The 72,089-nt window shown below is 39.6% G+C and overlaps 3 protein-coding genes and 1 long non-coding RNA gene across 6 annotated transcripts in view; 2 read left to right on the forward strand and 2 right to left on the reverse strand.

Annotated features, from left to right (window-relative positions):
* The first annotated feature begins 9,320 nt into the window (after positions 1 to 9,320).
* LOC140267313 (alpha-1,6-mannosyl-glycoprotein 2-beta-N-acetylglucosaminyltransferase) lies at positions 9,321 to 12,453 on the forward strand. The gene is made up of 2 exons (XM_072362548.1): positions 9,321 to 9,421; positions 9,519 to 12,453. Exon 2 carries the CDS (start codon positions 9,764 to 9,766, stop codon positions 11,021 to 11,023), a length of 1,260 nt encoding a protein of 419 aa, XP_072218649.1. The 5' UTR covers positions 9,321 to 9,421; positions 9,519 to 9,763; the 3' UTR covers positions 11,024 to 12,453.
* A 298-nt stretch (positions 12,454 to 12,751) lies between these two features.
* brox (BRO1 domain and CAAX motif containing) lies at positions 12,752 to 34,701 on the forward strand. Its single transcript, XM_072362621.1, has 13 exons — positions 12,752 to 12,858; positions 13,344 to 13,473; positions 13,725 to 13,831; positions 14,179 to 14,275; positions 25,871 to 25,966; positions 26,080 to 26,152; positions 26,462 to 26,567; positions 28,199 to 28,288; positions 28,444 to 28,529; positions 28,611 to 28,692; positions 29,162 to 29,312; positions 29,804 to 29,963; positions 30,345 to 34,701. Exons 2-13 carry the CDS (start codon positions 13,373 to 13,375, stop codon positions 30,426 to 30,428), a joined length of 1,233 nt encoding a protein of 410 aa, XP_072218722.1. The 5' UTR covers positions 12,752 to 12,858; positions 13,344 to 13,372; the 3' UTR covers positions 30,429 to 34,701.
* A 17,471-nt stretch (positions 34,702 to 52,172) lies between these two features.
* Positions 52,173 to 64,070, reverse strand: adgrf3b (adhesion G protein-coupled receptor F3b). 2 transcript variants are annotated; one of them, XM_072362565.1, is made up of 11 exons: positions 63,946 to 64,070; positions 62,785 to 63,015; positions 61,669 to 61,932; positions 61,423 to 61,557; positions 61,093 to 61,295; positions 58,467 to 58,652; positions 55,422 to 56,726; positions 54,629 to 54,670; positions 54,424 to 54,453; positions 54,249 to 54,338; positions 52,173 to 52,332 (listed from the first exon to the last, which is right to left on the reverse strand). In XM_072362565.1, exons 1-10 carry the CDS (start codon positions 63,998 to 64,000, stop codon positions 54,258 to 54,260), a joined length of 2,532 nt encoding a protein of 843 aa, XP_072218666.1. In that variant the 5' UTR covers positions 64,001 to 64,070; the 3' UTR covers positions 52,173 to 52,332; positions 54,249 to 54,257. The 2 variants fall into 2 exon arrangements, with proteins under 2 accessions (XP_072218666.1, XP_072218667.1); XM_072362566.1 differs by having other exon boundaries at positions 52,173 to 52,324; positions 54,241 to 54,338.
* Positions 64,071 to 70,941: 6,871 nt separating this feature from the next.
* Positions 70,942 to 72,089, reverse strand: part of LOC140267401 (uncharacterized) — a 1,711-nt gene continuing 563 nt past the window's right edge. For both annotated transcript variants that reach the window (XR_011907211.1, XR_011907212.1), the window contains exons 2-3: positions 72,013 to 72,089; positions 70,942 to 71,001 (exon numbers count right to left, since the gene is read on the reverse strand). The exon at positions 72,013 to 72,089 is cut by the window's right edge and continues 20 nt beyond it. This is a non-coding gene — a long non-coding RNA (uncharacterized lncRNA). The remainder of the gene's footprint in view (positions 71,002 to 72,012) is intronic.

Raw genomic sequence — 72,089 nt, forward strand, 5'->3', positions numbered from 1 at the left:
CAGGGTTACCTTTGGCCCCTTTGTTACCATGTTTAATAAGTTTAATTTAGACATCGTCTCCTTTGTCTGCGGTGCTCTGCTCACCTTCTTTCCTTCATGAAACGAAGGAGTATCGTCTGCCGCTAGAGTCTTCGTCTCCTGACTCTTGCTGTGTGCTCTTCCAGCCTCAATCTTAGACACCTGATGTGATTGTCCATGATTAATACTAACGTCATGCAGCAGACCACGAACATGGTCACCCCTTGCTCTGGTGTGGTTTTCTTCTCTCCTTACTTTCGCAGGTTTTATTTTGTTGTTGTGTGTGGCGCTAAAGTAACACGTCTGGCGCAGACGGTTGCGTCACATCACAGTCCCTGTCAATGTCCCTGACTCATGTGCGAATGCAAAATGAAACGGTTCCCCTGGGGAAGGGCAGTTCTTATAACGAAATTCGAGGTGGACAGTTCTTAGAACGTCTCCAAATGCTGCTAATGTTGAAAGTTTCTGAACCTTGGGTGTCTTTATGACTTAGTGAGGAAGAAAGATTTGTGGAGGGTTTGCTGGTTGAGGCTAAGAGAGTGTTTTGATGCTACACAAAGGGACTACTTGAGCTACCCCAGCTGAAATGGAACAGTACATTCTGAAGGCAAGGAAACAGAAAAAGGAGCAGAGGCACATCCTGGTTCATGATTCAAAGTTGTATTTGTTTCTTCACATTTAAAAGAACTCCAGGAATGATTGCCTATGGAAAATAATGGTTTGCAGCCTCCCACTTTGGAGAAGGAAACTAGAAGAGTGCCAACACTGAAACTAAACAGTGTACTGCTATGGACAGGGTCAGCAGATTAATGCATTTTATCGACATAAGCAAATGCACTTGCCACCAAAGAAATTGATCCATCCATCCATTTTCTATACCCACTTAATCCAATTGTAGGGTCGCGGATGTGGGGGGCCTGGAGGCATGGAGCCTATTCCAGCTGTCATTGGGCGAGAGGCAGGGTACACTGTGGACAAGTCGCCAGTCCATCACAGTGCCACATAGACGAATGAGACAAACAACCACCCCTTCTCACACTCACTCCGAGGGGCAATTTAGAATAACCAACATCCATGTTTTTGGGCGGTGAGAGGAAGCCAGAGTACCCAGAGAGAACCCACGCATACATGCAAACTCCACACACAGTGGGTTTACATGATGAGATTAACTCGATTATAGCTACAGTAGGGTTATGCTCCTTATCTGAGCAAGGGTAATTATCCTTTGTTAGATGGCGGTGAATGAATCGGATCACTGGCACAAAGCATGCAATACTGCATGCTTATGTACATGCTTATGTACATGCCTGTGTACTGCAGTACATAGGCAGAACTTTTTACAAACAATTTAATGGCCAATTTGAGCTGTAATCATAGCTCAACTCACCTGTGTTTGTAATTGAGGCTGATTAAAGAGAACTGGTTAACCACTTTGTACCATACTGTGGGAACAATCAACTCTTCTCTAATGTAAATAAGACAAAGGAGATTATTGTGGACTTTAACAGGACCAAGAATATAAACAGTATACTATCTTTATCCTTGGAGAAGAACTGGATATGGTGGAGATACCTGGGTGTTCACCTGGGTGTTCACCTGGATAACAGACTGGAATGGAAATGCAACACTGAGGTTGTTTATATGGAGAAAGAGCAGGCTGTACTTCTTGAGAAAGCCTTGGTCCTGCAATATGTGCAATATGTATTGAGGTGTATGTTCTATAAGTCTGTGGTGGAGAGTGAAATACATTGCAGCCATCTGTTTAGACAGATCAAATATAACAAAGAAGGCTGTCTCTGAGGTGGGGACTGCTAGGGGCCCTGAAGCTGATTGTAAAAAAGAAATCTGCAAAAACTGCTCAGCTTGGGTGAAAACACTGCTCACTTACTATACAAGTGACAAGTCATTAGTCAGTTAGAGGCTTCTTCAAGTAAGTAAAGACTGGAACAGAAGCTCATTCCTGCCCACAGCAATAGCTTTACACAATAGAAGAATAGAATAGAATAGAAAAATACTTTATTCCTCCCCCAGTGGGGGAAATTCAAAATGAGTCAAGTGGCTCAAATAGTTTACTTTAATAATAATAATAATAATAATGATAATAGTAATAATAATAATATATTAAAACATAAATAAATAAATACATTTGACAAAAATATCAAAGTCGGCAATCACTGTTAAAAACCCTTATGGCTGTGGGGACAAAGGACCTTCTGAACCTCTCAGTCCCGCAGCGCAGTGAGTTGAGCCTCTTACTGCAGCTGCTCCTCTGTCCTGCCAGGATACTGTGGAGAGGATGTGTATTGTTCACCAAAACAGAGTATAATTTCCTCCTCATCAGTTGCTCCACCACCGCACTAAGAGAGTCTAGCCTTCTGCCTACTACAGAACCAGCCTTTTTTACCAGTTTGTCCAGGCGCCTACAGTTCTTGTCTGTAGTGCATCTCCCCCAGCAGACAACAACATAGAACAGTGAACTCCTAATGACAGTGCAATAAAACATGCACATCATTTAACTGCAGACATTGAAGGACCTGAACCGTCTTAGGAAGAAGAGATGTCTTTGGCTCCTCATGTACATGTTGGCAGACCACTCCAGTTTATTATCCAGTACCACCCCCAGGTATTTGCAGGTCTGAACAGTCTCTATCTCCCCTCCATCAATGCAGACTGACTGGCATGTAATTTTAGATCTCCTGAAGTCCACCATCAGCTCTTTGGCCTTGGTAGTGTTCAGAGCAAACAGGTTTTTTTGGTCCAGCCATTGAAGGACCAAAAAGGTCCCTGTACTCCTTCTCCTGTCCACCATGCACAGGTGCCACAACTGCCGTACCATCAGAATACTTCTGTATGGGGCAGGACTCTGAGTTGTACCTGAAGAAATGTGTACAGGGTGAAAAGAAAAGAAGCCAAAACAGTACCCTGCGGAGCCCCAGTACTGCATTCCAGTGTTCCAGAAACACATCTCCCCATCCTGACATACTGGTAGTCAGATAGTCTATAATCCACAATGTCATGGAGGGGGCCACACCTATACCTAGAAGCTTGTCTTTCAGTATGGGACGCTGTATGGTGTTGAAGGCTCTGGGGAAGTCGGAGAACATGACTCTCACATATGAACCACGCACATCTAGATAAACATATCCCCGATGCAGCATGTACAGAATCGCGTCTTCCACTTCTATGAGTTTCTGGTAGGCAAAATGGAGGGGGTCAAGATCCTCAACAACCTGCAATCTCATGCAATGAACAAAGAGTCTCTCCAAGGTCTTCATGATATGATATGTCAAAGCCACCGGTCTGTAGTCATTCAGCTCCACCGGTTGCCCTAATTTGGGCAATTAGGCATTTCAATGACTCTCTATAGGACTATTATTTATAACTGTTCTTTCTTGGTTGCATTATTCCTTTAATCTAACTATTCAATGATTCATTTTTATGGTTATTTCCCCCTTGTGCCTCACAAATTTATAGTATTCTGTATAGTATTTCCATTAAATACTATGTCTGGGTATATATATTGTTTTTCTTTTACACTTATTTTCAGGAAATTATTCACTGATAGACACATTTTAAAAATACATCTCGTACAAAAAGGCCCACGCTTTTGCTAAACTCTAAATATGTACAGTGTATATGCAGATATTATACACAGCCTAAATTGTCAGCCTACTGTCCATTCCAATAATAGTCACCACCATCCACAGAAATCAAACAGTAATTATAGCTTCTGAAATATGACATCGGTCAATTAGCCATCAGTTGGCTATACCCACTTGTCCTGTCAAGGGCTGTGGTGGGTTGGAGTCTGTCTGTGCTGACATAAACACAGAGAATACCCAGAAGGGATCATTTGTCCTTCACAGTTGAACACAGAGAGATAGACAACTATACATACTCACAGCTCTGGTCAGTTTAAATTTCGCATGTCTTTAAACTGTGAAAGGAAAAGGGAGCAACTGCATGAAAAACAAAAACACACACACATACACAGACAAAGGCACAGAGAAAATATACAAATTTCTCACAGTATGGTCCCATCCAAGCTACAGGTCTAAACTGAACACCTTGCTACAAGGAAGTGCGGTGTTGTCAAAGCACCACTGTGCTGCCTGTCATTACTTGCATTCATAAAAAGATATGATAAAACTAGAAAAAGTCATGCTGGTTAGGTCGTTTGAGTTGGTATTGGGTACCCCCAAGAGTTCACTGAAATGTAAACATGTAGATGTAGGCTTAATGTGTAAATGTAGGTTGTTGAGATATTCCTTTGGGGAAACATTTGCCATCAACTACAAGAGAGAGTCATACGGAAAGGGTGGAGACACAGAGGATGTCATGCAAAAAACCTTCCTGGTCCTATTTAAAATGGGTTTGTTACAGTTTCCACTGTATTCTATTCCTTTTGCTGGAACCTTTCTAAGAATTCAGTTATGAGTCAGTCCCTTTCTAATTTTTTGATATACCTACTTATGCATAGTTTTTTTTCTACACTGTAAACCAACATTGAGGACAATAAAGCTATTAGATAACACACATTGAATCATGTGGTAAAAAACAATTTATATCAGATCATTTTTTTATCATATAAGTAGCCTTTGCTTAATGAGGTAGACACCTGGAACACATTTCCAGCAGTTTTGAAGAAGTTTTGGTATATACTGGCATATAATGAATATTTTCATTTACTGTGACTATTCCTGGTTGGTTTTGAAGACAGTGGACAAGCAACAGCAAAATACAGGGGGCTGGTGGAATTTGTTTCTATTGACTAAAGTTTTACCTGTCACCCATTATCGGTGTTCAAACTTGCACTGCAATTAAAAACCACTTCCATTTGTTGAATAGTATCCTTGAAGGGACATTGACAGTTTCATTGTTGTCTAACTGCTGGAAACTTCTTGCCACCTTCCTCATATAAGCAACAACAAGACTAAAGATTAAAAACCTCAATTTTGACATTCAACATTATGTCTTTTAAAAGCTTATATTTTGTCACAATCTTAAAACGTAGTGATAAATCCCGGCTGGGGCCTTTCTGTGTGGAGTTAACATTTTCTCCCAGTGTTCTCTCCAGATACGCCGACTTTTTCCCACTGCCCGAAAACATGCATGTCAGGTTGATCGGCAACTCTAAATTGTCCCTAGGAGTGAATGTGGATGATTGTTTGTCTCTGTGTGGCCCTGTGATATACTGGCGACCTGTCCAGGGTACCTGATGACAGCTGGGATAGGCTCCAGCTCCCCCTGTGACCCTGGATGGATAGATTTAATATAATAATCTTATCCCCTTCTTTTGATGTTCTTTATTTAGCCACTTTCTCTATATAATGCTGGGGGGAAAAAACTAAAATGTGCTGCAATTAAATTAAATATGCAAGCAAAAATGGAAATACAGTGTATATGTATAAAACAGACTGTGAAGAAGTTTAACAAGCTTGAAAGTCAATATTTATCACCACTTTTATTCTTCAACATGGCCTGAACCGTCTTAGACAAGCTTTCTTGTCATTTTTTTAAGTAGTCATCAGAAATAGTTCTATGGGGTTCTTGAACTGTCTATACAGGTATAGTTTAACTGCATTAGCAGCATGTTTGAGATCCTTTTTATACTGGGCAAAGAAGCTGTTGGCAATCAGGTTGAAGATCCCTAACACCACTCGCTGAAATGCAGCCCTGAGCCCGGACCCAGACACAGCCTCCAGAAATGGCTTTAGACACTCACTGCTGAATTTCTCTCCTGATGTCTCTTGAGGGTGACCAGCTGGGGTTTGAGAGAACAAGAAAATAAGAAACAAACAGCATAACACCATTCAAGGGATGCCTGCTGAGAAAGGGAAACACAAGTTAATGACAACAGTAATGCCTAATGTACATAATGTCATATGATGACATAAAAGGGGGGAAAAGAGAGCAAAGTGATGAAAGGTGTGACATAGGAGGCCCCCCAGCAGTCTAGGCCTATAGCAGCTTAACTATGGGATGTTTCAGGATCACCTGAGCCATCCCTAACTATACGCTTTATCAAAAAGGGTTTTAAGGCTGATCTTAAAGTTAGAGAAGGTGTCTGCTTCCTGGACATAACAATGCTTATAATAACTAATAATACTATTTATGCCTGTCACACTCCGTGTGGTTACATGAGTGCCATCGGATCGGAATAATGGCTTAAATTACAATAAGATTGAGTTTTTCAGTTCATGTAGACACCTTAATCTGACAAAAAAAAACGGATCGGATTGGGTTACTTGCGATCAAATTAAGACCCTGAGAAAACTCGATCCAAATATACACTGAACGTGCAGGTAGACAACAGTGGATCGGATTGAGCGTTATGTGCACGCTCGACATTTTTTCCTGCGATCATCACCTGGAAGTCGAAGGAGACGATATTACTGATGTTGTCGCCGCTGTCGGAAAGAAATAAACAAGGCAATGGAGAATGCGCTGTTGTGCATCGCATTTGTGCCATTACCATGCTCATCACAAACTAAATGTAGAGAGATGTCTTGCTCTTTGTTCACCATCTTTCTCGAATGCCTTAGTTTTGTTGTCGTTGTTGGTGGCAGTGAAGAGGTCAACCAGAAGTGGCTCTATAAGCGATAGTTGAAATGGGTACAGAGCAACCTATCGTACTGGGGTATGGCATGCTTTGTGCCAGTGATTCGATTCATTCACCGCCATATATCCAAGGATAATTACCCTTGCTCAGATAAGGAGCATAACCCAACTATAGCTATAATCGAATTAATCTCATCACGTAGACCCACTGACTGTGTTATCTTTGACAATTTTTTTTTTAAATCAAGGCAGCAAAATAAATGGGAACAGATGATGTGTCTTTGTAACAGACAGTCAATAACAAAGTACCAAAAGATACTATTTAATTCAAACCTCAGGGCCGCAGAAACTGTTGTTTTTAAAAAGAGGCTCAAGACTCACCTTTTAAAAAAAATATATAATAATAATCAGGCTTTTATTTGAGTTTATTGATTTCCTTTAAATCAAACTTTTTATCATATTTTTGTTCTATACTATTTTAATTATGTCAGGGCCTCAGGACACAGATGCAGGGTCGATTCGAAGTCAGAATGTTTATTAATATAAACAGGTAGAGGATCTCCAGAGCAAACAGAGAGGCTGTGAAACTCCTAAAGCGCTCTCCTCAATAACTATGTTCGAGGAGAGTGCAGCTATGAAAATGACCAACAAAACTCTCTCCACTCTAGGAGGAAAACAGAAAGAGCTATGACAGATCACAAATAAACTTTCACGCTCTCCTAACGGGGCGGACTTAAACAAAAGAAGTTCACTCTTAGAAACAGAGGCACTATGAAACTCAAACCATTAACTATAAGCACACCTTTAACGGTGGCGCAAAGATTTCTAAAATAAAACACAAAATCACTCCACTAGTGGAGGCACTATGAAACATTAATCAAAACCGAACGCAACGCTCCTCTAATGGAGGTGTCTATGAAAAGATTACAAATCAAAAATCACTCCAAAAACGGAGGAACAAAACCGAGTATGAAACCTACCGTGATAAACTAGAGCTAAAGAATAAATGATCAAACAAAGGATACGCTCTGCAGGAGGATCGCTACACAGTAGGCTCAAGGAATCTGTGGCTGTGAATTTCTGTGGACAAGACACTAGAGTGAGGTTCATGACAGGAGGCAACATACTGGCACAAGACAAGGGATATTTGAGCACAAGAGGAGCCATAGGGAACAGGTGGAAACACTTTGCGAATCAGGGAAGACAGTCAGACACTTGACACAGGAGGAAGGGCAAGGTACCTGAAACGAGAGGGAAGTTAATATTTAAAAATAAAACAGGAAAAGACGAGACTTGACATGAATCAAAGCATGAATCGTGACAAATTATATGTTTTAACTTCATGTTTTAGTTAGACGTTTTAACTGCATGTTTTAGTTAGTTACATGAGCTGAAAAGCAGTTTATCTATTTTGTTCATTTTACACTTTTTTTCAATGTTATTGCTTTAGTCTTTCAATTTTTAGCTCCAGTGTTTCCTCGTGGGGGCCTATCATGCTGGCAGCTGCTTTTAGTCCACTGACGGGGGTGCTGTCCTGTGGACTGCTCTGGCCCAGGTGGCTGGAGTTCTCTGCACCTTGGTATGGGGCCTATTGTCTGCCCGGGTCGGGGCTGTCTCTGTGGCGGCGCTCCATGTAGTCGTGGGCTGGGAGCCCTCTCAATGTGGTCAAGCCCTAAGGGTGACTTTTTCCTTGCCTTAGATCTCAGTTCCCGGTCATGTCTCTGTCTAATAGGTGCAGTGGGTCTGAGCTTGTGTGTTTGTGTGCGTATGTGTGGGTCTGTGTGGGTGTCTGTATGTCTCTGTTTCTCTCTGGGTATTTATGGGAGTGGGAGTGTTGGTATGTTTTATCATTGTTGTTTTTAGCCTCTGTGATTCACTGTGTGTTGATTTTTAAAAGGTGCCACATAAATTTGATTTGATTTGATTTGAAATGAGTAAATTGATTAAGTTTCTCTGAATAAAAAAAAAACATATTTCAAAATAAGGACAAGAACTGGACTAAAAAGGAGCCAATTGTCAGGGGAAACATGTCAGGGGACCCATTTAAAAGATTACAAAAAAGTCATATAATTTCCCTTTGGTATGAATAAAGAAAATATTTATTTAATTCAACTTTAAAATGTGACTCCTTGGAAGCAAAAAAAGTATTGGCTCAAGAGTTTTGTGCACAACACTGTACAAAACAAACCAATTGACTATTTGTTGCCAGTGCACCTTTGCATATTACACATTACGTATCAAATAGTACAAGCATGCTTGACACTGTAGTGTCCTGTTTAAGCACGATACTTTCCCATTATTTGATTAAAGTCCCAGCATATATAGTTCCATCTTCAGTTGTGAAGTGTCCTCTTATTAGGGGGTATCAGGTTTCTTTATCTCCCATCTTTGCACATCACTTGCTTTTGTTATCTGATGAACCAGTCTAACCTGCACTGGTCATGTGAGATCAGTCGTGTCCGACTTACTCTGTTCCAGTTTGCTGTGTAATAACTGTGTAGCAACAGGTCTAAAAGTCAGTAACACCACATTAAACAATAAGAACACTGTGGTAACTTTTCAGTGACTTCAAATACGATCATGTAGAGCGACAACCAAAACCTTTGGTTAAAGACAGTGGTTGTACTCGGTAATCGCTTTCAACATGAAGTCGTACTACTGTCTTGCGGTTGCATTTCCTTCTCGTGTTACACGACCATAGGTTGGACAATGATTCGTTGAGCAGGAGCTCGGTCTCTCCTCTCGTAGGCTGGATTGTACACGTCAGCAGTCAATAAGTTGTTTCATACTTATATCATCCTCTTCCTGGTATTAACGTGTTGACACATAACACTTCGCTCGGGTAAGTCAGGTCGCTGATTTCATACATTTTAACTGAGCGCACAACTTATATCATTTATCACTTTCTCAGTTCGCTTATTCAAATGACTTCTCCTCAGGTGCTGAAAACAAGAGGCAGGAGCGACTTTTGGATCATGACACAGTTTTCCTGAGTAAAGGCGGTCGTGTTAGACGAAAACCAGCCGCCAAGACCTTATAGTTTCACGGTTTAAAGACAGTCGTCACGCGGCGTCAAAGAATTGCGCGAGGAAACGTTACTGCATGCAAGTTTATTATGCAGACGCGATAAGGGGAATGAAAGACATTTCTGTTTTGCTCCAAAGTCTGATTTTATTGCAAGAAAATGAAGTTTAGGCTGCTCAAAAAGAATCTGCTGGCGCTCTTGGTAGTTACCTTTATTGTTGTGACTCTCCTGTTTTCAACACGTTTATTAATATTTCCTGAAAATGACACGAGAAGATCGAGTAATTTCGTTCGTTCTAATCAGGGTATTCCTAACTGTGACCTATTGAAGTTTAACTTTGGCTCCCTGTCAGAGCTGACTCAGTCCGTTTACAATGCCAATTATAAGCAGTGTGTTAAAAATGCAGAAAAGTTTCCAGGGGAGCCTCAGCTGGTGCTTGTTGGGCAGGTCCACAACAGGCCTGAGTACCTCAGGCTGCTCATCAGGTCACTGGAAAGAGCTGCTGAGGTCCACAGCTTCCTCCTTATCTTTAGCCACGACTATTTTTCTGAGGAAATAAACGCAATTGTGCAAGGGATAACTTTCTGCAAGGTGCTGCAGATTTATTTCCCTTTCAGTACTCAGCTGTATCCCCATGTGTTTCCTGGGCAGGATCCACAAGACTGTCCTCGAGACATAGCCAAGGACAATGCTGTCAAAACAGGATGCCTTAATGCACTATACCCTGACTCGCATGGGCATTACAGGGAAGCCTTCATCACCCAAACCAAACACCACTGGTGGTGGAAATTGCACTTTGTGTGGGAACGAGTGCAGGTCATACAGGGCTACAGTGGCTTTGCAGTCTTTCTGGAGGAGGACAACTACATCTTACCAGACTTTTTCCATTTTTATAAATCAATGATAGAGTTCAGGAAGAAGAGCTGCCCAGACTGTGACATGCTCGCTTTGGGTAACCATAAAGGCCTGACTGATTTTACTAGCATGTCCAATAAGGTGTTGACCACTGGGTGGATGTCCACTAAACACAACATGGGCATGGCCATTTCCAGGGAGGTGTATTACAAGCTGATGGGCTGCAGCAACGAGTTCTGCACCTACGACGATTACAACTGGGACTGGACATTGCAGTACCTTTCAGGAACCTGCATATCAAAGCCCCTCAAAGTGCTGGCAGCACTGGGCTCTAGGGTTCTGCACACAGGGGACTGTGGTCTTCACCAGAAAGACAACTGCAGACCAGAGTGGGCCTCACAGAGGGTTGAGGAGAGCCTTCAAATGGCCAAAGAGGGACTCTTTCCGCAGTCTCTTGTCCTCAACAGTGCAGGGGCAGTTGAGCACAAAGCGCATATGAAGAACGGAGGATGGGGAGATGTTCGAGATCATATTCTATGCAATAACTATGCCAAACGCCTTTGACGTGTTTCCTCTGGCTAAAAATGTTTTTTTGATGTTCTACAAATGTGCCATCTTCAACAACTTATCAGGGTTTATAAAGGCTGTAATAGGCTGTGTCTCTTTCTCTTTCTTGCCACAAGGTCTTCCAAGCAACAGGACCAAATTAAATCCAGACATGTTGTGTGCTGAACACAACTGGACTTTAACACTTACTTCATTCACCAAAGCTGTACTGGTGCCAAAATCTTTATTAATGAGTGCAAGCTGTTTAATTTCTTGTCACCGCGTTTGTTTGTCTCTGGGTGTCTCCAAAGCCAAAAAATTATGTTGGATTTATTCTATAGTGACGTTAAATAAGAGTAAACCAAATCAAGAGGGTACATACACTTGAGAATTTGCAGGATTATTTGCAGATATATTTTATTAACTGAGAAATGCACAATTTATGTTGTTCTGTTGTTTATTTGTTCATTTAAGAAGTTCATCTTGCTTGTGTGGTGATCTATATAATGGCTTTTATAGCTCGAATGAAACATCAAGAATATTTTTAACGTGCTTTCGATAGTACAATTTTAAGTGAGGTAACAAAAAGGCACATGCACAGACTGGAAATTTTAATCAAAATGGATTTGACAGTCTTCATAATTGAGACACTGAGGATTGAACTGTTGATTTTTTTTGTAAATATTATAGTATTTGTGTTTCGGAATGTAAACTAAATTGTCTGTTTTACAATTTTAAAAGAAAGGAAATGTATCCTTCTATCCCACTGAAGTTATCTATTTGCAGAGTAAAAAAGCAGTGGAATTACTTCAGTTATAACTTTTTACTGCCTGACAAGCTGACCACAAGGGTCTTGTTGCCTAAGTCTGTTTTAAACATTTTAAAGATGCAATGATATTAACTAAGTACTTAATATTCCAATGCTGGAGTCTTAACATTGGTCTTACGGGATATTTTCTCATAGTGTCTTTATTAATTTGCTGATGTTAAAGAAAAAAAGAATGTGAATGTTCATTTAACCAAAAATTTCCCTCTAAAGTTAAGTAAAATTATTGTGAATGTGGCATCATTCTTGCTGCTTGTGTAACTGACCCCAGAAAATAGATTTCAGCTGACGTTAACATACTTAAATGTTCACATAGGTCCTTCAGAATATGAAAGGGATCATGCAATAAATTCTAACTTTTATTTTTGTTGAAAAGTGCACAAAAGGGTTCTTGAATAACATGGCAATACACAAAGTAGTGCATGCTGTAGAAAGGACTTTATTTGGTGTACATGTCTGTGTGAAATGTGTGATGATTCTGTCCTTACTGAGAATGAGACCAACATTTTTTGTCAAGCTGGGACTTGCCTTTTGTTGTTGTTGTTGTTCTGATTATCACTTGAAGTAGGCATTAATTGTTCACTCTGACAAATGGGAAGTAAAAGAATTCAGCAAATATGGATATGGGTCTATTTTTCCATCAATTATTAATCAATGTTATATTTATCTTGAAGTGATTCTTCTTCTAGCACGTAAAAACGTCCAAGTCTAAAGTGCACTCACTAGTTAACTTAGGCTATTTGACAGTTAATGACTTTACTGATAACATAGGAAAATGGAAAAAAAAAAAACCTGTTGCTGCGCAATTTGCTATGAAAAACAGGTCTATTACTGCATTTTAGAGGACCAGTGCTACCTGCTGCCCAACAACAGATCGGAGAGCTAAGATCCGAGACGCACGTCAGGTGACTGAAGCGTCCTTTATTATTGGTCAGCTGTGCTCCATGTTTATTTCCGGAAGTAAGTTGTTGTCAGTCTCTTACTTTCCAGACTATCGAACCACAAATTAACATCACTGCCCCAACAGGTAACCAATTGAAGATCGCCTACATTGAAACAACTTGAACGCATTTGTGTAGTCGAGGAAATAGTCACATAATTTAAATTAATCGTGTTTACGCTTGCAGACGTAGCCAGCGTTAGCCTGTAGCCGTTAGCTATTGCCCTGTGTAGCTTACGTAATGGACTTGTTCAACAGATAAGAAACAAAAATCCAAATTTGATACTATTTGTAACTGCCTCAAGTGACGTCTGGAAGTTAGGATGAGTTTTGATTGTTTAAGTAAGTTTACATGGGTACGTAAACGTGCCAACGTGGCTTGTTGTACCCACCGCAAAGATTAAATGATGTTAGCCAGTAGCTCACATTTGCTAGTTATTGCCCCTTGCTTAATAAATCACTAATTAAAATGAACGACTCATCAGAGAGAGTATGATATTCATTGACTGTACAACAAAAGGCATTAGTCCCAAAACTCGTTTATTAACATGTTCTCATACTGTGTCTTGTAGCCTCGTTACTGTGTGTCCAGATCCGCAGAATGGCACATTGGTTTCATAGAAACCCACTAAAGGCTACAGCACCTGTGTCCTTTAATTTCTATGGAGTGGCAGGGAGTCCCGCTGCCAACAAGATATGCAAGTACGTATTTTCTCCTCTTAAAACAGAGCAGCATTATAAGTACAGACAGAATGAATGCTTTGGCTTTGTCAAGGCTCCTTAGCCTCTCGCGTACTAACATGACCACTGGCATGGTATCGTTATTTCTGTTTGATCTCAGTTATCTTTTCACCCGATACATCGGCAATGATTTGTTTATACGTAGTTCGTGTGAGGACGGTAGGTATCCACCTGACACAAAGCTTTAGTTGATGGCTGTTTGACACATTTAGTGACCTGAGGACAACCAGGGAAAGACTGTTGGAGATGTTCACTGATGTCACCTGCAATTCAGAGATGATAAAGAATGCCACAGATGCCTACTTCTCTCTGCTGCAAGGCAAGTTTACATAACAAATATTTCGGTTCTTTTATTCTCCTCTATCTCTTTTGAGATCACTATGGTAATTTTATTACATTATTTTTATTATTTCCTATTGTTTTTTTTTATTTCATCCTATCATTATTGTTCTATTTTAAATTTTAAGTAATTGTCAAATATTTAATAAATACCTAAGTGTATTTTGTATGACCATTTGATATGAATTGTGTTTCCGCATTTTCTTTTGCCTTCTAACATTGCATTTTATTTTATTTTTTTAACTTTGCTTTGCACATAACCAGCTGCCTCTGTTTTTCTTTCTTTTTTTTTTTTTTAATAAAACACTGGTTTTATAAAACAAACAGGCTTTATCGTCTTCCTGGATGGAACTGCACAGGAGAACAAAATGAGGTTCATCCAGAACTTTAAGTGGACTGACACCCTACAAGGAAACACACCAAGGTAAAATATTACAGTAAATACTCTTCTAGGCAGGTGTGATAGTGGGTGAAAGGACCTAATGTTCACCAAAGAAAGCTCAGCGGGTTCAGTCATTGCAAAACATTATATCTGTTGGCAGTAAGTATAAGGAGATTCGATGTCTCTGAAATTTACATGTAAAGCTCAGGGGAGAGCTGATCTCTTTTTTTTTTTTAGACATAAAACAATACAACCCCATTTCTGAAATAGTTTGGATTCTGTTTAAGATGTAATATAAAAAAAAAAAAGAATGCAATGATTTGCAAATCTCGTAAACCAATATTTTATGCAATGAGCATCACCATAGTAGCAGCAAGTGGCAGCAGCTCTGATGATATTGTGAGTAATTTGTTAAGGCTTTCCACTGAGTTTATTTTCTACAAAAAATATATTTTTTGAGAGATTTTTCTTCATTAGTTTTGAAGCTGTGCTTTATTACCTTGTATGTGTGACATTTTTATAACATCCGATACCAATGCAAGGGAAGAGTTCTTTACCTACCGGAGCTTCCCAAAACTAAACTGATGCCTGGAAAAAGACCCCAAAGCCTTGAGAAGTTGAAGAGGAAACAACATGGATGTTGGGCAGGAGGAAGAAGCAGAAAGAGGTGGAGAAATTTTAACCATTTCTTTTTTGATCCTTATTGAGGATGTGAGATCACCAGCAAATAAAATGGGCAAGAATGGTATGCTGCCAAAGACAGAGCAGGGATATTGGGAATGTTGTATATATTATGTGTGTCACTGAAACATTCCAGCAGTTAACACACCAACTGTATAGAGGGTACAAGACACAGTATGAGGTCAGGTTAATAATTCCAGCAGTTGCATCCACAACAGAAAATGCAACATTGTATTTACTCTATGCATACAGGTCCTTTTCCTGTCCTCCATTTGGAAAATCAGACCACAATCTGATCCTCCCCATCTCCACCCATCCTCCAGCAGCAATGTGTGATCAAAAATGCTTTGAGATAATTAAAGAAAAAATCTGAAGGGGTTCCGTCAACCCATAGATTGGAATGCTTTCTGAATCACATAGAGATGATATTAATCTAATTAAGTATGTCACAGGCTGTATAAACTTCCGCCGTGTGCAGACTATCATCCCCACAAAGACAGATTCTTCCCTTGGAACAAGCTCTGGATCACTAGTCACTTAAAAAAAATGCTGAACATGAAAAAGAAAGTATCTGAGGAGGGAGGCAGGTAGTTACTGAGGAGATTAAATAAGATAACTAAAAGAAGAGATGAGAGAGGGCAAATAAGTATACAGAAAAAGACTGGAAAACAAACTTCAGCAGAACAACAAGAACAATTTGTGGCCGGGCATGAAAAATATCATAGGCTTTAAGGAGAGGGGGTTCAGACCGATGTAAGTGTGGATAGAGCCAGTTAACTGAATATTTTTATCAATAGGTTTAGCTCAGAGCAGCACTCAACATTCTCCTCCCTCTGCCTCCATCTACAAAGACCCCACACCCTTCCTGGACCCACAGACTTCCTGCCGTACCTCTACAGTGTCATCCTTCACCTCAGTCATGGAGCTTAACACAGCCTTACCAACATCTCCCCTCACATCAGGACACGCTGAGACCTCCTCTGCCTACTCTCTATCCTGTCTGTCAGTCAGGTGAGGAGGGAGCTGGAGAGACACATCCCTGAACCAGAAAAATAATGTGTATTCAGATGGTGTCAGCCTTGTGGTCCTGAAGGCCTGTGTGGGGCAGCTGTGGGATTCTACAGCACCACCTCTTCAACCTTAGCCTAAGTCAGAAGAAAGTTCTAGAAATCTCATCTGCCATCAGTGAATACAGACCAGTTACCCTAACATCCCACGTCATAGACTTCTTGACATAGTCAAGACCTGAGAACAGTCTCATCTGGACAAAGCAGCCCTCACTAACAGGATCATGTTCTTGATTACGCCAGTCGTTTTTTATACCATTCAGCTTCCAGAAAATATAAGCTGATGCCTCTCCAGTCCCCTGTATTATTGATTATCTGACAAACAGATCAGTTTTATGTTTGAGAAGATGGTCAGGAGCACTGCAGGGGACTTCCTGCACAAATCTGTCATTTCCAGAAATACTTGGATGACTCTGTAGCCTTAATACAGGGAACTTGATCAGTCAATTTGAGGCATGGTGTGGGGACAGTCACCTCATTTTGAGTGTGGATGAGACAAAGGAGACGATTGTGGATTATTGGAGGAACAGGAGTAAGCCAAACTCTTTCTCGTCCTGGATTAGGATGTGGAGGAGGGCTACAAATATGTGGGTGTTTACTTAGACAAGAGACTAAATTGAAAATACACGTAATAAATACAAGTAGGAGACTTTTTCAGCTCCACTGCAACAGATAAGGGTACAGGAGGTCCTTACAGCCCACATCATTAACTCCACACACCAAAAACTCCATCTTTTTAAAAAAAATATATAATGACTAATAACTTCTGTAAGATGCTCAATGATTTCCTTTAGGATTAATTAGGTATTGAAATAGTGAAAGTGAGACATTTTTATATTTCATAAAAGAACTAATTGCTCATCTTTAGTTTGATGGCAGCAACACCCCAAAAAGTTCAGACAGGGCCATGTTTATCACTGAAGCTTCTTCTGTTCTTTTAACAACAATCCTGGACTGAGAACTGAAGAGAGCAGTTACTTAACTTTTAGAGAGAAATATTGTCTACTGAGCTAACTGCTCAGTTGTCCTGGGTCTTATTAGTCATATGTTTCATGATGTACTAAATGTTTTCAGTTTATAAAAGGTTTGGATTGTTGGCAGGCTAGTCCAGCACCTGGACATCTACTATAAAGCCATGCCCTACAAGGCTTACCTGAACGATTCCTTAGTAGGGACCCAAATTGCCAGTTTTATAGGCACTAATGCACCTCCATACCATCAGAGATGCAGGATTTTGAATTGAGCAATGATAACAGCTTGGGTGGTCTCCTCCCCCTTTGAGCACTTGGCAGACATGATTTCCAAACAGAATTTAAAATTTTGATTCTTCTGGCCACAGAAATCTTCCATTTTGCCTCTGTTTAAAATTATCTTTGTCATGGAGAAGACAGCAGTATTTCTGGGTCATATGGGTTCTTCAATGATGTGCGGTGAGGTTCTTGGCTGGTGAGGCACTGACTCCATCAGAATTAGATTAACAAATATATGAATTCAACTGAGAAGATTATTCAGTGACTATGCCTGTCAACTTTCTCAACAAAATTCAGTTCAATTCAGTTTTATTTATATAGCACCAAATTACAACAAATGTCATCTCAAGGCACTTGAATAATATAGTCCAATTCAAGACAATTGGAATTCAATTAATTGTAATCATAATCCACTGAAATCCAATTGATTAATTTAAAAAAAATCCAATTCATTCATGTAGAGCCAATTCAAAAACAATATCCTGGATAAGGAAACCAACAGACTGGACTGAAACTTATCTTTAGTCCAATCTCCCGTCCTGAGCATGCCTGTGGCGACTGTGGAAAGGAACGACTCCCTTTTAACAGGTAGAAACCAATGGCAGAACCAGACTTGGGAAGGGTGGCCATCCGCCTCAACTAGCTGGGGTTTGAGAAGACAGAAAAGAGGGGGAAAAACACCATAACACCATTCAAAGGATACCTGTTGGAACAGGGAAACACAAGTTAATAACCACAATAATGTCACATGTACATAATATCATTTGAGAAATTAAACAGGGAAAATAGGGCAAAGGGAGGAAAGGTGTGACAGATGAGGTCCCCCAGCAGTCTAAGCCTATAGCAGCTTAACTATGGGCTGTTTCAGGATCACTTGAGCCATCCCTAACTATAAGCTTTATCAAAAAGGAAAGTTTTAAGCCTAGTCTTAAAAGTGGAAAGGGTGTCTGCTTCCCGGACATTTACTGGCAGCTTATTCCACAAGAGAGGGGCCAGATAACTGAAGGCTCTGCCTCCAGTTTCTACTCTGGGAGCAACAAGTAAACCTGCAGTTTGGGAGCGAAGTGCTCTGTTTCAAAAATATACTACAATGAGATCTTTAAGATAGATCTCTGGCTGCAGCATTTTGGATCAGCTGGAGGCTTTTCAGAGAATATGTGGGACAGCCCAATGATAAAGAATTACAGTCGTCCAATCTTGAAGTAACAAATGCATGAACTAGTTTCTCTGCATCACCCTGAGACAGGATGTTCCTGACTTTGGCAATATTACGAAGGTGAAAGAAGGCAGTCCTAGAAACCAGTTTTATATGTGCGTCAAATGATAAATTCTGGTCTAAAATAACTCCAAGGTTCCTCACTGTAGAACTGGAAGCCAAGGAAATACCATCTAGAGTAACTATATAACTAGACAATTTCTCCCTGAAGCGCTCAGGTCCAAAGAGAACAACCAGTTTTGTCTGAATTTAAAAGCAGACAGTTCTGAGTCATCCAGGTCTTTATGTCTTTAAGACATGCTTGTAGTTTGACCAACCTATTGGTTTCATCTGGTTTCATAGATAAGTACAGCTGAGTATCATCAGCATAGCAATGGAAATTTATACCATGCTATCTAATAATGTTACCTAATGGAAGCATGTATAGAATAAAAAGAATTGGTCCAAGCACAGAACCCTGAGGAACTCCATGACTTACTCCAATGTGTGAGGAATATTCTTCATTTACAAGAACAAACTGGAATCTATCAGATAAATACGACTTAAACCAGCCTAATGCAGTTCCTTTAATCCCAATAACATGTTCAAGTCTCTGTAACAGAATGCTGTGATCGATCGTATCAAATGCAGCACTGAGATCCAACAGGACAAGCACAGACACAAAAGCATACAGGAGCTCAACATAGTTGCCACAATTAGCAGAGTCTGTGTTTTCATAATTTCCACGAAATGCCAGCTGCTGTTTGGTAAGGAAGCAGGTGGCATTGATGAGCTCCATCAAAATCTCTCGGTTCTCTTTTACTTTAGCATTGTGGATGCTGATGTTCAGTCTCCGCTGTTTATCCAAAGCCAAGTCGATCCTGGATCCCAAAAGTTTTTAGCACGATCTGCTTTGAATGTGAGTGGTAGACTGCTCATGTTTGCTGAGGCTTCTCTGCAAATTCTTCATGTCACAATATGCCATCAGAGTCCAGACATTGCCACAGGTTGAGAAAAGAAGGCAGAGAAAGCAGAAAAGGCGGTTCCTTGCTGGACATCCACACAGCCAGTCTTTTCGTGTGTACCACTCTGTTTGGGTAATCTTATGTCCTGTATTCTGAAGCAAACCTTTCAGCTCTGGTGTTAGTCTTCCTTTATTTATTACCTCTTGGACTCTAAGGTTGTAGCTAGTTTGCTGCCACTTAAGCTAGATTTATACTCTTCCAGAACGTCAACCATGTCGACGTGACGTCGTCATTGAGCATTCGAAGTTCTGTGTCGAGGGAACACGTTGCTCTACAATTCACAATGCCGGTAGGGAGGTGTGGCTGTATGTTTGTGTGGTTTCAGGGGTTATAACTGAATCCTTGCTTTTTCTTCCGGTCACAGTTAACAACAGTAAACAATGGCAACCGAGGTGGAGCAGCTGTATTTGCAGTTGGAGCTTATCAATATTGAAAAACAAATGCTTAAATTGCAAATGCTGAAGCACAAGTGACAGAGAAGACGTTCGCGGGGGTGGTCTGTACGACCGGCAGAGGCTGGGAAAGAGTGAATTTACAACCTGGATAAACAAATGCACTTTAGATAATTTCGAATGTCAACGAGCTTCTTCGCCATATACAGCCTTTATGACCGGAAAAGGCAACTGCCGGAAATTACATTCTGAATGGACCAATCACAGCCCTAACTACACATCGCGTATGGCCCACATCTACGCGATGTGTAGTTAGAATTTTTTGGAGGTGCACGTCAGGCTACGGCGGAGGGGTCCACGTTGACGTAGCTACGTTGTCGAAATGACGTTGAAGCATGACTATGACTTACTATGCAGCTGCGGAGTAGCATGATAATTTCTCGGCTCACGAGTGCCCCCTACCTTGAGGCAAGAGAACTGCCGGCCTCACCCATGCCTCGCTGCCGTTGTAAGATCGCTGAGCACACGAAACAGGTGACACATATATTATATACATCAGCTAAACAATGGAAAGTCAGGGGGGCATATATTATTATATTATAAATGTATAAGTGTTTGAAACATTTTATTGGTGACATACAGAGAGACAGTAACAGGCTCTCATTGCATGGCAGAGCACAGTTTGTGAGGGATTGTGCAATCCAAGGTGAGGCTCATTTTGCTGCTGCCTCACTGTGCATCTCTTTCCCTTATTTGAACAGAAAATGTGAAAATTCAGTGATTTTTTTTTTTTTCTTTTTTATAAAAAAAAAGTTAAATGGAAAATCAGTTTATAGTTCAAACCATTTGATAAATATAACCATTTAATTTATTTGTTTATATATTTTGTCCACAATCTCTCTATAATAATAAACAATTATAAATCACAGTTGTAAGTTGAGTAACGTTATTCTGAAAGTGCTCTAAAATAGATGAATGCAGTTTTTTACAGATTGCTAAACTCTGACACTGACTCTCTAAGGTGCTCTTTTTATATGTTATGTCACTGAACTGCTGCGAAATAACCTCATTAGTTGCAACATGTTCCTCCCATTGTCTCTTGTCATCAAATTCCAGATGAGCTAATATTTTTCATGGAATTGTGAATTGTTTCACTTTCAACATTTGATGCTTTCTATGTTCAATTGTGAATGAAACTATTTTCTTGAGATTTGCAAATTACTGTGTTTTGTTTTCTTGACATTTTTTACAGTGTTCCAACATTTGTGGTGTTGGGTTTTAAATAAAAACAGTTATTTTGAGTGGAAGTGAACTTGTGAAATTAAGTCATCTCAAGGGTATCAAGTACCTTGTTGGATGTAATATTGTGTGTGTGGGCAGATCTTTTGATTAAATTTGCTTTGCTGTAAGATGTGTTGCATCACATCCTGTTGCTTTGTGTGTGCACTGTGATATTTCTTGCTCCTCTTGAACTACTAATAATCACCTTATTTCTCCCTATAATTTACACATCTTGCATAGTTAACTCTATCATATACTTGTTATATTCTAACACTCACTCTTACAGAGCTTTAGTCTTTATTTTTCACTTTTTAGTGGTTCTCTAGCTTAGCATGGCTACCAGTTCTCTTCCTCGATCTCCTGCTTTCACCTGCTCCGTTTGTCAGATGTTTAGTTACTCCTCTGCCTCCTTTAGTGGTAATGGTACATGTAACAAATGTAGTCTTTTTGTAATTTTGGAGGCAAGGTTATCTGAATTGGAAGCTCGGCTCTGCACTGTTGAAAACCACCCAATAGCGAGCCAGGCCCCTTTAGCCAGTGCGGAGCCAACTAGCCTAGTTAGCTCTGTTATTCGTCCCCTAGCAGATCCCAAGCAGCCGGGACTTAAGAGTGGCTGGGTGACTGTCAGGAAGAGGAGTCATAGTCCTAACGTCAAGCCCGTGGTTCACTATCAACCTGTCCACGTTTCAAATAGATTTTCCCCACTCAGCGACACACCCGCTGTGGACAAAACCCTGGTAATTGGCAGCTCTATAGTCAGAAATGTGGCATTAGCGACACCAGCAACCATAGTCAAATGTATTCATGGGGCCAGAGCGGGCGACATAAAATCCCATTTAAAACTGCTGGCTAAGGATAAGCGTAAATACGGTAAAATAGTTATTCACGTCGGCGGTAATGACACCCGGTTACGCCAATCGGAGGTCACTAAAATTAATGTTGCATCAGTGTGTAATTGTGCCAAAACAATGTCGGACTCCGTAGTTTTCGCTGGACCCCTGCCAAATCTGACCAGTGATGACATGTTTAGCCGCATGTCCTCATTCAATCGCTGGTTGTCTAGATGGTGTCCAGGACACAACGTGGGCTACATAGATAATTGGCAATCTTTCTGGAGAAAACCTGGTCTGATGAGGAGAGACGGCATCCATCCCACTTTGGAAGAAGCGGCTCTCATTTCTAGAAATATGGAAAAACACAAAAGGAGCAAATCCTCTTGTGCATAAAAAAATTTTAAACAAAAACTTTAACTGAAGAAAAACATCAAACTATTAAATGTGGTTTGCTGAATATTAGATCTCTCCTTTCGAAGTCTCTGTTAGTGAATGATTTGATTTGTGATCATCATATTGATATATTTTGTCTTACAGAAACCTGGCTGCAGCAGAAGGATCATGTTAGCATTAATGAATCAACTCCCTCTGACTATTTAAATGTTCACGTTCCTCGAACCACAGACAGAGGAGGAGGAGTGGCAGCTATCTTCAGATCAGGGTTACTAATCAGTCCTAGACCCAAGATTAGTTTTAGCTCTTTTGGATCTTTGATTCTCAGTTTTTCCCACCCAAAGTGGAAATCACAAAAACCTCTTGTGTTTGTTGTTGTATATCGTCCACCTGGCCCTTATTCTGAGTTTCTCTCTGAATTCTCAGTTTTTATCCCAGTTAGTGCTGAGTACAGATAAAGCCATTGTAGTGAGTGATTTTAATATTCATGTAGATGTTGAAAATGACAGCCTAAATATTAACTTTAATTCTATATTAGATTCTATTGGATTTTCTCAAAGTGTTCACAGACCTACTCACTGCCTTAATCATACCCTTGACCTTGTGCTGACTTATGGCATTGAGAGTGAACAGTTAGCAGTGTTCCCTCTGTCTTGTCTGACCATTTTTTAATAACTTTTGATTTTACATTACTTGACTATACGGCTTATGAGAAGAATTTTACATATAGAAGGTGTCTATCAGAGAATGCTGTAACCAGATTTAAAGAGTTGATTTCATCATCCTTTTCTTCACTGCCATGTGCAGATATGACAGAGGACGGCTACCTAAATTTTACTCCAGTAGAACTTGACTCTCTTGTTGACAGCACTATAGTTTCAATACGTACAACACTGGACAATGTTGCCCCTCTGAAAAGGAATCAGTCAGAAGAGGTTGGCTCCTTGGTATAATTCACAGCTGCGTGCGTTAAAGCAGACTGCAAGAAAGCTGGAGAGACAGTGGCGTTCCTCTAATTTAGTAAAGCTAGAACTGCTTATTATCCATCATTGATAAAAGAGAATAAGAATAATCCCAGGTTTCTTTTCAGCACTGTTGCCAGGCTGACAAAGAGTCCAAGCTCTGTTGAGCCATGTATTCCTTTAACTCTCAGCAGTGATGATTTCATGAGATTATTTATCAAAAAAATTGTTTCTATCAGAGAGAAGATTAATGGAATCCTTCCCACTATTATCACTGATGTATCATCAAGTAGAGCAGCTTTAGAACCTTATTTGTATTTAGACGGCTTCTGCCCAGTTGATCTCTCTGAGCTAACAACAGCAATAGTCTCTTCTAAACCATTAACTTGTATTTTAGACCCAATCCCAACCAGACTGTTCAAGGAGGTTTTCCCCTTAATTGACATTTCCACACTGGATTTGATCAATCAGTCTTTGTTGAAAGGATATGTACCTCAGACTTTTAAGGTTGCTGTAATTAGACCTTTACTTAAAAAATCTCCTCTTGATTCAGAAGTGTTGGCTAATTATCGACCTATATCCAATCTCCCTTTTTTGTCTAAAGTTCTTGAAAAAACTAATTGCAGTTCAACTTTGTGATCATTTACATAGAAATAATCTGTTTGAAGAGTTTCAGTCAGGATTCAGAGTGCATCATAGCACAGAAACAGCACTGGTGAAAGTTACCAATGATCTCCTGTTAGCTTCTGATAGCGGACTTGTTTCTGTGCTTGTCCTGTTGGATCTCAGTGCTGCATTTGATACGATCGATCACAGCATTCTGTTACAGAGACTTGAACATGTTATTGGGATTAAAGGATCTTCATTAGGCTGGTTTAAGTCATATTTATTTGATAGATTCCAGTTTGTTCTTGTAAATGAAGAATATTCCTCACACATTGGAGTAAGTCATGGAGTTCCTCAGGGTTCTGTGCTTGGACCAATTCTTTTTACTTTGTACATGCTTCCATTAGGTAACATTATTAGACAGCATGGCATAAATTTCCATTGTTATGCTGATGATACTCAGCTGTACTTATCTATGAAACCAGATTAAACCAATAGGTTGGTCAAATTACAAGCCTGTCTTAAAGACATAAATACCTGGATGACTCAGAACTGTCTGCTTTTAAATTCAAACAAAACAGAAGTTGTTCTCTTTGAACCTGAGCGCTTCAGGGAGAAATTGTTGAGTTATTGTTGGGTAGTTAAATTGAGTTATTTTTTACCAGAATTGATCATTTGACACATATATAAAACTGGTTTCTAGGACTGCCTTCTTTCACCTTCGTAATATTGCCAAAATCAGGAACATCCTGTCTCAGGGTGATGCAGAGAAGCTAGTTCATGCATTTGTTACTTCAAGATTGGACTACTGTAATTCCTTATTATTGGGTTCTCCCACATATTCTCTAAAAAGCCTCCAGCTGATCCAAAATGCTGCAGCCAGAGTTCTGATGAGAACTAACAGGAGAGATCATGTTTCTCCAGTTTTAGCTTCTCTTCATTGGCTCCCTGTTAAATTCAGGATAGAATTTAAGATTCTTCTCCTCACATATAAAGCACTTAATGACGGAGCTCCATCATATCTTAAAGATCTCATTGTAAAGTATTTTCCTAACAGAGCACTTCGCTCCCAAACTGCAGGTTTACTTGTTGTTCCCAGAGTTTCTAAAAGTAGAATGGGAGGTAGAGCCTTCAGTTATCAGGCCCCTCTCTTGTGGAATAAGCTGCCAGTAAATGTCCGGGAAGCAGACACCTTTTTCACTTTTAAGACTAGGCTTAAAACTTTCCTTTTTGATAAAGCTTATAGTTAGGGATGGCTCAGGTAATCCTGAAACATCCCATAGTTAAGCTGCTATAGGCTTAGACTGCTGGGGGACCTCATCTGTGACACCTTTCCTCACTTTGCTCTCTTTTTCCCCCTGTTTAATTTCTCAAATGATATTATGTACATGTGACATTATTGTGGTTATTAACTTGTGTTTCCCTGTTCCAACAGGTATCCTTTGAATGGTGTTATGGTGTTTTTCCACCTTCTCTTCCCTCTTTTCTGTCTTCTCAAACCCCAGCTGGTCTAGGCGGATGGCCACCCTTCCTGAGTCTGGTTCTGCCAGAGGTTTCTTCCTGTTAAAAGGGAGTCGTTCCTTTCCACAGTCGCCACAGGCACGCTCAGGACGGGAGATTGGACTGAAGACAAGTTTCGGTGCAATCTGTTGGTTTCCTTATCTAGGATATTATTTTTTGAATTGGCTCTATATGAATGAATTGGATTATGATTACAATGAATTGAATTCCAATTGGCTTGAATTGGACTATATTATTTAAGTGCCTTGAGATGACAATTGTTGTAATTTGGCGCTATATAAATCAAATTGAAATTTAATTGAATCTTTTACAGGTGCTAACTTTCAATCTTGGGAGTTGTGACTTTTTTTTTTTTCCTTTTCTTTTATATCCTTCTGCCTGCCTCACGTCTGTTTCAATAACTCTACAATCTCTTCTTGCTTGACTCCTAGTGCCCAGCAAGATGCAGTCTTTGAACTGGTCTCCATGGCCTTCAACGTAGCCATCTGGTACACCAAGTTTGCCTCAAGACTTGCTGGGAAGGAAAAGTAAGGGCCTTTGTTATTATATTGTTATATAATTTGTACAATTTAAAACCTTGCACTTTTTAAGTTTGAACTGCTTGTGGCCTACTGACAGTTATGTCTTGTCTATTTCATAGCATAACGGAGCCCGAAGCCAAAGATGTTCACAGAAGCTTGAAGGTTGCTGCGGGAATTTTAAAAAATCTCAAGGTGACGCAGATGTGCAGAGCAATAACTTAAAGCAGTGAAACTAGAATTATGGTTCCACTCTTTGTCTCCATCACATAGACATCGTACAGTTTTGAGCTAAGTTCACAGCAAAGGAAAATCCTTTCGGAGACAATCCTGTGAAAGGACTTTTTTTTAGCATGTCTTTTGTCCCACTGCACAAAAAACTTAAAATCTCACACACAGCTTATTCTCTCAATTTTCTTGTTGCAAATACTAAAAAAACAAACAAACAAAAAAAAGTGACATCAAAACCCAATAAGCCTTTTCGTCTTGGCATCTGTTCCATAGGAGGTCCACATCCCTCGGCTCATCACCCCAGCTGAAAAGGGCAAAGACCTGGAGCCCAGAGTGATTGACGCATATATTATCCAGTGTCAAGCAGAGGCTCAAGAAGGTAGCAGCAGACTCCATCAGGAGGGATAAAATATTATCTCAACAGCATTCCCACAATTGTTTTTCTGTTTCCCTTTATTTTTCTTTATTCTTAGTTCTTCCATACTTTTTTTTAAGTTTAACTATGCCTTCAAACTTTCACCGATTTCAGTAATTTTGGTTAAAATGTAGGAAAAGTTGTCCTCTTTCAGCGAATCTACTAAAGAGCTCACATTTACAGAGCGAGAGAAACCTTTCAAATTCTCTCACCAGAGACCGGTTCAACTGTGTTCAACTCGCTGCCGTTTCAAAATATTTCACTCCATTGAAATAAAAACTACTTTACTGCGTTCCTCTAACCCTTCTGGCTCTTACAGTCTTCAAATTATTTTCCTTGTTCTTACGGTTTTCTCACAGGAGGTCATACTATCCATTCAGCCATTTCTGCTGGTTCTACTTGGAGGGAGTTTGTTAAGCCGCAGCTGTTTACAAACATTTTTATAACTGTGATAACATATCTCTTCTACTACTCTGCTACATATTACACTGCAGCCATTTTAACAATTACTCACTTGGCTTCTGCTATATTTTCACTATTTGTAGCTTTCTTAGCATGATCAGCTATCCTCATTCAGCTCATTAGCATTCTCACTGCTCTTTCGCAAGCACAGCTTTTTATCTAGTTCCAACATCTTAGTTCTTCCCTATGTTTTTTGTCGTTTAACTACTCCTGAATACTTTAACCAAGATCAACAATTTTGTTCTCAAAATGTTCAGCTTCTTTAGGAGAAGGGTGCAGTTTATTTCTGACTTTTATACTTTTTAAAATATATAACTTTTATTTTTGATCCTTGTTTTTTATGAATGGGGAGCCAGCAGAGGCACTGATCATTTTCAGCTTTTTCTCATATTCAACTAAATTCTCAAACAAATTCCTCTAACTTTCATAGTTTACTTATAGAAACAAATTATACCTTAAAATGTAGGAAAATTTGTCATCTTTCAGCCAATGTAACTACCAAAGAGCTGATTTTCAGCTATGAGCCTAGAAGCAAGAGAAACTTTTCAAATGATCTCACTAACTCCAATGGAACATTGCTCAGCCATTTTAACTATTACTCACTTGACTATTACTCCAGCTCCTTTCAAAAGTACCTTTCAGGCCTTTTGAAACTGCAATAACTTTCTGCTAAATTTCAAAATTAAATTTTTTTTGTTTTAGCATGGTCAGCAAATCCCATTCAGCTCATCAGCATTCTCACTGCTGTTTTGCAGGAACAGCTTTTTCTAGTTATACTTTTATTTGCCTACTGTATATATATATATATATATATATATATATATATAGAGAGAGAGAGAGAGATTGTTGCATTTTTTTTAGTGCTAGCAGTTTCACATCCAAGACAAGTGACCGCTTTCTAAACCTGAAATAATACATTAGTATATTAATGGTTGTGTGACATGTTAGTGCTGTGTAAAGTAATACCATGTTTCCATTATTTGTTTTATGTCCCGAGTCCACTGATGGCAGATGAAAATAGAATAGAATAGAAAAATACTTTATTCTTCCCCTGTGGGGGAAATTCAAAAATCACCACTATTACAAATTTGCATCAATGTATCAGTTATTTTTGCTTCGCTGTTTATTTACAGTGACAATTGCCAGAGCCATTGAACTGAAGCACAATGCCTCGCTTATTGCAGCTTTGGCATTTGAGACAGCAAACTTCTATCAAAAGGCTGGTTAGTGTTTTTACATATTTTCATTTGTTAGTAAAAGTAGAAACAAATTTCTCCAATCTTTACTCTTCCTTATTTCATTTTAGTAAAATTGCAGATGCAGAGGCCATTGACATTTTACACAGGGCTATTAACACTCAGTATTTCTCTCTCTGCAGACCACACACTGAACACTTTGGAGCCAGATTGCAGCAGCAAGTGGAGGAAGTATCTTCAACTGAAGCAGCACTTTTACATGGCTTATGTAAGTCCATGCGTCTGGTTTTGATAGGGATTTGGAAGAATGCCACTCTTTACACAAACATTACACTTGTTCTGTTTGCAGGCGTACTGCTATTATGGCCAAACGCTGCTGGCCAGTGACAAGTGTGGTGAGGCTATAAGATCCCTACAGGAGGCAGAAAAGTGTACGTATATACATGACTGAGCCACATTGTTTTTTTCAACAGATTTAACTGCATACTGTACTGGTGTATATTTTTACCTGTTAAGTATCTGCTCATTGAGTTAGATTTTTAAAGGAATCCTTAGCAAACACAATCGTTTTGTCTCATTATAATTCAACATTTGAGTCTTACCACAAAAAAACAAGCCAATTAGACAAATTTCATGACATTGAGAAGTGTTTAGTGATATTATGAGTGTATTTATTCTTCTTTTCCGTTTCCTTGGTTAAAATGCTCACTCCTCACCGACACATGTATCTGTAACATGATGAATGGCATGTCTGTAAGTCGTGACACAGGTGTTTCCTCTGCATTTGCTTTCTGCGTGTCTCAGCTTTATTTTTAGACGCATGGTTTGACAAGTCAAATCTTGCTGGCTTTCTGTCCTGTGCATTGCTTTTGTATTAACAACAAAGATGTTACTGTTTAGGTTACTCCCGTGCTGAGGGGCTGTGTAAAGAGTATCGTCAGACCAAAGGCCCGGGTACCACAGCCAAACCATCTGAGCAGTTGTTCTTCCTCAAGCTGGGCAGCCTCATTAAAAACACACTTGAGAAGTGCCAGAGAGAGAATGGCTTTATGTGAGTCAGTCTGAGCACTCACATACACACAAATGCACGTAGACTCAGATGTAGTGCAGTCTGTTAGTCTTTGTTGTAAACGTGTTATCTCTTAAGCGATAAACATTATTGTAGTTTAGGACAAACATTTACACATTTTATATGTGCAAAAATTATTCATTTATTTCGATCAGCAGAGGGAGTTTCATACGCTAAACACTGCGAATCACTCTCATTTCTTTGTGTGAACTGACATTTTTACTGTAGCACATTGTTTCAGTTGTTGAAAAGCCTTTTGCTCAGCATCGGCAAACATCACTGTCACGTGACACATGGTTTTTGACAACACTGAGCAGTATATATCCTCAGGCTTTTGTGACCTCATACTATTTATGCGGTTACATTAGCAGCAGCTTGTTGTTCCTTACCAGCTCGCCTCCATCAAAACCAAAGCTTACAAACTCAGAAACACTTCTCCCTTTTTTCATTAGCATATTTCTTTAATTCCTCAGATACTTCCATAAGGTCCCAGCTGAGGCGCCCCAGCTGGAGCTGAAGGCGAGCTACGGCCTGGCTGAGCCACTCCCCTTTGAACTGCCATCTCTCAGTGAGCAGTGTACTGCTGAAGTCTACGCCACATTTGATCTGACTAAGGGAGCCAAAAATGACAAGGTAGGACTCTGTTACCATATGCCCAAAACCTCAAAAGAATTATTATATTTTCAGGTTTCATTTATCAGGAATTGTGTTAGTGCTGAGCTGGCTCTTAGTCTTAGAGTTGAGTTAAAGATCTTTTGATTATTCTACAATAATCATTAACATTATGAATTTAATCAATCTACAAAAGTAGTGGTACTTCAGACACTGGCCACTGCTAATGTTTAGTGTTTTAATGTTGGGACTTGAGAGAGCCTCAGTACATGGCTACCTTTTTTTGTATGTTTTAACTTGAATGTATATAAATCCTGTAATATATATAAATCCTCATGTTCAGCAGTTGATACATACATTGTGCTATAATTACTAAATTTGAACTGACTGTTTTGCCACCAGGCCAAACCCAAGGATGAGGAGGTGAAGCCAGTGAAAGAGCCAGATTTGAAGCCTCAGAAGGATACAGGCTGTGTTATTTGCTAACCTTTCCATTTTTTACCTTTTCAACCTCATGCTAGTCTGTTATAATGACTGCTTCTGTTTTCCTTCTTCCATTGGAAACTTCTGATTTGATTTTTTTTTTTTTTGCAGTATCAGTCCATGATGTTTTTACAATAATGCTGAAACACATGCATTGTTCTTAGATGTGAGCAATTACCCTTACATATACGAGTTTGGTTCACATGAATTCTGTCATTGGTTGCGTGTTACACACTGGATTCCCCTCCCCTTCCGCTTTCTGCCTGTAGGTGCTTCAAAAAAACAAAGGAAATTTTGACTGAAAAGAAATAAAAGACCTATGTGCTGAAAAAAATAAGTTATGAAGAAGAAGAATTTTGTGCACAAAGGTGTAGTCCTGGTTCTTTTGCTTAGTAGTATTTAAGATCTACAATGTTTACAGTATTTGTAGTCTAGAACACTTATGTCGGGGCTTCATGCTGTGAAAGACAATTTGTTTTAAACAAGCTACAGTGCTTTTTTCCTTTCATACCAGACTGGTGAGTTGGTGCTGCCAGGTTGGTGAAAAGACGTGTTAGAGCCTGTATGTGGCTATTTCCCCAAAACATCCTGCATGAAAGGTACTACCTCCACTAGGGGTCCTTAGGCAAGACCCCCTTACCCTATCTGCCTACCTGTAAGTCACTTTTGATAAAAGCGTTTGCCAAATGCATAAACATAAAACATTCAACTCAAAAAGTTAAATGTAAAAACAAAATGGTTTTGCACAGGTCCTGGTTAGTAATGTAAAGTCAGCTGAAAGGACTGTTTTGTTGTTATTATTTAAAAAGCATATGGTGATAGATAATCCTAGATATCAATAGTCATGTTTCCACCCAAAAGTGATTGGAATCATTGGGAAATGTGCATTAAAATAAATTTGAATCGTGTGTTTCCATCAAAAGTACGGACTTTGGTGAAAACTACTAACTCGCACCAGTTTTCCGCAGGTTGGCATGACAACCAGCCTGTAAACGTTTTACCGGCTTCCCGACCCGTAGTGTATCACCATGGAGAGAGAACTTGCCCCTTTATTAAGAATCGGGCAAGTGGTATTGGAGCGGTCTGTCCAGTTAGTCCTGGCGATTAGATGGGCTGTCATGAGGAGAAGGCTGCAAGAGGTGTTATTTAATGCCCTTGCCCAAGCAGAGATCGGTCTCTCTCCGCCGACGCCCTTATGTGTGGGGAAAGAAGGCGTCAGCAGGCAGGGTTTCTGCAGGTTTCAACCAGTCAAATTTAAGACTTTTTTAAGACCGTAATGAATACAATTTAAGACCCATTTCACAACCATACTGGCAAAAAAGTACAAAAGGCATGAAGGAAACTCGGAGGCCCAGAATTACTTGCAAAGTATGTTTTTTTTACAGCTCTTTCACATTGCAATACAAAATGCTTAACCTAACTAAAAACACCATAAGCCTCTCTATTGTGAACTAATATTTGTTCTACTGTTAACTCGCCCCCTCCCCTCATTTTTGAATTGCAACACTTCAATGTAAACAAAGTGATGAAGAAGAAGTGGGTTGTGAAGGGCCATATTAATGGAGACATGAAAATACAGTAACATTAGGTGACTTGGTGCACAGTAATGTGATTTAAATTGTGTACTAACATCATGACGTTAGGGTTTCTCAACAATTTCATGCGTGTGTCATTGCATGTAGCGTTAGATTGCTCTCGTTTCCTGTGCGGAATCCAGAGATCCATCGTTAACGGGTCACGGGACATCGCTTATATGCAACAGCAGCTTGTCACTATGACAGAGAATATATGTAGTCAGATCGGAGTTTACGTGTGTCGGTAACAGCGCACACGGACGAGAGACACCTGCCTGGGTGTGAACACATGCCGGGTGTGCCGTGCTGCCGGTGATCCCCCGCTTCATTAAAACACCGCAACGGAGCAATAACAGAAAAAAAAGATGTCGTACGCCAACACACCGGGGCGCACGCACAACACACTAACTAGTTGTGCTCGATAAATTCTGACCGGGGTGCACAGGTACTTTAATTCAGTTTTGTTGTTATAGCGTCCTCAAAAATTGAAATAATTAAAAGCGAGTCTGAATTTGTTTGCATTTGTTTGAAATAAAAGTAACGTTAATACATTTTTAAGACCTTTCAAAATCGCATTTTAGACATTGTAAGGCCTTAAATTCAAATTATTGGATTTTAGACATATTAAGACTTTTTAATACCCCGTGGATACCTGGCAAGATTTCTGGAGTGTATTGGTGGGTCAGCATTTCACCCCCAACTGTTAAGGATAGCGGTTATTTTTTTCTCCTTAATTAAAGTTAAAAATGCCACAACTTCTTCCTCCTTCCATACAAACCTTCCGTTGTCCGCCATGTTTGTTGTCTTGTGAGTGACCCGCAAACACCGGAAGCAGTTGGGGTGAAAGTGCACTATGTTAGACTTGATGCGAAACAGCTGTTTCCATCCCTTTCGAATCAACCAAAACCCGGCACTAGCGAGCGTATTTTCATTTGTGTGAATCAGGGGGACTTTCATTCTAATTATGGCGTTTCCATCATAATATATGGAAAACTAAACTAAACTATGGAAGTAAATCTGTGTCATCGGATTTTGAAAGAAAAAAAGTGATTGAATTTCTAGTACTGAATATTTATGCATTGAAATTATGTATCTGAAAGTATGTGTTTTTCAATGTTAAAATATTCAACTGTAAAAAATTCCACCCCAAAAAATTCAGCCGCAAAAATTCAACCACAAATAATTCAACTGCAAAAAAATAAACCTAAAAAATTCAACCACAAATAATTCAACCTCGAAAAATTCAACCGCAAAAAAATCGATGTTGAAATATTCAACTGTAAATAATTCAACCTCAACATCCGAGAACCCAAGGAAGAGCAATCGATTCTGGATTCAAGATCGAGAGTGTACGTCAAGCAAAAGGAGCGAGCACGAGTCACCACAATGCAACTTCGGCTTGACATGGTGACCATATTTTAGCCATCTCCAATAATAATGGGGCTTCGGTGAGTGTTTTAACTCTTCTTTATGCCATCAGTGTGGTTTGTCTCTGTAAGATTATGTAATAGACAGCTGACATTTGTATTGGACATGAATTATTTGGGGTTGAATTTTTTGCAGTTAAATATTTTAATGTTGAAAAACATTCAGATACATAATTTCAATGCATAAATATTCAGTGCTAGAAATTCAATCACTTTTTTCTTTCAAAATCCGATAACACAGATTTACTTCCATACTAAACAGGCAGATGGAAATGCACCTAATGGTGCCTTTGGCTGCAATGTTCCATGCATTTACTTTTTAAAATCTCTGGTCCTCGAGAGGTTTTTCCTAGTTGTACACGACTCAAATAATGGAAACTGATCTATTAAATATGCTAGAAGCGGCCCTCAGAATATGAACCTGGATAAAAGCACTTGTAACATCCTAAAGGACTAAAAAAGAGACCTCTGTATTAGATATTTAGCACCACATGAAACTTGATTTGAGTTATCCAGATGAAGGGCACATTGGAAATTGCATTCATGCGCTCCGTTTGTGTACTACCGATTGAAATGCTATGGTTATTTGAATGTATGAGGTTTGGTTAGAAAATTATCCTAAAAATAATGATTTATGAAAATGGATATCAACAATGGACAGAAAGTCGGCTGCATGTGTTTATTGCTTGGGACTTTGGTTTGTTTTAGCTGTATCAGTTTACAATCATTATTTAGATCATATAACGTATGTGCTATAAATCTTTTTTTTTTTTTTTTTACTATTTTAACTTTTCATTTCAGGAAACTTCATTTCTATGGACATCATTCTTTAACATAAAGATTTGAAAATATTGAGATATTTCTGTTATGTAATGATATTATAACAGACAATTTAATACACTTAAGACAGTATAAAGTGCTACGTAACTCGTGTTTTTGGTGGTGTTGATTTAAATCTTTATGCAGCAGTAGATATATCTGAGTAGTCACTGATTTGTGTAATGCTAACTCTTGTAAGATTTTCAGTACCTTTTGTCTATAGCGGATACAGTGTATGAACCATGTGTATTGAGTGTCAGTCCCTTCCTTAAGGATAGACTGGGACATGGAGACTACCAGATTGTAAGTCTGTCTGTGTCTAAAATAATTTGACGTCATCCTGAAGAGTTCCTTCACAGAAATTGCTCATACTGTCGGATCTTTTCCACTTTCAGAAAGAAAGTCGTGCTAAATAAAGCATAGCTATCAATTGCTGGAACCTTGTATAAACTGTAATATGTTGCTTATGTGTACTAATTTAACCCATGTGTATTCTCCCTTATCTAAACCTGACTAAAAGAGTAGTTAAAAGCAGATATCTGCTGAACTTCCTCACTGATGTTTTTATAGCACATTGTAACATCTTTGCACTTTAACATATAAAGTTATGCAGATTTGTTTGAACTGAAAAAAAATGTGTTCATTACCCATGGAGCAGTGAATTTAATTTTTGTAGTAATGAAAGAATCAAACCAGTCCTTTATCCTTTAGCAGACAATTGTGTATTATGAGGGAGAGTCACATCATCATTGCAGTGTGCACTCATGTTGCTCCTTCCTCCTGTAATGGTGTCCTTCATATAATATGTAATTCATATGGTATTAAATCCAATTAAATTTTTTTTTATCATATTATGTCTTGTTTGTCAACGTAAGCATGGTTTAAAATTTTAGATACAAAATGGCATTGTCATATTCAACTGAAGTGAATGAGGGACTCATTTTACATGATAATGATAATTCTGCTCATCTGATGGGAACATCCATAGTTTACCTGGTTTACCATAGTTACCCTGAGCATTCATGCCACATGCAGCAGCTGAAGTCTTTCCTGTAGCTGGATGGGATTCAGGTTTGACTTGTTTCTGCATCTGTGTTTCACTCCCCCTTCCCTTCAACTTTTTCCATTGCACCAAACTGTTAATAAGAAGGCATAAAAAGCCATAAATGTCACCTCACATTTTGAGTGTTGTTTTGTCTTGTCTTGTTTTCAGGTTTTAGGTTAATTTCTGGTCATGTTTTTGTCCCCTGTCACGTTAGGTTCACTTAAGTCACCTGTTTTTGTTCACAGCTGCACTCCATCACCAATCACCTCCCTTAGTATTTAGTTTCCAGCTTTCCCCAGTCACATTGCAGAATCCTCACCTCACCTTTCCCCATGGTTCTCGGTCACGGTTTGTCAGGTCAGGTTTAGCCTCTTTTGCTTCCAAGTCATAGTCTAGTCTTGTTTATTTATTCCACTACGATAGTCTTGTTTTGTTTGTTCACAATTTAATATTTTTTTATATCCGGCTCATCCACGCCTTTTGTTCTCGTTTTTTTTAAATAAATCAAGTTTTTGTTTAAGTCTGCATCTGGGTCCTCCCTTCCACTCCATGCACTGGTTGCATGTTACACACTAAAATGAAAAGAAAAAAAGCAGATTTAAGAAACCAAATTCTGAATTTAGAGTCAATAATAAATGTATGTTCACAGAGTGACTGAAAACAATGGGCCTCATGCAACAACCGTACATACAAACAAATTTGCTCTTAAGTCGTGCGTACGGGTTATTTAAGAGAATTTGCACATTCGCCAATGTTTTCGTATTTTAAGTTTTCTTTCAGGTACGAACAGAATTTACAAGTGATTCAGACCTGTCGTAGGAGTTTCGTAAAATAGTCCGCTGTTATTCAAGTCAAGTTCGCGATAATAATGGATTGTATATTACTTTGAAGCAACCATAGATAAATAAATATATATATTATACCCCATAATTATGCTGATGTTATTCTGTTTGACTTAAATTATGCACTAATTAATGGGTAATTTGACTCTGTATATAACAAGGCTGTGATGGACTGGCGACCTGTCCAGGGTGTACCCCACCTCTCGCCTGATGACCACTGGGATAGGCTCCAGCCCCCCCACGACCCGACTGATGGATTAAGCGGGTATAGAAAATGGATGGATGAATATAACAAAGCCAATGCCTTGATAATGGCTGCACTGCCAAACATAATCGTAGCACTAGACCAGGGATGTCCACATCCGGTCCTCAAGGGCCGCTGTCCTGCAGGTTCAGCACACCTGATTCAGATCAATGCATCATGCACAGGCTTGTGCAGAACTTAACAATCTTTCGAAGAGATCCATTTCATCTGAATCAGGTGTGTTGGAGCAGGGAAACATCTAAAACCTGCAGGATAGCGGCCCTCGAGGACCGACTTTGGACATTCCTGCTCTAACTGAATGTGTAGGACTGGCTGACTGTGTGTGAGCTAGATAATCTGTGACATAATTTAGTTTTCCTTGACAACCCCTCCATCAGTAAATGGCTTTTTGTCTTGACCCAAAATCCAAGCAACTCTGAGGGAACATCCATTAGCACGTTGTTGGGCAGTGAATGAATGGGTCAGGATCCTGGTTGATTGCTCATACTGGTATCTGAGAATGCTTATTTTCTGTGACCTCAGTTCAGACTTGAGTGGATATGTTTTCATGAAAAACTTTTTGTTTTGTCCCATAGTGGCGTTTCACAGTGGCACTTTTAATGAGCGCCACGATCTCTGAACATATGAGACACACTGGTTTTGTGGTCCCAGAGGGAAGAATGAACAAGAATGAATCTGTCCATTCCGGGTTGAAAGCTCTATTTTCACTATCCTCTTTTCTCTTCTTAGAAAGTGCCATTACATTTCTCTGTCTCGCGCTCACTCGTCTCTCCATGTCTTCTCCTCCCTGTCTCGCGCTCACTCGTCTCTCCCTGCCCTCTCCTGCCTCGCGCGCACTCGTCTCTGCGTGTCATCTCCTCCCTGTCTCCCACTCACTTGTCTCTCCATCTTCTCTGTCTCCCACTTACTCGTCTCTCCGTGTCCTGTCTCGCACTCACTCATCTCTCCATCTTCTCTGTCTTGCACTCACTCGTCTCTCTGTCTTCTCTCCCTGTCTCCCACTTACTCGTCTTTCCCTGTCCTCTCCCTGTTTCCCACTCACTCGTCTCTCTCTGTCCTCTCCCTGTCTCCCACTTACTCGTCTCTCCGTGCCCTGTCCCACCTCTATCGCGAACTTCCCTTTTCACCCGTTACGCGCCTCTCATCTCTGTTCTCAGAGTCAAGCTGCTGTTTACACAGATTTGATTGGCTGAGCAGCATCATGTGGGGTGGCTTAACTGGGACGTGAAATGCCCGGTCAAAATGTAGAATCCCTCAGTAATTTTATTGATTATAGGTCTGGGTCCGGATAGGACGGCGTCTAGGTCCGGAACCGGACCGCGGTCCGCCTCTTAGTGACCTCTGCATTAGAGTATATACATTCTCAGCGTCTGACTCTGGCTTAAGCATATATAGTTGCAAAGGTTTGTGGGCAGCCATGACCAGTGCTCGTGCTCAACTGTTGTCATAGCAGCCTGACGCCGAATCGAGGGGCGGAGTGAGCACTAGAAATCCGACCACCTCAGAGCAGAATGTAACAGAGAGGGTTGCTGTTTTTGATCCGTGAGGAATTTGACCAAAACATTTCACAGATATGTTATTAAGGTTTCTGGGAATTGTGTGAACTGGTGGAAAAGGGGTATAATGGGGACTGGATAGTGTAGTGGTAAGATTGCGACCCCTGCATGAAAGGTACTACCTTCAGTAGGGATCCTCAGGCCCCCACCCACCCACCACATGACGTAACTACTTTAGAACAGTTGGTAACAATAGTAGGCAACTTAGGCATTTTTTAGTCCACTTCACTTTCAGTTTGGTTCTGTCTCTTCCTCGTTTGTCTGTAGTGGACTGATGAGAGGTGCAGACAAGGTAGAGCTGGTCGGGTGGCAACACCCATTCCGACATCCCACCATTCCGACATGCAAACGTCCCACCATTCCGACATACCGCTATTCTGACATTCAAACGTCCCACCATTCCGACAAGGCTTTCAGTATAAGGAAATGTGCGTTACTCAACAGGCGAGTCCCTTCTTTCTGTTCATGCAATTTATATGTTTAACACATGTTTACAGATAAGCGTTATTAAAGACACAAAGTCTCGGCAACTGGAGGAAGAGAAGCAGACCGCAGTGGTTTTCAATCACACACTCCAATGCCACTTGTTTCAACTTCCGAAAATTTAATCCAGGAAAAAAAGGCTTACAAATATGGACCGAAACGGCTCCATAACACGCACAAGAATCCAAAAGAAACGAAAGTTAACTAAAAGAAAGCAAATAAACAGCACGAAGTGGTCAAAATTGGTTTTACGCATGTCTATGTGCGTCTGGCACATGCGTCTTCGGGCTCTCCCACGTTGGTTTGTGGATGAAAGCTATATGTTCAACTGTAATGTCATGTAAAAAAAAAGCTCCTCGGTGGCAAGGCCCCGGGGGTGGATGAGGTCCATCCTGAGTTTCTCAAGGCTCTGGATGTTGTAGGGCTGTCTTGGCTGACACGCCTCTGCAGCATCGCGTGGACATCGAGGACAGTGCCTCTGGACTGGCAGATTGGGGTGGTGGTCCCCCTCTTTAAAAAGGGGGACCGGAGGGTGTGTTCCAACTATAGGGGTATCACACTCCTCAGCCTCCCTGGTAAGGTCTATTCGGGGGTATTGGAGAGGAGGATCCGTCGGATTATCGAGCCTCGGATTCAGGAGATGCAGTGTGGCTTTCGTCCTGGCCGTGGAACAGTGGACCAGCTCTATACCCTCGGCAGGATCCTGGAGGGTGCATGGGAGTTCGCCCAACCAGTCTACATGTGTTTTGTGGACTTGGAGAAAGCGTTCGACCGTGTCCCTCGTGGAGTCCTGTGGGGGGTGCTCCGGGAATATGGAGTGCCGGACCCCTTGATAGGGGCCGTTCGGTCTCTGTATGACCGGTGCCAGAGTTTGGTCCGCATTGCCGGGAGTAAGTCGGATACGTTTCCGGTGAGAGTTGGACTCCGTCAGGGCTGCCCTTTGTCACCGATTCTGTTCCTAACTTTTATGGACAGAATTTCTAGGTGGAGCCAGGGCGTTGAGGGTGTCCGATTTGGCGACCTCAGAATCAGGTCTCTGCTTTTTGCAGATGATGTGGTTCTGTTAGCGTCGTCAGGCCGTGACCTTCAGCTCTCACTGGAGCGATTTGCAGCCGAGTGTGAAGCGGCTGGGATGAGCACCTCCAAATCCGAGACTATGGTTCTCAGCCGGAAAAGGGTGGAATGCTCTCTCCGGGTCGGGAATGAGATCCTTCCCCAAGTGGAGGAGTTCAAGTATCTCGGGGTCTTGTTCACGAGTGAGGGACGAATGGAGCGGGAGATTGACGGGCGGATCGGTGCGGCGTCTGCAGTGTTGCGGGCTCTGCACCGACCCGTCGTTGTGAAGAAGGAGCTGAGCCAGAAGGCGAAGCTCTCTATTTACTGGTCAATCTACGTTCCCATCCTCACCTATGGTCACGAGTTGTGGGTAGTGACCGAAAGAACAAGATCGCGAATACAAGCGGCCGAAATGGATTTCCTCCGCAGGGTGTCTGGGCTCTCCCTTAGAGATAGGGTGAGAAGCTCAGTCATCCAGGAGGGGCTCGGAGTAGAACCGCTGCTCCTCCGCATTGAGAGGAGTCAGATGAGGTGGCTCGGGCATCTGGTTAGGATGCCCCCTGGGTGCCTCCCTGGGGAGGTGTTCCGGGCACGTCCCACTGGGAGGAGACCCCGGGGGAGACCCAGGACACGTTGGAGAGACTATGTCTCTCGGCTGGCCTGGGAACGCCTCGGGGTCCCCCCGGAAGAGCTGGAGGAAGTGGCCTGGGACAGGGACGTCTGGGTTTCTCTGCTCAAGCTGCTGCCCCCGCGACCCGACCCCCGGATAAGTGGCAGATGATGGATGGATGTATAAAGCCTTGCGCAACGGCTGTGTGTTTATGCCAAATGCGCAAAGCCCATCCGTGCTTCCCATAATTGGAGCGAGTACTCATAAATCACGTGAATTACATGAATAAACGTTTTTACTGCATTTTGTTGTGTTTTATACGTTCTATGCTGTCATTTCTCTCCTCTCCTATTGGCAAGGCAAGGCAGAGTGCTCGCAACTGTGTCCTGTGCAGTAGCCGTGATCTGTAATTGCAATTATTACTTTTGCATATGATGACAGCGGGCAAAAGACGCATGGCCTCTGTGGAGAGCTCCGCTCCAGCTGGCTGCTGTGACAGCTCACTGACACTGTATTTCTGCTTAATCAGTTTCAGTCTCGCCAGAGTTACATTAATATCTGTATTTTTATATTTGACATTTCAGGGGATTTTGATAATAGATTATTAAAGTTTGTTTGCGAGGCTGATATGCCGGCGCAAATACGCGCGCCCGGCATATCAGCCTTCATTAGTGTAAAATGTTTTGGGTAAAACATAGGCTATTAAAAGGAACTGTCGGAATGGCGGTATGTTAAAAAAAAAAAAACATGGCCATTCTGACCATAGGAGGAAAAAAGTGTCGGAATGGCGGGACGTTTAATAAAAAATTAAGTGTCGCCATTCCGACAATTGGAGGCCAATGTCGGAATGGCAGCATGTAACCGAGCTGACCAGTTGATTTGGGCAGGTTCAGGGAGGGCTGGATGTCCAATAAGGAATATGGTCACACACACACATACAAGCAAGTGAAAAGCAAAAATGGTGAAATGAAACCACATTGTGCAAAAAAGAAAGAAGGCGAGTGATAGATAGAGATGGGGTGATGTCGCAGATGATTTCAGCATCAGATAATCATAAAATGATGCAGTAAAAGAACTTGAAAATCACCACAGAGGTAGCTGGGGTCATGTAGAACAATGATTTTGCAGTTTGCAGAAAACATTTTGATTTGTTTCTTTATGAAGTTTTTTAATCTTATGGACGTACTTACCATTTTGAGCCAGAGTATACGGATGAGGAGCTCCTGGAAAGGAAGATGCTGCGCGCCCCCGTCCACAGGCACATAGCCCTAAGACCCAGGACACGTTGGATAGACTATGTGTCTCTTGGGTGACCTGGGAAAGCCTTGACTCTGGTTTCACTTTGCTTTCTTTGTACAAACAGATAAAAACAAACAAGCATAGACATAAACGAAAACAAAAGCTATGTACATGTAAAAAAGCTAAATAGGTAAATATGTATATACATAGGTATATGGTGTTTAGACAGCAATTATTCTTTTTTGGTGCAATGGTGCATAGTGCATGGATGAAATAAATAATAAATTTATTAAATAATAAATATAAGTGTACAGTGTGCACGGTATGACAGTATGAACAGTATGTACAGATATTTTACAGGTGATGTTACTGATATTTGAGTCCAATTTTAGCTGTTCATCTCGGAGACAGTCTGAGGGGGAAAAGATGTCTTATGTCAAGTCCTGTGAGGGTGGGTTTCTTGGGGACCGGGATTATTGCAGAGAGTTTGAAGCATGAGGGGACTTCACACAGCTCCAGGGATCTGTTGAAGATCTGGGTGAAGATGGGGGCCAGCTGGTCAGCATAGACCTTCAGACAGGAGAGTGACACACCGTCTGGGCTGGGTGCTTTCCTGATCTTCTGTCTGTGGAAAAGCTGACAAACATCCTCTTCACAGATCTTGAGTACTGGTGGGGGGTCAGAGGGGAGAGGTGGCAGACTGGCAGGGGGTGTAGTTAGGTCTTTAATGTATGAGAGGGGGAGAGGTGTGAATGTGTCGAATCTGCAGTAAAACACATTCAGCTCATCAGCCAGTTGATGGTTCATTGCAGTGTTGAGGGATGGTCTCCTGTAGTGTTCTGCAGGCCTCTCCACATTGATGCTGGGTCGTTGGCTGAAAGGCTGTTTTTGATCTTGTCAGCGTAGCTCCTCTTAGCTGCTTACACTTCGGTCGTCAGTGTGTTTCTAGCTTGATTGTATAGGACTCTGTCCCCACTTCTGTAGGCCTCTTCCTTGGCCTGATTAAGCTGCCTGAGTTTTGCAGTGAACCAGGGTTTGTTGTTGTTGTATGTGCGGAAGGTCTTGGTGGTGTTAGCCCGATTCTTTCAATGGAAGCCCAAGAACAAGCTGGAGAAATCTTTTATTAAACAAAGTATTTATTAATGATCACATGTAAAGTATATTGCAGCACTGAACTCAGAGTGACAGAGCTCCCGCAGGAAATCCGTCGGGCCGAGCCCCGATATCCGTAAGCATTTCATATTTATATTCAGCTTTATCTCACAGAGGTTGTACTCTCACTTGACAGAGTATAATTGGCCAGTTTGTAGTGGCCTGAGCAGGCCAACCATTGTCCTCGTCGTGTTCTTTGGATGTGATAAACAGTGTGTGTGTGTGAGTGCTGTTTTAGGCGTGTATCTAATGTACCAGACCTATCTATTCCAATAGAGATGTTTTGTCTGACCCAGTTGTTTAGTCTAGTTATGCTATCTTAAAGTCTTGAACCATTTTAGGTAATCTATTGTGTAGCATGAGCAGAGTGGAAAAGTACAAACTAGGAACATGTGTTATTTAGTAAAATACAGAATATGAATACATAATGTCTAAGAACAAAGACCATTATAACATCTCCCCCTTTTGACATGATTTTATTATGTCAACTAAATGAGGTAGGATTGTTATATTCCTTTGTTGTGTAACACCTGTTAGTGGCAGCCAACTTAGCAGGCCCCCAAACTGCAAGTGGTCACCTACCTTGAGGCAGCACAACCAAACAGGAGATTCTTGTTATCCCCCTTTTGACATAACTTCATTATGTGAGCTGTTATGTGTAAGTTGTTTTTTTTTGCAGGACCCAGATGCTAAACTAAGGATGTCTTCCACAAGAAGGCTTCACCATCGGCCAAGATTAATATAGTAATTGTAATTAATTACTGATATTCATAGCGAGATACCAGGCAGATAGTTTTGACTTTAAATGTGAAATATTTGATTTTTTTCCCTCTCCATTTTACTCTGCAAATGGTGTAATTTCAACTAAGCTGTGGGACTTGAAATGATTATTTTGAGATTTTACTGAAATGATTTATTTATTTTAAAGCAAGACTAAAATCCTTTAAGTTGCTGATATATATATCTCATGAGAACACTATCAGAAGTTTCTTCGGAAATATACCACTCAGATAATGACTGTGCCACTTAGATGTGCAGTTCATGTCATCTCTGCAGAACTTAGCATGACAAAGGTCATGGTTACAACTTTCTGGGCTTCAATTAACATCGAAATCTTTGTGTTTAAGTTTTTTAAGGATTCTTGTACATGTAGCAGAACGAATACGCCTCTTAAGGCGGTATTGAGAAATGTAATTGTTGCCAGACAACGCCACCCTGGGAAATAATTTTTTTAAGTGGACTAACCCAACTGAAGAAGGCACTGAAGTCCGTTAATAATAGGCAGAGACGGTAGTTTGATTAGTACAAATACTTTATTTATACAAGTACCTAGATAAAACAAATGTTAAAAATATTACTCACTGAGGGAGGAAATAAAGGGGACCAATCAGTGTTAAGACCTACTGTGAAAGACTGCATCCAAAGGGCAGGGGGGTCACAGGGACACCACACATGAGGGAAAATAAAGAGAAAATCAAATCAAATGCAAACAATACAAAAGGGGACACCAATCCACCACCGTAGGCTCAGCACCTGAATGGGTGAGACCAGAGAGCAACCAATTAGGAACGGTAATGACAAAGAAACAAAACTCAATATATCAACAAATTAGCTGCAACCCATAATAACCACAAAACTAACAACAGAATTATATTTATTTGTTGCAGCAAAAAATGATTTACAAAAGAAAATTTACACAAAGGAACAAAATCAAATGGACATTTCCACACGGTCCTCTCTCGCCTGTACACGTGCACACTTATGTGGCTGGATAATTAACAGAAAGACCGTGTTGCCGAGCCACCGCTTCGCCCAACAGAGAAGAGCATGAACGCTATCGAAGGCCGAGGTGAGGGCCCGACACAAGGCCGACTATTCCAAAAAACGTGGTTCCAGACGAAGCTCAGTTTCAGTGAGGCACAGCGCTCAGTCCAAATAATGTTTAAAATAGACCGAAAACGTCCAGACAGACAATGCAGCAGTGGTTGTACGGGCAGATTAGCCGGCGCAGCACCGATACAGTCAGTCACCCAACAAAAACAAATAATGAGCAAGCTACAGATGGCTGGAGGAGGAAGCTGAACCCACTACACATCAGACAGTCCCAGCCACCCAGCAGCAACACCCAAGCGGGCCTTTATAAAACAATAACCAAAATTAATACTAGATGGGTGACATAAGGGAGAAATGCAACCGCTGCCGGCAGCCTACCTGTCACCGCACGGAAGCAGACATGGAGGACACACAGAGGTGTGACGCAAACCCAGCCCCCAGCAAGCAAGAGGCCTTTAAGTGGCTGTCTCTCACCATGATTGGTTGAAGCAGCAGTACAGCTGACCATCACCATGACAACTAACTACATATTTCCACATACAGTTGCATACAGTTGTGTGTGATTTGTCAACCATTTATGAACTTAAAGAGGAACTCCGGTATTTTTAAACCTTGACCTTATTTCTGGCATTAAATACATTTATCTACTCACCAAGAACAGTTTGGCCAAAGTCTGCGTCCTTCTGAAGATATTTAGATAACTCGAGATTGTGTATATTCATATAACGGAAAAAGCAGGGCATAGAAAATAGAGCTTCTAAATATCTAAATAAGGCATTATGCGTCTTTATTTCACCAATACTTTAAGCCGAATGAATGACCGAACGTGTGTTCATTCATTCGAGCTAACGGAGGGATTTCTACACAGGTACTCTGCTGGGACCACTTCATCCACACACACCCCTGGAACACAGTTTATTTACTCCTTGCTCTGTGACAATCGGCTAACTTCACACAGAGTTTGCTACTGCTAGTTTTGTGCAAAATGTCAGGATATTTATCAAATTTTGACCATGTGAACGACCAAGTAGAGATGTGTGTAGAATTTCCTCTGTTAGCGCTCCTATAGCTGCAAGTAGCCACATAACAGTAGCTATGTGCTAACAGAGCAATAGTACGTTTTTGTTCATTCATTCGTCTTAATTCATTCATGCTGTGAACAGCACATGAAGAGAGTCTGGATTGTCTTAAGCATGGTGTAGGCACTGCTAGATGACAATCCTTTGACGACCGGAGAGACCGAGTTGTGACATATGCCTTTACAAGATCATTTAAGCAGATGGGAGCCGTTCCATTAAGCACTTTGTAGGCTAACATCAGTAACTTGAATTTGATTCGGGCGGCTATGGGTAGCCAGTGTAGCTCAATGAACAGAGGGATGATGTGTGCTCTTTTCGGCTGATCAAAGACCAGACACGCCGCTGCGTTCTGGACCATCTGCAAAGGTTTCATAGCACAGGCTGGGAAACCAGTTAGGAGGGCGTTGCAGTAGTCAATGCAGGAGATGACCATAGACTGCACTAGGAGCTGGGTGGCATGTTGGGTTAGGTATAACCTGATCTTTCTTATGTTAAGCAATGCGAAGCTGCACGATCGAGCAAGGGAGGTAACATGGTCTTTGAAGGTTAGTTGGTCAGCAATCGTGACACCCAGGTTTCTAGCTACCTTTGATGGAGCAAGAGATAGGGATTCAGTTTGGATGCAGATGCTGTGGTGTATTGTTGGTGTGGCTGGGAAGACAAGCAGTTCAGTTTTTGAGAAGTTTAGTTGGAGGTGATGGGCTTTCATCTATTTCGATGTGTCAAAGAGACAGTCTGAGATTCGTGCTGAGACCATGTGGTCGTCAGGTGGGAATGACAGCTTGAGCTGGGTATCGTCAGCATAGCATTGATATGAGAAGCCATGTGAGGTCACATGCCTGGCCCAGTGAGGTGGTGTAAATGGGAAAGAAAAGAGGTCCCAGTACCGAACCTTGGGGGACCCCTATGGCGAGGTGGTGTGCTGCAGAAGTATGATCAAGCCAAGATGCTTAGAATATAGTTTTCATCTTGAATCTCACATTGTCCCTACTAAAGTTTGCAATTCCAAGTGTAATAAATATCATGTTAGTATTGAGTCTCAAATGCAGCTAGAAAGTTTCAATTCAATTCAGTTTTATTTATATAGCGCCAAATTACAACAAATGCCATCTCAAGGCACTTAAATAATATAGTCCAATTCAAGCCAATTGCAGTTCAATTTATTGTAATCATAACCCATTGAAATCCAATTAATTAATTTAAAAATAATCCAATTCATCCACGTTGAGCCAATTCAAAAACAATTTCCTTGTTAAGGGAACCGACAGATTGTACCGAAACTTCTCTTCAGTCCAATCTTCCGTCCTGAGCATGGCTGAAGTGACTGTGGAGAGAAGCTATGTGTGTGGATGAAATGGTCCCAGTAGAGTGCCTGTGTAGAAATCCCTCCGTTAGCTCTCCCATAGCCGCAAGTAGCCACATAACAGCACCTATGAGCTAACAGAGCTATAGTACACGTTCGTTCATTCACTTGTCTTAAAGTATTGGTGAAATAAAGACAGATAATGCCTTATTTAGAGCACTACTACTACTTTACTGCATCGTCCCTGTCCTGTTCATTCCATTATATGGATATACGCTGATTGCGAGTTTTCTAAATAGCTTCCGAAGGACGCCGACTTTCGCTAAACTGTTCTTGTGAGAAGATAAACGTATTTCATGCCAGAAATAAGGTCTAGGTTTAAAAATACCGGAGTTCCCCTTTAGGCTGGCTCTTCAAACAGCTCCAACACTTTGCATTCCAGATCCTCATAAACCTTTCATACAGGCAGTTGATGAGAAGCATGGTTGTATGACATCTGTTCTTATGCAGGAACATGGGGGCAGGCAAAGGCCAGTGGCGTATTTCTCAGCAAAACTGGACTCTATGGCTGCAGGCCTGCCTGGTTGTCTTCGTGCTGTTGTAGCTGCAGAGAAAGCTGTCCTGGCCTCCCGAGATATGGTAGGCTATACTAATTTGACTGTTTTGGTTCTTCATTCTGTTGCCATTATTCTTCATGAGAAGAAAACTTCACATCTTTCAGCTGCTCGTTGGCTCAGATACACTTCTGTGCTCCTTGTTATGCCAAATGTCACTGTTAAATGTTGTACCGTTCTGAATCCTACTACTTTGCTTTCGACTCCTGATGATGGGGAGCCTCATGACTGTGAAGCTGTTCTGGAACAGGTTTGTACAACTAGACTTTAGGAGGTGTACTTTTAGAGACTCCTCTTCCAAACTCTGACATAATTCTTTTTGTAGATGGATCAGCCTTGCGTGATTCAGTCACAGGTACTAACTGTGTTGGGTTTGCAGTATGTTCTTCACATGACACTTTGTTGTCTGGTTCTCTTCCTAAACATTTCTCTGCTCAAACTTCAAATGGAGCCATTGAAATGAATGGCTCCTTATCAGGCCACTGCCGAGCTTGATGATGAGCTGGTCATTTGAATTAGGTGTGGTGGAGGAGGGAAACATCGAAAACATGCAGGGCAGTGGGTCCTGAGGACCGGAATTGAGAAACACTGTTCTAATCCAAATACTGTGCTCCTTCCTGTTGGTTGCAATTTGCTAAAACTTTAAATTTATCTATCATTTATGTGTGCTTATTTGATGCAGATATGAAGCTCTGGATAGTTACGAGTGTTTTCTATTGCATGTGTTATGATTTTACGGGTTTACACGGGTGTCTGGCAACTTCGTGGTTTGGGCTGGTTTTTATTGGATTGGGCTGGAAACTGTCAATCTGGCATTACTGCTAGGGGGCGGCTAATGGAGCTAGCTAAACTAGGTGGTCTTCAACGTTGCAGAGCCAAGCTTCCAATTCAGATAAACTACAAAACTATGCCTCCAAAACTATAAAAAGACTACATTTGTTACATGTACCATTATCGCTAAAGGAGGCAGAGGAGTAACTAAAAATCTGACACACGGAGCAGGTGAAAGCAGGAGATGGAGGGAGAGAACTGGTAGCCAGGCTAAGCTAAAGAGCCAGACACACCGCTAAAAGGGGAAAATAAAGACTAAAGATCTGTAGGAGTGAGCGTTAGAATAGAACAAGTATGCTATAGAGTTAACTATGCAATTCCACTGTGTCATGTTTTGAGTTTTGTTTTTGTCTTGTTTTCAGGTTTATTTCTTGTCATGTTTTTTCCCTTGTCACATTAGGTTCACTCAAGTCACCTGTCCTTGTTTCACAGCTGCACCCCATCACCAATCACCTTCCCACAGTATTTAGTTTCCAAGTTTCCCTCAGCTCTTTGCAAAACTCCTCACCTCACTTCATGCAACAACTTCATGTTTTTCAGGTGTGGTCAGGTCAGATTTTGCCTCTTAATTTCCACAGTCACAGTCTTGTCTTGTTTATTCATTCCACAGTTTAAGATTTCTTGTATCTGGCTCAGCCGCGCTTTTTGTTCACTTTCTTTTACAATAGAATAGAATAGAAAAATACTTTGTTCATCCCCCAGTGGGGGAAATTCAAATTAGTCGAGTAGCTCAAAAAATTATAAATATTTACAATGATTTCATACTAAACAACAACAATAATAATGATAATAATATTAATGATGAAATAAATAAAATAAATTTGAGAAGAACATGTCAGCAGTCACTATTAAAAAGCCTTATGGCGGTGGGGACAAAGGACTTCCTGAACCTCTCAGTCCTGCAGCGCAGTGAGATGAGCCTCTCACTGCAGCTGCTCCTCTGACCTGCCAGGATGCTGTGGAGAGGATGTCTATTATTATCCAAAACAGAATATAATTTCCTCCTCATCCGTTGCTCCACCACAGCACTTAGAGGGTCTAGTCTTCTGCCTACAACAGAACTGGCTTTTTTTTTTTTTTTACCAGTTTGTCCAGGCGCCTACAGTCTGTAGTGCAACTCTCCCAGCAGACAACAGCATAGAACAGTGCACTCTCAATGATAGTGTGATAAAACATGTATATCATATCACTACAGACATTGAAGGACCTGAGCCGTCTCAAGAGACCCCTCCTGTAAACTGCTTCTGTGTTGGCAAACCACTCCAGTTTATTGTCCAGCACCACCAGACCATGCTGTGATCAGATCTACCCAGTGGTGGAAGAGACATTGCCCTGGAAGCCTCCTTCACATTAACATAAAACAGATCGAATGTCTTTTCTCCATGTGTTGGACAGTACACATACTGTACAAAGTCAGTCAGGCAGGAGGATAGAGAGACGTGGTTGAAATCCCCTGTGATTGCAATGACTGCCTCAGGATGCTGGGTCTGTATCCTAGCAACTGCGTCATGGATGATGTCACACTCCGTTGTCGGTGCTGCCCTCGGTGAAATGTAAACAACAAGGACGACTGTATATGGGAACGCACAGAAACCAACTGAAAGCCGTTCAATGTTTGGACAACATATACTCTCCTTAACGGTCACATTACAGGGGTTAACCCATCTCTGATAAAAAAAAAAACAGGATAATACTCCCGTCTTTCCGCTTACCGCTCGTACTCTGGTCATGATCCGCTCGTACGGCTGTGAAGCCGGGTATGTCCACACACGAGTCTGGTGTGTTGTCGTTCAGCTAGGACTCACACAGACAGATCAAACTGCTCTCCTTATGCAGCCGCTGGTTCCGCACAAGCGCCTCTCATCACACTTGTTAGGTAGCGAGTTAGCGTTTCCCATAATCACTGAGGGCAGAAAAGGCTTGTACCTCCACCACCTGTTGTCCCTCTTTGCCTTTCGTTTTGCTTCAGCTCTGCATCCACGATACAGCTTTTTTTTAGTTCAGTCGGAATTGGATGTTTAATTCCGCGGCCAATCCTTGACAGTGCCAACAGTTCTTCTCTTGTGTACACTGCTCTAGTACTGGTAGCAGTGCATTGTCAAAAAATAAAACGAAATGTAAGTAAAAAGCAGATCACTAAAAATCACTGAAAGAGTTTAGATTGTGGAGTTTGATGAGAAAGAGACGACGTTTCGGTAAGTCTCTATTATTTATTAATCTACTCCACTTAAAAGAAAACTATTAAACTGACAATAACTGACAGAACATACATTTTGTTTTCATGACAACAACCGTTGTCATGGAGACCAGAAATAGAACGTTATTTGTGTGTGCGTTCTAATTCATCAGTGTCGCCACAAGATAAAAACTAAAAGTTTCATATAATTAAAATTGAGAGCTACACAGACTTGCTGCCGATAAGGCAGGCGCATAGCAACCGAACAGTTTTTTCGTTTAAGTTTTGCATCTGGGTCCTCCCTCTACAACCATTCGTGACACACTGTACAGGAAGTGATGCAATACGTCAGCAAAACGTTAGCAAACGTCTTACCAGAGTGATTCCAGAATTTTTAAACCGAAAGCTGTAAAAGGTTCATATTAATATTTACATTTTCCTAATATGTCATACTACACCAATAAACCTGTACATGCAAAGCCTCAAATGAAAAAGAGGATTTTACTGAAATCAAAAACACAAGGTAGTTTACTACCTGGTGTCACTCTCACCAGATGGATGAAAAACAAAACTTTTTGTTTGCTTAAATCTTGCATCTACAGTCATGTGGAAACTACAGCACAATTTTGAAAACAGCATTCAAATCTCTGTTCTTTTGTTTCAGGTGTGCAACAAGCCAGGCCACCTACTACATTGGTCAGAAGTGTGAGACAATGAACATTGACAGAGGCATTCTGGGAGCTCTGATAGGTGGTGCAACAGGAACTGTAGTTCTCACTCTGGCCATTTTCACGGTCATAAGGAGAGCGCAGGCAAATGCATTTTAAAGGATTCATTTGTCTTCTGTATTAACATAAAAAAATCGAGCCAGTACTGTGTTGGAAAATTCATGAAAGGCATCAGTAGAGTATTTTAAATTAACTTGTCAAATCTGGGACCATTCCAGAAATGAATGAAAACAATGGATTTATTTCTTCTTTCTATCTTTTTTTTTTCAATTTTTATTATTATTATTTTTTTTGGGGGCTTTTAATGCCTTTATTGATAGGACAGTGGAGAGAGACAGGAAACAGGGCAGAGAGAAGGGGAATGACACACAGCAAAAGCTGTCCAAATCAAGACTCAAACCAGGGCCAACTGCAGCAAGGACTATAGCTTCTTGGGGCGTCTGCTTGACCCACTACACCACCAACCACAACAAAATATGACAATCTTGTAGTAGAAGTAGTACATTTAAAGCATTGTATTGGTCAGCAACAAGTGGAAAACTGGGACCAAAACTCAAATGAACCCTGTAGTTCTGTATAAAAGTTTTGTTCACTGGTATGATTGAAAAATATATTGTATATAGTTTGCTGTATGGATTCTGTCATGGAAAACGTAAAATTAGATTTAAATTTTCTCAACATATCTTTATTTCCCTACATATTTGAATAACATACAGTACAGGGTTAAACAAACAGTGTACAGCTTATGGTTCATGTCAAACTAAACTTAAAAACGTCTCCAAACAAAATGGCTAAATAAATCCAGACTTAACAAGATTTTTTCTGTTCTATATACAGTCCTGTATAGATCAGAATACAGTAGCTCAGTATAAGATCTCAGACAGATCTTTGGGTACTGAATATGAACGATCCAACTAAGCTAGTATTCTAACTATATTTAAGCTTCTCCTTAAAGCTATACAACGTTTGATTACTACTCAGATTTCACTCATAATTCAAATTAAATTAATAAGATAAACACATCTGCTTGACCCCTACCAAATAATAATATGCATTGCTTGCTTCATCTCAGAATGACAGTCACTGCTGTTTCTGCTGCTATTGAAGCTTCACTGTTAATCATCATCATCATTCTGTTAAAGAAGCTTTAGATAATATTTAGCCTTGCTTTCTTTACAATCAACTTACAGATTTTATTATCTAAGTATTACAATCTAACAATGCAAATTCTAAGAAGTGTTCTCCTGTATGTTACGACCGTTTCTGTCTCTGCAGTCTGAAAAATAGAAAAGATTAAGTTTAAAAGATCAAGAAACTGGACAAACACGATCACTAAATAAAATTTAACTGAAAAAATAAATGAATAAAAATCAATATTTCCAACACAATCACATGGCTTAAATTAATTCAGTTCTAACTATTGTGAATGAGTTGAATCAACACCGTAAGATTATGCTGACCCAAAGATAAGAATATAAATTAGGTTGAACTAACATAATTTATCAATGCTGAATATAATAAGTTATAATGATATAATCAAGCAGAAATTTGTTCTTGCTGTTTGTTATTGTCTTTTATAATTCAAAGGGGTTCACATACACCCGTTTCACTATGTGATGAAAAATACTGGCTCATCTTTCCAAAAAGGCTGGAAAGTGATACTTTCATGATCCAGATAGACAACATGTCCATGGGTCAACTAATTGGGTAATTGAAAAAAGGTTGATAATGTGACAGGGTTCAAAAAGAGCACCTTAGAGAAGTAGAGTCTCTGATGCAAAGAACTGCAGAGGTTCAGCAATCTATAAAAAACTGCATCATCGTATTTTGGAGCAGAAAAATGTTCCTCAATTTCAATTTGCGATTTCTTTGAATATTCCATCATCTACAGGACATTAAATCATCAAATTATTCAGAAAATCTAGAGATTTCTCCCTGCAGCAAAAGTAAATATATTCAAAATAATCTTTGCGCCCTCAGACAGCACAGCACTAAAAACGGGCTTGATGTTTTAATTGAAATCACAGCATGTGCTCACTTCCAGAATCACTGTCTGTGAACACAATTCACCATGCCATTTATAAATGCAGGTTAAAGCTCTATCATGTAAAGAAGAAATCGCATGTGAACATGATCCAGAAAGACTACCATTTTCTCTGGGCCAATGTTCATTTCAAATTGACTGAGGCAAAGTGGAAAACTTCCACTTCAGTTGAATCAGTCAGTTGAACTGAAATTTTTAATTGTTTTTGGAAATCATTGCTTCCTCCTAAAGCAGAGGGACCATCTGGCTTGTTATTAATGTTCAGCTGAAAAGTCTGTCTCTTTTGGTATGAGGGTGCATTAGTGCCTATGTCAACTTCATTTTGCACATCTGGAAAGACACCAAGGTATGCAGGTTTTAGAGCAACTTATGATCCAATTAAGATAAACCTGTTTTTTCAGGGAAGGCCTTGTATATTTCAACAAGACAATGCTTGGATGCATACTGCAGTAGTATGGCTTTCTATTTGAAGATTCTGTGTGATAGTCAGGTTCTTCAGAGAAGAACATTCCCTTTCCTAAAATTCCAGTAACATCTCCTCAGTATTTATAGATAAATTAAAATAACAGAGGATTTTACACAGTGGTAAATATGGCCCCGTCCAAACTTTTTTGAGACCTGTTTGGCACCTGATGGCACATCCAAATAATGATGTAATATTTTGAATGAAATGGCATGATGTCTCACTTTCAAATTTAATGTGTTTCTTTGGTTCTATTGTAAATGAAAAAATGACAAAGAAGAATTGCTAATCATTGCATTCTATTTTCATTTACATTTTACACAGTGTCCCAATTTGTCTAGTCTTTTTAAAAAAAAAAATTTAAACTTTACTTAAAATAACAATGGTTTCACATTACTTAGGTTTCTTAAGCAGCATTTGATTGCATTTTATTTATTTTTTTCTCTGGGCGCCTTCACTGATTGCTGCAATGAAATGGAAGTCAATACATTTTTAACAGTCTGATATCTGTTTTTGTTCCTATTTAATCAAAATTGGTTAGCAGATATCAAGACAGAAATAAAGATGCTGGTGCTACAAACAAGAAGTCTCCATAGACCTATAATTAAACGGTCATTCTTTTTCAGATGCAACAAAAACATAAGCATATCAAGAGCAAAGATTATCTGTTACATACAAGACTGATCTTTGTCATCATTTGTCTTTTGTGTATGTCGTAGCAGTAGCACTGGAAGTCAGTTTCTTCACACTGTTATTATTTCGGCCTGATTTTGCCTGAAGGTAAACATAAAGAATCGTTATACATGTATCCATCATTTTATTGTTTAATTGTGAATAGTTTCTTATTGAAAATACTTACCTTTATTATCTTAAACAGTTCCTCCCTGACCTGATAAGTACAGACACAGATATTTTATACAAGCGATGGATACGGGAAAAAGAAATGTTATTGGCAAAATTTGCAATTGTTTCTTTGCCTATTTCAAGCTATGTTCTTTCTCATTTTTCAAAAATCAGTGATTCTGGTTGCAATCATATCTGCCCACCCAAAATCACAAACCTACCTTCTGCTCTGCAAAACATCCAGTTAACAAAATGAAAAGCCCCTGCAAGAGAAGAAGTGAAATGGAACAAGATTTGATCTGATCTGTATTTTTATGCACAAACTTTTCTTGGAGTCAAAATGTATACCACATTATATCACATTTCCCTTTATGAGTTTCATTCATACAGTACATAATACATTATATTATAGTATTAAGTAGCGTAAAATTAGAATAAAGGTATGACGGTGTGGTTATGGACTGACAACTGAATATATAAATAACCCTCTCCTTTATCCATGCAAGGAAGTTAGACATACAGTATATGGATTATGTTGACTCACCTGAAGTACATTTTGTACACTGACAGTGAGCTTTTGGCATTGGATATACCCGCCAGAGATCAATCTGATATGCAAGTATTGATTTTAATTAACTGTTACCAGCCATAGAACGGCCAATCGACATTTAAATGTACAATTTTTGATAAATTAGTAGCACTAACTGTTCACAAACTAACTAAATGCAAATTAAATAGCTAATGTTTTTAATTTGAAAGGAGTCTAGGTAGCACATTCTTTTTCAATGTGCACTGTGATCTCTTAGATGTATTTTGTGTTTGCTTGCTATTAGCTGACACATTCAGCCGATATGAGATTAATGGAGAGGGCTATATCTGAAAGGTATAATATCATATTTGCATTGGGATTTGTATTAGAGGTTGTGTTCTGTGATTGGAAATGATAATGGGAAAGAGCCCGCTGGAACTGTGCATCCCTAACATCAGCTGGTGTGAGATTTGCTTTCAAATTACCTGGAAGGAGTTTAAGATGGTGAAAATGTAGTTAATGGCAGTGTACATGGAGTTGGATTCATCCAACACGAGCAGAAAGAAGCCAATGGTCCATGTTACTCCAAAGACAGGGGTTAGAAAGACCACCACTTTAAGGATGCTTTTGGCTGTCTCCTTTTCATCTGCCTTGCTGCTGTCAGGTACTGAGGTCTTTACAAGAGTAAGGATGACCACCACCATGGAAAAGAGATTAGCCAAAACAATGGTTCCAACAGGGAGAAGAAAAGCGTGAATGGAGCCCACCAAGAGTCTTTCATAATTTAGCCAGCAGGTTTTCTTATCATAGTAGTCCTTCTTGGTGTATTTGTAATACACATAGCTGGACCCCACAAGTAGGATTGGGCAAACATAGCCTAAAATGCTGGAGAGGAACATGAACACTCTTTTCCTTAGCGGGCTAAAAACAAAGATTAGTTGGTGGACGAGCATGACACTCAGGCACAACATCCAGGTGAACATGGCCAAGTAAAACAGATGTTTACAGACAGTAAAAGTTAGGCACAAGGTGTCAGAAAGTTTATCAGGAGAGAAAGAAGCCAAGAAACTGCAATCGGCGAGCAAGCGAAACACAGCAATGTTCACAACAGCTGTGTGACGGAAATGCGACAAGTTGGTCTTTATCACAGCCGACCACACAAGAAACTCGATGAAAAGGAAGATCAACAAGGAGCAAACGGACACACCAAGGCCCACTTTGGTAATCATGTCCAGGGAATCAGAAGATATATCACTCTTGCTCATAAGGACAGAGAATGAAGTTAGGTGGTTGCATTCACAGACTGTGTGGTTGCCATCAGTGGTGTTAACAACACATCCTTCATCTGACCAGTCATTCTTCTTAGTATCCCAGAAGACACAGACATGTTTTGTGGAGCTAGGACTCTCACTGGGGAAGGACAGCCTAATACCAGTGTTTGAATCATTGTTATTTACCAGTGTGGCTGATAGCAAGAGGCTGGTGTGGTATGTTTTAGGGAAGTTGTTTCGTAACTTATTCATCAGATTTTTCACAGCCATGACTTTCATTGTTCCATTAGTCATGTTCAGATTCACGTCTATGTCAAATACAGATGCATTACAGTTATTGCTAGAGCAGAATCTGAGGTCTAAATTTGTACTGTTGAATCCACTGCTTGTGTTGACATTGATGTTCTTCACCAGATCCTCCACAGACTTAAGGTATTTTGAAGACATTTTGTACCGAACAGTGTTGTTAACCCCGGTCCAGTTTGAGTTCAACATGTTGCTTGCTGCTTCAACAAATTCCTGAAACAGATTTTAAAAAGAAATAACATGGTGAAAAATTCTAGTGTATTTTAGAATAATTTTAATAGAAAAAGAGAGGTGGCTAAAATTGCTTTTCCTGAAAACAACTAAAGAGACAATTTTCTGTTAATTTTGAGTTATATTTCTGATAAGGTGATTTAATTGGTCAGCTGTTACTACAAACTACACCCTTTAACAGCAAAACTTCACATTTTTCATTGTCTAGATTGTTTTGCTCATGAAGCGCAACATATTTTGTGATGGTTTAGTAAGTGAGTCTTCATTACACTGGTAGAACTGTGGTAAGCTAGCTCCATCCCACATAAAGTGCGTTCGACTTTGTTGTCCAGCTAAGTGAAATACTGCTATAGGCGCCTCCTGCCCCAAAGAAAAATCTTTTAAAAGTAGTTGACTATGTGCACCGTTCTGACTAATCGACTAATCAATCATGCACATCCCTAGTTCTAACTAAGTTATAATGCTTTCAACCTAATTTTTGAATGTTTTTGTGGCCACTTGGAATAATGCTTGTTTTCACCAGAAACACACTGTTGCAAGTTTCAGAAAAAGGGATTTTTAAAAAAATCTTTAAATAAAACACCCTGTGAACACATTGTACTTCACATTGTATTGCATCACCAAATCTGCATAAGGCCAGAAATCAACCAGTCAGTTGGTTTTAATCAGAGATTTAAAAGGTTCAGCAGCTGAAAGAATACAATGTAGTGTATTGGATAGTTTAGCGGTATGATTGCCACCTTCCCATGTGGGGAAACCTGGGTTCAAATCCCCTGCATGGAAGGTACTACCTCAAGTAGGGGTCCTTAGGCAAGACCCCCTTACCCTACCTACCAACCTGTAAGTCACTTTAGATAAGAGCATCTGTCAAATGCATAAACATAAACAACATAAGGACAAGGAGGGGGAAATCAACTTTGGGCTGTTGCAAGTAAATGGTAACAGCATGTGGCTGAGTTAAAAAAAAAAGTGAAGTATAATGAGTGACAAAATAAACTTTTGTTACAGGAGGAAGGGGAAATCAACTATGTTAGGCATAAACAGGGGGTCATAGCCCCAGTTTTGCTGATGGTTACTCATACATTTCTATTGTCTGATCAAATGGCATTTTTTACTCTTTCAGTAATAGTTCTCAATTACTGAAAAATACTGGCCCAAAATTATTTTTTCCCTAGGGGACTGAATTAAGCTATTTCATATGAAGGGAAAAGTTATTAAATATATTATGTGATGCAAAGTAAAACACAAGATATATTGTTAAAGCACTGCATATGTTTTACAACCCTGTCTCTCTTAACTTGAGGACAGGAACCTGAACAGATGAGCAAAGATACGTCCATGCAGCAGCTTATGAACCCCCTCAAGTTCATGTGTGAGCTTGGTTAGGAATTGTTGTCAGACAGTAATGTTGTTTTTCACTGTATCTCAGCAACATGTTCTGTTTTGATGACATATAATTATATGACATCTTAGGATCGTTAATTCATCAGAACACACGATCAAACCTGTATCCTGGTTACATGAGTTACATGATAACGACTGAACCATTTTCATGACAAATAAGCATGCCTATTCACCAAAATTGGGAATGAAAGATTGTTAAAATTCCAAAATAAGTAGGATGTTATCTTGAGAATTTTTTGAACAATTGCTTTGAAGACCCAACACGGATCTTCAGGCTCAGAATTCTACATGTATAACAGTAAAAGTACACAAACTCACAGGAAAGACCTCCTCTTGCAATGCAATGTTGTTTGATGCCCTGGCCATTGTATCTACAACGTTAATGGAAGCAATCTTATCGGCCATGTCGCCATCAGACTCCGAATTTGATTTAGAGCTGTTCTTAATTCCTCCAAATATATCCTTAGCTACTTTGTTGGTAGCTCCAAGTCCATTCAGGAAGTTCTAAAAACCAACAATAATAATAAAAAAAAAAAGCAACATGAATTAGTGTAAAAATTGAATCCCTACGTAAAATGATGACAAGTTATGAGATATTGAGTTGAGTCAACCGGACAGAGTAGAAATCTTTAAGATTTCACAATAATATGCTTAACAGTCATTCAACATATACAATTTTCAAGTTCTATTCTACATCTAAGACATTTTCACACTTTAAGTTATGTTTGTCTGATTGGTTGAACAAATCTAACTCAAGGAGCCTATTTTACTCTGAATAATACTATCATGTCTGCTAAGCATTTACAGAAAACACATGAAGAGGAACTTCATAAAAGATATTAGGCTTTCGTTAGAGTCATTCTTCCTGAATACTCTAACATGGAAGACAGGTTTTAGAATAATACCTTGACCTCCCAGCGCAGGCAACAACAATGACAAATCATTAAACTTATTTCCTACCACACTGAATCATGCCTGTCTTGTCTGTTTGTTGACCCTAAATTTTCTACCATTTCCATTCTTAATATCAAAATACTTTTTGGTTGGGGCACTTGGTAGTTCAACTGTAGCTATTCTTATGTTTACAAAGTCTTTTATCAACATTTTTTTTTAGAATTTCATTAAAAAAAAAAAATCTAATCAACATTTTAAAATTTGCTACTCTATATCCGTTCCTGCGTTTAGGGCCTGAAACATGTTCCAAAAAAAGTGGGACAGCAAAGGTTCAAGGAATTTGTATAATGTTACCATTTTAGGATCAGTATTGACATAAATAATTGAATAAATGAGATGTAATGTCAAACAAGTGATGTCAACAGGTTATTGTAATCATGATTCACTACAAAAGCAGCATCCACGAATACTGAATCTTTGAGGAGCAAGATTGGCAAAGGATACCAGGTTAGTTAAAGAAATATGTAAGAGAATTATGTAAAAGCTCTAAATCAATGTGCTTCAAAGAAAGGTTGGAAGTAATTGGTATATTTCTTCCTCTACATTTCACTATATTAAAAAATTTCAAGGAATCCTGAGGAGTTATAGTGCTTAAAGGGTGAAGGCGCAGATCAAAGCTGGACACCTTTGATCTCCAATCCCTCAGACAGCACTGCATCAAAAACCGTCATACATCAATACCTGACATAGCCACATATGAAAGGGATTACGGTGAGAAAACTTTATCAAGCAGTAATGTACAATGTCAATTAAAACTTTACAGTGCAAAAATAAATCCTTATTTTAATCATGTCCAGAGGCAGTGTCTATGGGGGTTATATTCCATCTTTAACAAAGATTATATTTTTTTAGATTTGAAAGCAGGATTTCAGCATCCCATCTGGCATTCTTTTGGCTGGTGGAATTTTGACATGGTCACCTTGCAACAATCTGAGAATGAGTAGGGAAAATCAGAGAGGAGAATTTTTGCTAGGGCAGAGAAGAGTGAGAAATGATAGAAAAAAGAAATCGAAGCCAGTTGCTCCAACCAAAGATGAAGTCCAAAACCAGGGTTTATAATGGTATAAGGTTGAATCAGTGTTCTTCTAATTTACACTTCTGTGAGAAGTAAGCCTACACTGACATTTCAGAGCAACATAAGTTGCCTTCAAGACGCAAAGCCACATTCTACACACATAACACATTATTTTTAAATGAAAAATACAGCAATGACGACTCCTTACTGTGAGACACAAGAATGTCTTTTTAGTGTTGTATGAAGGATTGGCAAGATTATACAAATTGCAGAAAGCTTTGCTGCTCCAACGTTTTTTTTTAAATGTGTTGAAGGCCTTAAATGCAGAAAGGTTTGTATTTTAATAAAAGAATGAAGTCAACAAGACAAAACATGATTATTTTCAATTATTACAATTCAAATCAAATAAAGTCAATTCAAATAAAGTCTTTGAAATTTAAAACCATGTGCTTTGACACCTTTTACACTGACTGTTATGCATAATCCCTGGACTGAAACTGCAGTAGAGTGCCTCTGGGCTGAGGTACAAGGGTCACTACTTTGGTTTCCAGCTTTACAGTCACTTGACATTTTCTGTGGGCTTTTGACACCATCTTTAAGAGTACAAAAAAATTTACTGTATACGTGCATGGCTGCACAATTGCATGGCTTAGATTTGGTTTTATGATACTGGTGTTACATCCCACAAATGCAGGGGGAGCCAAAGAGCAACATTTTTTCTAAATTCTCAATTGTTACTTGAAAGGTTTGTGATGAATTGTCAAGCATGCAGACAGGCATAATTAGGCTTTTCCAGTGCAATTAAAGTAATACCAAAAAGATCTGTTGTTAAGTTACATTTCAGATTACACAAAGGCTGATGTCAAGAAATACCAAGTTCAGAGTAAAGAGTCAACAACTGATCCATTCTATTGTGTTTACTTCACAACTATTATTGAAGCTTTTGAGATGAATAAAACGTAATTCCAAACTCACATCAGCTGCCTGTGAAACTTTAATTAGCTCCTCGGAGACGCAGTTAGGGTACACATCCATCCACACACCGCTTTTGCTACATGTTCGTGACTTATAACCAACTCTCCCATCTGGACATGATCGATTAATCACTGTTGATTCAACTGGAGCTTTAGGCCAAGTCTCTCCATTATCAATTTCTTCTTTGCAAAATGCTTCACCAGCTTGAAAAAAGAGAAATAAAAAGAGCCATTAGCTTCATGAAAACTCACTGTAAACATTCTAAAAGGAGAATATCATTCCACTACAAGTTGAAATTAGAAGATAGATCAATTGGAAAATATCAAGTACCGTAGAGCACTGGGATTTCCACACTTGCTGTTTTCTCTTGATCTTTGTTGTTTTTAAAAGTAATATGTACATAGTGCGGTTTGTCTTTTTTTTTGCAATCAATGGTAGCCTTGTAGTTGAAAATGTCAATGTTTTCTAATAAAAAATTTTTTAAAAAGGATGTTAATATCAGGATTGTTAGTAGATGTGCAGTTTATACATGCATTTTGCAGGAAAAGGGTGAATTAAAGCTGAGTGGTTTTGCACCTTGCAGTTGTACGTTTGTTTTCTCTGTTTTACCTGTACTTGCTTCAACTGTATCTATCCCATTGTAGCTCCACCAGTAATTATATCCCTCTGTGACATTTGGAATGATGGCAGTGACAAGTACAGCAGGAGGGTCGTTCGCTGTACAGTCTGCAGTAAGAGGGTTGATTGATATGGAGATGGTATCTGGCAGGGAAGCAACGTGCATCAAAGTCCTGGCTGTGTGCCTGACTGACCCAGTAGTAAATCCGCACTCGTAGGTGCCTGTTGATAAATGACATTATACAAATTCTCTCTCTCTCTGTCTCAAACTGACACAAATGAATTATCTGCACTTTTCCAACTACTCAGCACATGGTGGTGAGCTATCAGCATCTACAGTTTTATGAAACAGATACTTGAAAAATCTATTGTTATTACTGCATGTGTACTCAGACAAACCTTTCAAAACAAGCTACAAAATAGTTTCAAGCTTATTTTGCAAAGATAAGCAAAGATTTTGCACTGATATTGTGTGCTTCAGATGTTGGTTGGACACATTATTTCATCAACTTCCATTAAAACGATTCTAATTAATGACAGATCATTTTTCTGCAATGTGTCCAGTATTGGTGCAGGCAAAAGACCAAGCTGTCGATTAAGAAATCAGCAGTTTTAACTGTGTTCAGTTTGTCACCCGCTGATATCCTTAATTAGAGCAATTTACACTAAACTCACATTACACAATCATTATCACAACTAATAATTCATGGTCCTTTGAACAGACATATCCATATGAACATGCAGACTCTCTATGCATGGAACGAGGAACTGAGAAGATATGTCACCTCAAGGCACTTTTAATAGCTTTCCATTTGTCAGCCAGGTTGTATTGACCTGTTGTATTTAGTAGGTTTTGATAGCTTGAATATTTAGAGTCAGCTGGATGACATAAAACTGGATTCCTTACCTGGATATAGAATATTGAAGCTTGCACTGGATTTGCCAATAGCCAGGAAAATAGACTACTGCCCTCACATCTAATCTATGGACTGTAACTTGAGTGTGGTATCAGCAAAGATTTTCAATCTCTGTTCATCATCGAGCAAATATTATCAAGGTAACTTTTATTCTTACCTGACCAGATGCCTGTCACATTCACAAGTCTAACTGCAACACATGATTTGTATTCCTCTGTGTGACAGTTGAAGTCAAGTGTGACCAATCTGCCATTGTTGAGCTCAAAGCGCTCAAATTTTCTGCTGAGGTTCCAGCCAGCTCTGTCTGTGGCCTCCTCAAATGTGCATTTTAGATGATGCGTAGACGTGTAATTCACTGTACCGAAAGGAGCATTTATGGTGACCATTCCTAGGAAAATATAAATATACAGAATAATTAATGATGTTTAAGTCTCCATTCTTTCCTATCCATTCAATACTTTTGTGCTGAGCAACATACATCAGTGTTCTCTGCCTCAGTTGCTGTGATTACTGCCAAACGTTATATTCTAATAGGAAATTTATCATACCAAGTGGATCAAATTTTCCTATGTATATTTTGAATCCTCACCTTTTACATCAACATCTCTGGTGGACTTAAAATATTTGTGTAATTTGTACATAATTCTGTTTCTTTCCTATAGTTAATGTGTAATTTTACATCTCTGCTTCAAACATGGTTAAAGGGGAAGTTCGTTTTTTTTTTAAAACCTGGACCTTATTTCTGACTCAAAATACGTTAATCTACTCACAGATAACAATATCGTGAAAGTCGGCGTTCTTCGGAAGATATTTATCTTACTCGAGATCCGCGTATATCCATATAACGGGAGAGAACAGGGCATTGACAATACAGCCGCTAAATAAGGTATTATCTGTCTTTATTTCACTAGTACTTTAAGACGAATGAATGAATGAACACGTACTATTGCACTGTTAGCTCATAGCTGCCGTGTTGTTGTTATCTGGGCTATCTGGGAGCTTATAGAGGGCTTTCTACACACTTGTCTACTGGGATGATGTAATTGATGCGCGCTGCTGCAACAACGAACTTCCCCTTTAAGTGTATGCTTGAGATGTAATATTGTTTCTTAAGACAAAAGTTCAAAACCCAAAATCTTTACCCAAACATATTAGAAGACTTCAGATGCAACATTTTTGTTAATATAAGTTGGGGGATAATAAGTATAGAAACTGAAAGCACACAACAGTCTACTAAAAGTAAGTGTTACAACTAAATGATTACAGTAATTGTGAAATTAAATTAAATTTAAGTAGAAACAAAAGCAATTTTACTAACCTTGAGTATCAACAAAAATTAAATCAGTCTGCAGAGAACTTTTAAGGCCATCCATAATCTCCTGAAGTTTAGAGGTGTTTAATTTGACACTGACAAGTGCCTCAAAATCAGCAATGGTCTTGCCTGGAGTTCTGGAGAGAATTTGGAGAGGATCAAGGAAAAAGTTAATGGTTGACGAAAAATGCCTAGTTGAAATATATGTCAGAAAAATTTGTGATATGGAAAGTATATGGTAAATGGACTTGTACTTGTATAGCGCTTTTCTAGTCTAGCTGACCACTCAAAGCGCTTCACTACATGCCGCATTCACCCCACTCACACACATTCATACAGCATATACTTAGGATATAACTACGTGCTTTCTAAGCATTCACACACATTCATACCCCCAATGATACACTGGGGGAGCAACGTGGGGTTCAGTGTCTTGCCCAAGGACGCTTCGACATGTATCCTGGGGAAGCCAGAGTCGAACCACCGACCTTCCGATTGGTGGGCGACTGCTCTTCCTCCATATAGCTACTGCCTATATGTTTGTATATGTTTGTGCTATATCATTTTTTTATGACAACATTTGAGAATCACTCCCTCTTTCTTCTGTAGAACAATATAATGTTTCTAAGTTTGGAAAAGTGCTGCCAATGAACAAAAATAATTATGCTATAGTAAAACCAGGGGCGGCTTGTCCATAAGGCCGATCAGGCGACGGACCACCAAAGAGAAAAAAGAGGACGTTTTTTCTGTCATATTTTTCCACAGCGTTATGGTGGTTGTGACAGTTCTAGACATTTTCAGCTGCTCTCTATGTCACTGTCCAATCAGCGTAAGGCCGTGCTCCATGAGGTATCGTTCCTTTGGGGCGACTTCAGTCAGGTTGAAAATTCCCACACATAATGTGAAGATAGCTCGCGTAGCCACCACGCGCTAGTTCTTTTCAAGGTCAGCTTGGCAAGTGTATGGAATAACTAAATTGTTTCACTGAAAGAAATCCTCTTCAGTCGGTGTAGCAATGAGGAGAAAATTGGCAATCAAACAATCAAGACCTCCCGGACCAAATTTAAATATAAAGCAAGTTTCTACTAAGGGAGGGAAATCATATAACCGAGGATTTTCATGGAGCTGGTATGAGCGGATAACTTGGCTAGCGGGCTGAATAAAGTGAGCCGACCCCTGCACACTGTTTCACCCTGACGGCAGCTAGGTCGACGCCACAGCTTGGACAACTACGGGAGTCACCGACATGCACTATCTGTCAGAAAGGGACAAGGAACATGGGTTATCTAAGACCTACATGGACAGTTTCAGTCTCAAGTTTTCTGTGTTTGGGCGGGTGACCATCACAACGTTGCAGTATGAGAGCCACAGGCTAGCAGTTTGTCATCACAACGATGAGGTCAGCAAGAACTGGCAAACCCTAGCCCGCCTCATCGACTGTGTCAAGTTCTGCGCCGTGTTCGAGCTAGCTCTGAGAGGCAAAGATGAAAGTGAGGGCTCCAACAACCCAGGTGTTTTCCGTGGCCTTGTCGACTTCGTAGCATTACGATGAGGTGTTTGAGGAGCACCTAAAAACTGCTACTGTTTCTAAGGGCTGATTTCGTCGCTATCCAAGCGCATGAGAACACCGACGTGTCAGCAAAGACGCAGCTGGTGCCTGTGTTGAGGTACATTGATTCAAACCATGACGTGCAGGAGGGTATCTTTGAGTTTCTGCCTGTTGTCAATTGCTAATTGCATCCGAGTGTGCTTTTGAACATACTGAAAATGGTATTTTTTCCAACAGTGACAGAGAGAAGCTTATGATGGAGCCAGTGTGATGACGGGAGAGCGGGCTGGTATGCAGCAAAAGGTGCGTGAGCGTTTAAAAAATGCTAACTTAAATTTCATTGCTATGCACACGAGGTTAATTTGATTATGCAGCAGGCCACTTCTCACATCCTGGCAGTGAGAGTTTTTTTTCTGACCTGGGTGATATTGCCAGTTTTTTTACCCAGTCACCTAAACGCACCAGCATACTCGATTAGATACTTGCAGAAGGCTGCCAAGAGCTTCATCCACAAAGTGGAACTTCAATCGCAGGGTCGTCAACACTGTCTAGAACCAAGGTGACCTCAATCAGTGTTTTGAATCCATCAGAATATCGGGTTCATTTGACCTGCTCCAGTGAGGCATCCTGCAGCATCCTCAGGAAGCCACATTTGGCCTGCTACAGTGAGGCATCTGGCTTCCTGAGGATGCTGCAGGATGAAGAATGTGTTTTTTCTGAAGCTGTTTCATCAAATCATGCCTCATGTTGACATCCTGTACCAGCAGCTGTAGAAGAAGGACATTTATGCAGTCTTCATCAAGCGTGCCCTCCAGAGCTTTACAAGCAGTGTGCAGGCCATAAGGTAAGAAAAAATTATATTGTTTAGTCCTTTTCGATACAGGTACAGATGTGCAATATAATTCAATCCAGTATAAAAGCTCTGCTGTAATTCTACTTTTATTAAGTTTATACATTTTCAGTTTTTGTTAACATTGTCAAAAAAGTAATAATTCTTCTAGTATGTTTATTACAGGTCACAGTGGGTGTTGGTGGTGTGTTAGTGTGAATTATATTGACTGGTGTTCCTACTATTTTGTCAATTCATTAACATACAAAATATAAGAATTGCTTTTCAAAATAATGCAATCCAGTACACCATCATCACCCACTGCCACATAAGTAACAAAGATGAAGTAGAATTATCACTTTTCTGAAATTGAAAATCTGAAAAGCTTTGTAAAAGCAGAATTTATAGCAGTTGTTGTATTGAATGAAATTAGATTGTACATGTGTAGCTAATTAAGTGGCTGACTGTTTATCCAGTAAAGCTAGATACTATTACTACTATTAGCTAGATAAATATTAATGTTTTGAAATTAGCACCTTATTCACTTTTGTAAATGCTACCGGGCACTCGTATTTTCATGTATTAACAAACACTGTTGGTCACTTGCTCCCAAGGACTCATCTCAACAGCAGCAGGAAGTACTAACAGGAACCACAAGACCAAGGAAAGCCTTGGGATAGGAGGATAAGTAGAGACTGTCTAAGGAGATCTTCAACACCATCCTGACTCACACCAAAGAAAGGTGCTCCTTCAGAAACCACCTTGTGAGTGCCACACTGCTACAGGCAGAGATGTTTGAGCAGCACTGCAAACCATTTCCTGTTGAGACATTGAATGCCACTGTGAGGGTATATTGCATGCTTAGCAAGGCAAAGCTCAAGACAGAATTATCTCTGATCTGAGAATCCAGAGTTCAAGGACTGCTGTGATGCACTTGTGCTGTACCAGGTTCTGCAGAGCTCTCTTGACCATTCTTATTACCACACCCATGACAACGGCTGAAACTGAGAGGTGTTTCTCTACACTGGAGAGAATCAAGACGCTCCTGCGTAATACAATGGGCCAGGAATGTTTTAAAATTAAATTAAATTTCACATTTATTATACATTATACAATTGTCTTATTATTACTGATACATTACATGTAGGCCCAATTCAGGTAGTGTAGCGTATCGAGTTAAATGTGGTGAAAAATTTCAATACTAAAATAAAATAAAAGAAATGCTCATGTAAAAAGTATACCTTAGACATTTAATTAAGTATAGGAAAAGAGTAGGCTTTCTCATTGTATTTTCACCAGGTATCTAACTTGTTATGAACGTAAAGACCGTCCTAGTAAGTGGAGTAGAAAGTTTAAAAAAACTTCTGTCAAACATTAAATGCCTCCAGATGATGCAAGTTGAACAATGAGAGATATGTTATATTATGAATATATGATAAATGTGCATACTATCATGACGATTAACTCTTTTCAATTAATTATATTGATGATTTTTTTTCTAGACATTCATTCTGTGGGTTTAGATTTCTAAATTCTATTTTAGATATTACACTTGATAAGGCATAACCTAAAAAAAAGTAGCTATACTTTCTACTTTTGTGAATTCAGTTGCATGTTTGAGAATTTAGTTAAGTCTTTTTTTTAGTTATGTGGTGTGGTTTAAAAGCACTATCTAGACATTTAGTGTCAGTTGAAAAAAAAACAAATAAGCAAAAAAAAAAAACCAGCACAGTTTCATCTCTTAACTTTTAACCTTTTGGTTTTCTCTGTGTAATTTGGAAATAACTGCATCTACTACTCCAAGTAACTCTTGATATTCTGCTCTCCTGATTGTGTTTCTGCACATCCATGAAATGGACATGATATTCTGTCTCAACAAAAACATATTCAATCAGTTGATCCAGGCTTTGGTTTGGTCTGAAAGGTATATTAATTCATAATTTTGATTAAATTATTCTGACATGGTTGCTAAATAGTTTTCACTTAAACTAAAAAGGGAGCATAAAACACTGCAAGTTCTACAGTACAACAGTTCTTAAAATCCAGGATTATTGTCTTTACTTACTATCTTACTTATCTTTGCTGCAGATAATCTTTAGTTTATCTTTGCAAGGGATCTTAATCTCAAGGGAAATTTTTAACATTCACTTATCATTTGTTCCACATGTTTTACACAGCACCTGTCTGTGGACCTTGACTTATTTTGGATATGTAGGGTGAGATACTATCAGCTTCCCTCTACCTTTTTAAATCACAAATGATTATCTATGTTATTCCATTAAAAGCAATCATTTCCCCCGTCTTGGTTAACATAATACCAAACAAATAAATTCACATTTTTGTGTACAATACCTCATAACAGTTATGTTCAGATACTTCAGGGCATTAAGGAGTTCAAATCCTTGTGTGAGCTTTGAAAATGGAAAAAAACGAAAAAAATCAAGGATATTTATATTTGACTTACGTGTGACAGTGACATTTTTATTGAGTATAATGTTAAATTTTGAAAGAAGAGAGAGGTATACCTCGTTAGTTTGAATTTGAGTCCAGGAAGGAACCTCTACTGATCCATTGATAACAACTGTGTTGGTTGAAAATATCAGCATTAGTTTCTTCTCTGACATCAATGACAAAATCAAACACATTAAAAATGAAGAATGCACAAAAACATGAGATTGTAGCCACTCATTACCAACTATCAGGACTGTTACCTTTGTCTTTTTCGACACAGATAGGTGTGATGAAAGACACGTTTTTTGTGCATGTAGTTTCACGACAGCAATTATAAGTGTAGCACACTTCATTGCTCCAATGATACCTTGTAGAGCAGTTGCAGCTATAGTCCTCACCAACAATCAGGCACTCTAAAGAAAAAATAATTAACCTGAGTTGAAAAAACGTTCGTTGAGTGTAGTTTCTATGTGGTTTCCATCTCCTGTAACTTCAGACAGAATTAGATATAGGCTCACCACCAGTGATGGGCGTTACTGTAATCCAATTACTTTTTTCAAGTAACGAGTAAAGTAACTTACTAAAAAAGTTACTTTCCCGCAAACAGGCTGCATTACTGCATTACTAATTCCCGATTTTGTTTATGAGAGTGTTTCATGACAATCACGTATGAGCGGTGTGACATCAGTGCGTGTCAAGATCAACAAGAGAAAACGTGGAGCGCAGGAGACAACAGGACCGTGCAGTACTTTGAGTCAAACTCAAGAAAATTTTTATCAACAGCAAAAAATTCCACCTTAAATCTGAGCAAGCTGGCACAGAAATTTGAAACTCATTGAGAAGCCCCCGTATCCTCCCACTGACATGACCGCTGCGGCTACCAAATCCAATTCCACCGGGCAAACCTCCGACGGCCCCTCTCCTGCTAAACAGGTGAAAATAGACTTAAGAGCCACAGGTGTTTTGAAAAAGAGACTGTTTCATTTGATTCAATTATATATGATGGAATTTGCAGAAAGAATAGAATTAGGTTGGCAGGTCTATTGCCTTAGGGGTTGTGCATCATCAGGTTGTGCATCATGTTTTTGAAAAGTAACCAAGTAAAGTAACTACTAAAGTTACTCATTACTTTTGAAAATAAGTAATTAGTAAAGTAATTGTGTTACTTTCTTGGAGAAGTAATCAGTAACTAATTCCAAGTAACTTTACCAACACTGCTCACCACTACACATTTGTCTTTTTGACCTTTCTTGTTCTGTGTTCTGCAAGAGCTGAGATGTTCAGAGCAAAACAGTTGTAAAGACAAAACATATTTTAATAATATTAATACTAAAAGAAAAAAAAGTAGGCTCCTCAATATCAACCACACTTTTTACAAATAAAACCTGAATATCACTTAAAGGTTATGTGAAAGAAAATGTGATAACTGCCTGAATAACGTTCAAGGACATTTGTGGCTAAATCTAGCCCATTTGATTGGACTAAGTTTGGGTTAAAAGTCAATGCAATGATCTTGTCTAAGCCCAACCAGGTGCTGTGAGAGACTAACCACAGAGGTTTTCTGTTGACTTAATCATAAAAAAATATACCTGCAACCAGTTCTCTGTCTAAAAGCGTCACTGTGTGAGATTGTCCACTGCCGGTCACTTGGAGGTTGAAAGACGTATCCCAACTTGATAGGATATCCTGAGCTTCCAGCGTGACATTACTTTCCACCATCAGCTCAGAAATGTAGATATCTTCAACAGCAAGAAACAAAATGAGATTTGCAGCTTGTGTGAGTTCAACAGTGCCCACTTGACTAAATACAGAAACAGTTGGGACAATTCATTTTAAATGGATAATAAGAATTTGTTACAAAAATGGAACATTTTAAATAATGGTGTGATTAGGCTGTCAGTTACACTATCGTGATTTTTTTCTTTTCTTTTCTCAAACTTTAAGTCTTCTCAATATCATTGAAGAGAAGTATCTCACCTGATGAAATGACCTGCAAGGACAAAAAACAGGCAAATACCAGAATTAGTCTTTTTGTCCAAAAATTGTGATATCATTTTCAGTTTTCGTAAGCGAATATGGCAGTTTATATATGTTACATGCTGTGCATTAAACTATATTATAACATTAAATAAGACTCTGTTGAATGTAGTCCTACGAAAATATAAGGATATCTACCTCATACATGAACACAGCTCCAAGCAGACAGATAAACACCCTTGTCCACATTGTTATTCTGAAGAAATAAATGCACAAGATTATCACTAATTAAGAAGAAAGATAACTAAAAATACAATTACCATCTTATATCATTACATATTTCTCCAGTACTTTAGGACATTGCATAAAAGACAGATTACAGCAACCCTCAGCTGTTAATTCAAATGAACACTTTTCCTGATTCCTAAAGCCTGCAGTTTGACTAATCAGTTATGGTTTGAACAACTCAAAGTCAGTCACAAAGCTACAGTATACATAATATATTGTAAGGTTGATATATTTTTTGTTAGCCTGATGTTCTCATAGTTAATTGTTAGATTCACATTCATTTTGACATCCCAGAGTGTTGGAGAATGATTCCAAATAATAAAGTTGACCACCTGATCTTTTGTTTTAGCACAACATTTGTAACAATGGGAGAGAGTGGACCATACACTTCTACAAATACATGTATGTGCTTTCGAACTTAAAAAACTTAGTCTTTCATTGCAGTATGTATTAATGCCACATTTATGACTAGAATGGACCACTGGTTTATGCACCCAGCTTTCATGAAACACTTATCAGCAGCTATCTGTTTTTCCTTCCATAGTATTGGAGGTTTGTATTTATTCAAGCAAATCTGTTTGCATTTTTTTGCATCTGAGCTAGGAACACAAACAAGTTGGTGTTTCACTGCTTTTTGTAACTGCACTTCTTCCTTCCTGCATAAATGGCAGCATATACCCAGTATCACATACAGTAATTTTCATGCTCACATCATTTTCTTGTTGGGTTTCTTTTCACCCACTGTTACACTCAAAACACTAGGCCCCAAAAAGTGCTCAAAAATTGAGCTAGTACTCTAATGAGCTGCCAGATCAATTTTTGTTGTATAAACCTACGAAACTCACTTCATTCAACAAAAATATCTCCACAATTGAAAATGTAGATAATCATTTTGCATTCAGCTGTGGTTTTAGCGAAGAGAGAAAACTCAAGGTACAACTTTCTCAGCAAAGTAATGTTAAATCAGTTGAATGCTTACCCTGATCCCTCACTGTCAGTCGATTACTCATAAATTGCGCAGTCCACCTCGATGGTGTCACAAAACAATGTTTTTGT

This window comes from Leuresthes tenuis, unplaced genomic scaffold (assembly GCF_036924035.1).
Source record: "Leuresthes tenuis unplaced genomic scaffold, fLeuTen1.0.hap1 SCAF_13, whole genome shotgun sequence".
Classification (NCBI taxonomy): domain Eukaryota; kingdom Metazoa; phylum Chordata; class Actinopteri; order Atheriniformes; family Atherinopsidae; genus Leuresthes; species Leuresthes tenuis.

Bases quoted from the DNA above. Each gene is read 5' to 3' on its own strand.
- LOC140267313 (XM_072362548.1), top strand. From the start codon at position 9,764: ATGAAGTTTAGGCTGCTCAAAAAGAATCTGCTGGCGCTCTTGGTAGTT.
- brox (XM_072362621.1), top strand. From the start codon at position 13,373: ATGGCACATTGGTTTCATAGAAACCCACTAAAGGCTACAGCACCTGTG. The intron at 13,474-13,724 runs GTACGTATTTTC...TGACACATTTAG, and splicing joins GCTGCCAACAAGATATGCAA to TGACCTGAGGACAACCAGGG. The intron at 28,289-28,443 runs GTTAGTGTTTTT...CTCTCTCTGCAG, and splicing joins AAACTTCTATCAAAAGGCTG to ACCACACACTGAACACTTTG.
- adgrf3b (XM_072362565.1), bottom strand. From the start codon at position 64,000: ATGGATGGCCTTAAAAGTTCTCTGCAGACTGATTTAATTTTTGTTGAT. The intron at 56,727-58,466 runs GTGAGTTTGTGT...AATCTGTTTCAG, and splicing joins TGCAAGAGGAGGTCTTTCCT to GAATTTGTTGAAGCAGCAAG. The intron at 54,671-55,421 runs GTAATTTGAAAG...CTTCTCTTGCAG, and splicing joins CCATCTTAAACTCCTTCCAG to GGGCTTTTCATTTTGTTAAC.